At 40.1% G+C, this 72,089-nt stretch overlaps 2 protein-coding genes across 7 annotated transcripts in view; both read left to right on the top strand.

The window, feature by feature from the left end:
- The window catches only part of LOC131249019 (uncharacterized), a 15,898-nt gene extending 11,343 nt beyond the window's left edge, over window positions 1–4,555 (top strand). Inside the window, exons 9-11 of one of the 5 annotated variants that reach the window (XR_009172625.1) lie at window positions 2,146–2,495; window positions 3,483–3,565; window positions 4,147–4,555. Coding sequence is in view for 4 of the 5 variants with exons in the window: in XM_058249584.1 (XP_058105567.1) it covers window positions 2,146–2,475 (330 nt within the window). In the remaining variant the exon portion in view is untranslated. Of the gene's footprint in view, window positions 1–1,423; window positions 1,966–2,145; window positions 2,496–2,866; window positions 3,627–4,146 lie in introns of those variants that run through there. The other 4 variants (XM_058249584.1, XM_058249583.1, XM_058249582.1 and 1 more) reach the window with 4 other exon arrangements.
- Window positions 4,556–25,729: 21,174 nt separating this feature from the next.
- On the top strand, window positions 25,730–62,576 carry LOC131249018 (probable fructokinase-4). 2 transcript variants are annotated; one of them, XM_058249581.1, is made up of 5 exons: window positions 25,730–26,216; window positions 33,116–33,360; window positions 33,496–33,787; window positions 59,452–59,604; window positions 61,709–61,762. In XM_058249581.1, exons 1-5 carry the CDS (start codon window positions 25,842–25,844, stop codon window positions 61,745–61,747), a joined length of 1,104 nt encoding a protein of 367 aa, XP_058105564.1. In that variant the 5' UTR covers window positions 25,730–25,841; the 3' UTR covers window positions 61,748–61,762. The 2 variants fall into 2 exon arrangements, with proteins under 2 accessions (XP_058105564.1, XP_058105563.1); XM_058249580.1 differs by lacking the exon at window positions 61,709–61,762 and adding an exon at window positions 61,766–62,576 and having other exon boundaries at window positions 25,737–26,216.
- Window positions 62,577–72,089: the final 9,513 nt, after the last annotated feature.

The following is a 72,089-nucleotide window of genomic DNA, read 5'->3' as shown; positions in this document are numbered from 1 at the left end:
AGTTAGCTTGCAGCCATCGAAGCTTTTCCCATGAAGAGACTTTACTGCCCCAGAGACCTCCTCATCTTTCTCTATAATAATAACATTCATCATTTCATATATAAGTTACAAAATTTCATCATGTCATATATATGTTACAAAATTGGTACATATATTAAATAATACTGGAGATAGTGTCTGTATTGGAGCAACCCATATGCAATAGCTATTTGTATATCAGACTATATTGGATATACTTGGTCTTTGTATTGGACAACAGCAATTTGTATAGAAAATGATATTGCATATACTTAGTGTTTGTATTGGAGCAGCACATATTGGTGTTAGTAGCGATTCGAACTGCATACCTGTTCCCATGACAAATACAAGAGCAGTATGTGGTCCAAATAACCTTGATTTAAACTTTATCTATGTGCAGATTTCTTCATCTAGTATTAGAATAAATAAGAAAAAAAAATCACAAGATCTTTCTATTCCACTATCGTCAGTTGAAACTTCATTATTTGTTATCAACATCTTGCTGAATATGGCATATGTAATGAATTCTCTTAGAAATGCCGACAATATCGTAGCTTTTTACATCAGGCATAACATTAGTTGCATGTAGCAGGCAAGTTTTTCGTTGAGATTATTGAAGTGTTAGCATCACCATATTCTCTTGACAGCACTCAAAAGTGCTTTGGAAGGTTCCATATTGGAAGTGACGGTACAAGTAACAACAAAATTGCATATTAAATTTCTGCAATTACAGATTCTTGAGGGTCAAAATTTTAGAACTTGGAAGATGTAAGCAAGCTAGGAATCAATGAGGACCCACTTGGAAGCTGACTCGAAGGTTGCTCAGGTGCCTGACTACAAGTCATAAATTTTTGTTCTACCATGCTAAAAGTTTTACACAACACAGAGGAAGGGAAGGAGTGGAACAAATATCATCTACATGTGTGTGCCAGCATGACACAGGGTACGAGATCCAATCCATCCATTAGGTGGCGCCTGCAGGCCCACTGTGTAGCTGTCCTGGTAAAAAGATGTGGTTGGTCCGGTTTACAGGTTGGCCACAATTTACCAAACAAATGGACAATCCACTTTACAGGTCTGCCACAGTTCACACAACAGATGGATGATCCTCTTTACAGGTTGGCTACAGTTTTGGGCAAACTTTTTGAAGTTGTTAGCCTGTTACATGTGGCAGCATGGCATGTTATATGAGATCAAGCCATCCATTAAGTGGGCCTCTCTATGTAACTGCCCTGGTAAAAAAAAAAAAATACGAGTCCACTTTACAGGTTAGCCACAGTTTATGAAACAGATGGACAACTAAACTTGGGCTTTTTATTATTATCATTATTTTTTTTTTCAAGCTGTCACCTGTTTCAAATATTGCAGCCAATGTGATAATGGAACAGCATGATTTTTATGCCAGGATATCCATGCAGTGAGACCCAACTGATGGACAGCTTGAGTCTTGCACCTGTCTGTTGTGCTGGTACATGGTGGCATGTAGGGGGGGCTGCCTTATTCATGTGCAGCCTCTGCAAATTTGATGAACTGAATCGCCTATTCAGTGCTAAATAATCAGTTATTGTACTAAGAAAGAGGCTTAGGCTGAGACTCGAGAAACAAGATTTTGTATCAATTCCTTTCTGTTTCAGCCAAAATGTGTTGTACCGTTACAAGTACCCGAGGCTATGGTTGTTGATAGTGGAGTGGAGGAACATGATTCATGTAGCCAACCCCAACTAGTTGGGATAAGGCTTAGATGACGATGACGATGGTGGCGGCGATGATAACAAGTACCTAAACACACCCGTCCTTAGTCTGGTTTGCTTGGGCTGGAACTGGCTGTTCAAAACACTTCATGTGTTTTCTTTCAGGATTATTTTGATTTTCTCCCATTATTCTCAATGTCGAAAGTCCCATGGTATTTTGTGACACTACCTAAATAGTATTGATCATTGTGGATGACATCTAAGGACTAATATCAGTCTGCATATCACATGCATGTGGATGTGTTTTCGTTTGCATGTTCAGCAAGGGTTAGTTCCGAACTTTTATTTTTACCTTTTTCCTCTACTTCATTCTTTATTTATTTATTCTTTTTTCTTGCCTTATCATCAACATATCTAAAAAAGCATGGATCCCCAGGCAATTGATGAAGCCGAAGAGGAGTGGAGCCAGCACAATGCAAAGAAGCTTATTGACACAAGCCAGAAGGGATTGCGAGCTTCCATTCCCAAGGACTTCCCTTATTTTCATGTGGAATTTGGTTTAAATAAGGGCTTTGTTCACGTGATTGATGACGAAACGCAATTCAAAAGCAACCTTGGTCTTAACGTCATAAGAGGCATGTTACAGCTGCCAGAGGAAGACATGTATCGTCGCCGTAAGCATGAGTCGGTGGAGACCCAAAAGCAAGCTGTTGCGAGCTTTGTGCGAGAGTGGGACCCTTTTGACTGGACAAAGCAGCTTGACTAGGTGTTAAATGTTTATAGGAGGTATGTGAGTCTACCTTATTTCTCTAATGCGCTGGTTTTCTCTTACGGGCACGTTTGGGCATTCCTAGTTCTCAAGGCCGACAGGATGCAATGCTGCGAAATTGTGGTCGAGATGAGAAATGGAGTCCTGTTGTTATTTCCCTTGTTTGGCATATGTTTCCCTTGTTTGGCATATGTAGAAAAGCAGGAAAATAGTAGCCTGATTAATGCGGCTTCGCTTTCCGTGATGCTCCAAAAACCAAGTGTATTAGTTATGACTTGGAATCTCCACAGACCATGATTTGGTAGGACATCCAAATGCTCCCAAAGTATCATTTACATAATCTCCAAGTAAATTGCTGAAACAAGACTTGCAATCATGAAAATTGCAGAATTACTACGTTTTGGCTGGAAGCAACCAAATGATTTGGACCCATTCGGCAGCTATATGAGTACAAGGTGCCTGTGGAAATCCATGGATTCTGACAAGATCCTATATTGCTCTTGAAAATTAGAGCTGCACCATCTTGTTGAAAACAGAACCTAGATCCTCGACATGTGTTTTTCTTTTGCTCCTGATATCCATATCATCGAAGGAGAGAAGGTCAATATTTTTGTAGTCGCAGAAGGCAGCCACAGCAATCATGTCTGAAACTGGATCCACCAACTGAAAGGCGAATCTGTTACATGTATCAGGACTTGGGAGAGGTTATCAATCTTGAACATTTTGTCTGGATATTTTTGTCTGTGTGGGTTACACTAGCATTTGGATTAGTATATGTGGGCATTCTTAAGCCCACATGCCACCTCTCCACATGCACATGCTCATGAAGTCACTCTGCCGACACGATGCTTGTGGGACATTTTAAGCCATTCATAAGGTGGACCTGCCATGTGGATGACCATGCCCAAGGTTGGATGGGTCCATTTATCATGTAGGTGATACATGTAATAAAATGATGGAAGTAGTGTATCTGATGAATGGGCTGTCCTTTTTTCTTTTTTCAGGTCATACCCAATGCACGACTTGGATGTTCCTTCACCTGTAAGATTAGGAGTTGACACATGTTTAGAGGTGCTATATGGTGGGGGTTAGTGAACTCATTGTATAATTTTAAACAATACCCAATGCATGTATTATTATTTCGTAAACCTAAGGAGAGCTATGCTAAGCCCACAACCCTGTATAAATAGGCTAATGCACATGCCACCACATGCTAGTGTGGCACACAAGTGAAATATTTGAGCCATCCATCATGTGGACCCCACGATGTAGGAAAGAGGGTTCGTTTGGCAGCTTGTATTTGGAATATAGGGAATCCAAATCGCAATTACATTGGAATCAAAGTGATTTAGAATCTTCAGTTGTGTTTGACCTGTAATTTGAATCTTCGCTTGGGTTTGGCAACCTGTAATTGGAATTACTTAGTGTAGTGTTGGCATATGCCGTGGTGTGTGCATTAGCTGACTTGTACACGTGTGCAGGCTTAGCAAAGCTTACCAAGGATATTTTCACACGCATGGAACAGTGTTGGCTATCATCTAGACCATTGATGTCAGAGCCACCCCATGGGTGGAAAGTGCCCAAAAAATATATTGGCTTGGAAGATCCCAGCCGAAACTCTTGGGCTTTTTTTTTGAAAAAAAATTATTATTATTATTTTAATTTCAGGTGCGGGTGGCATCATATGCTCGACCGTCTATTGTTAGCCAGACATTGAGAATCTTTGGATCGTTTAATCCAGGAGATTTATGGGCCATGATTCATCCATGTTGGGGCCCAACTGAAATGGTCTGGGTAAGTGAACTATGGGATCCATTTGTGCAAACTGAAACTGAGATATTCTCATAAAAATGGGATGTACTTGTAAGATTTCATTTTAGGTGTGTTACAGCTCAAGAATCACCTGCATCTGTTGCCCTACTACAGGTAAAGACGGTTATCCGATGCATCCATCCTCTAGGCACTTCTTTGAATGGTCTATAGTCGTATAATCACTGTGAAAGGTCCTGATGTTTAGTTCATGAAATTAAAAGTGAGCCGCTGAAAAAATTCTTATTGGTTCGCGTTCAGCTTTGCATATTGATGGTTCATATCATTCTTTCAGCTTTCAGCTTTCAGTGTAAGTTCCTTAGTTTGGCCCATCTAGGATTCGTGGAAGTTCCGAATGATCTTCCGTACTGAAGGTAGGTTCCACAAGAAGAGCTTGCCCAATGAAGAGCTATTAGTGTTGAATCTTATGTGGGCCCCACCTGGATTGGATGATCATAACCATTTGAGTAAGCGCTTGTAAAATGGACAGTTCTCAATGGGTTGGGTGTAATCTACAGGCCGCAATGGATTTCTTTAGGCTTTCTTGACCATGGGTGGTTTTAGTTGGGCCCCATTGAAATTCTTACCAGAATTCAGGCACGGAGAATTTGGACCACACCAAATGTTAACTCACCTAGCTGATCCCCATCCCTTTGGTTGAGTCCCTTTCCCGGTGATTCAAGGCCAGTGATCGGACAGCTAGGATTTTCTTAAACTATCACGACTTTTGGGCTACAGGCTTCTACGTAGTGGCCCACAAAATCAACAGTTCTCCTAGTCATAGATTTCTCCACATGTATGGTGGAGACGCAAGCCTCAGATACAATGGTCCATCAGGTTCTTCAGCAAGAGGAATGCCAATTGCATCTACACATGGGGACCATTCAACAAGTGGGCCACAAGATAGATGTGATCTCGCACAAAAATAGGCCAGTCCACTTCATGGGGGCTGCGTTCACAATGGAATTGACAGCTGAATGAGGATATAGTGAATGTTGCAAATTCTGTGGACAATCTGGCCCACAGAGTGAGTGGATAGTTCATTCCGGCACGTCGGAATGTGCTCTATCATGAAAATAGGCCATCACGGAAGAATGAGCATTTAGAAAAAGATAACCAACTGTATACATTTAATCGGTGGACCAGCTTTATTTTTGGGCCATGGCACTTATATTTTGTAAAGAGCCTTTATTTAAAGCAAACCATTAAAGAAGAGTGGGCCAAGCTAATACAATACAAGCCCAACACCAAAAGACCCAATCAAAAAGGCATGACCCCACCTGATGAATGATATGGAACTCTAATATGTGTTATTTAGGCACATGTGCTAGTTTGTAAGAAGGTAGGAGTGGCAGTAGTAGGTTTGGCCCGGTCGGGATTAGGCCAGACCTGGCCTGTTTACTAAAGGGGTCAGGAATTCTAGCCCAAACCTGACATACGACTCATTAACATGTGTTCTGCCCACCCACTTCATCAAGCCCAGCCGGACCGACCTGACCCACATAAATGTAATTAGGATGGGTTTGGCTGACCTGACCTGACCTGCCATGACCATTGTAGGATCAATGGCCATGAGTCCCTCTTGATCCTGACCATTGGTGGTGGAAACCTGGATTATCTTTAAAATAGTTTTCATATATTATAAATACTGTTTGTTTTCTAGAATCAGTTTTCAACCATTTAAATAGGAGATTTGAAAGTGATCAGCATTTACGAAGCATGATGGGAGCTTCTTTTTCAGGGTATTGAATATCCCACCATTAAATTGGTGGATGGGAGTCCATAAAAGGGGATTATCAACCCCATTGCAACATACAAGAAAATTAAAAGAAAAACTCAAAAAATTCCTACATTTTTTTAGGATTACGAAAGTGAGTGTGATAAATTTTGGAGGTGATAAGGTGAGCTCCGAAAGGGAGTTGAAACATGAAAGTTAAAATTTTCTCCGTTTAAGGATAAAAGGGAGTCAGGTCGAGGGAGCACGATCTCACGAGAAGGAAGCACGGCTTTTCCAAGGATGTTGGTGGATTTTCCAAGGAAAGTGGTGCCAATACCAAGAAGATGAAGGTTTGGGCGAATGGTCTTCACCGTAGGTTTGCTCCCTATAGGTGAGGGTTCTATTCCCCTCATTGGCTTTACCCGATATACATGGTTGTGGGTGATTGCGTATATCTGCAGGGATTAGGAAAAATGTATAAAAATACGTTGCGCTTATTTATTATAAGGATAGAGCAAAGCAGTAGAGAAATATTTTATTTTAAAATTGTGCAAAGTATATTAACTGATTCCTATCAAACACACCATATGCCACTTAATCAACACCAACGATCACATCCATTGCCATTCATCTAAGTTAGCAGATACTGTGGCCTGGAAGGATGGGAGCGCACCAAAAAATGGAAGGCATGACATTAAGTATTGGGTGCACGCCCCAAAGTTTCGATAGTGCGGCCCAAATACTAATGGCGTGACCTCGATGCCAGGTCGTCCAAACCTTGTTACTACCACAACATTGAATCAGCTTCCGGATAAGTGAAATTGAAGGTTGGCTCGACCCTTATTCAATACTAAAGCATCGCATCATTGTTTGTCCAGGAGTAGTATATAAATTTCCCTTAGGGGTCTCATTTGGTGACTTAGCCATTTCATTTCTTCCATTTCAAAATTATGAGAATAGAATGACTTTTTCCAATTGCAATTTCAAGAAGATACACTATTTTAGTAAAGACATGGCTATACCACCAGGTTACTCCAAGGAAATGCCGCGCCTACGTTTATTTAGTTACCTTTTTGACTTTAGAGTAAATCCATATATCTCAATTGCCATCGAAGGCATTGGCCACTCCCCTACCTTCAAAAATCCTACCATTTACTCCAAAGCTAGTTTAGCAGCCACTATTATAGTGGTCTAAATAAATCACAAAAAGGATGAATGATATCAATTCTCCAATCCAATACGAATTAGTAGACATTCTTTCACATCTCAAATAGTGTTTTTACATTGTCCTAATACATAAATAACGCTTTCTTCGAAAACAGACACAGTGACACACTCACTGTCTATGATACTCATATTACACGATAAGCATACATTCATTTATCCTGAAATCTCTAAATAACTATGGATTCATACTGGAAATGAGAATATTGATAGGAGCCTTAGCACTAATAACTCACCATGTGAGGAGGGCACATAGTTTGAAGCATGGATCGCAAAGACAATCCCGATGATGCCCAATAACGATCATAAGGGCATGCATTTTTGCATATTATGCATCTTATTGAATATTATTGTTTTGTTACCATAGAATTACTTGTCACTATATCATACTTTACCTTATAACCAAGGGCATTCTAAGAATAGATGTAATTAAGGGTTGGTGGTAAATCACAACCCCTTTGTTAATCATGATTTGAGAATCAAGAGTAAATATTGAATAAATAGTACACCAACGATCACATTCATTGTCATTCATCTATAAGACATTCATAAATGTCATCATCACGTCATCATACGCAAGAAAAGGGAGCACGTGTAGTTAGAAAGCATTTATTATTATTTTATAGGTTCTTATTACACTCCAGATTGTGATTTAGCACAAATATTTAATTACATCTCTGTTAAAATACCCTTAATAATAAGGAAAAATATAGTATAGTGACAAAATAGTGATAAGTATGTCAATAATGATAAAACAGTTATATGGAATAAGATACAAGAGATGCATAATATGTAAGAATGCATGCATTTATGACCGCTATTTCACAACCTTTGGATTGTCTTTACGACCCATGCTTCAGGCTCTGCAGCCTCCTCACATGGTGGGTTATTAGGGCTAAGGACCTTATTGGTATTCTTTTCTCTCTCTCTCTCTCTCTCTCTCTAAAGAATCCATGGCTATAATGTGAGCTTATCATGTATTAATCTCTTACACAAAGGAGTATGCATGGCACTGTATCTATTTTATTGGAGAAAGTGTTATTCATGCATTAGAATAGTGCTAAAGCACTATTTTGGATGTGAAAGGATGTCCATAAATTCATAATGGTTTGGATAATTGAGATTATTCATCCTGTTTATGATCTATTTCAATCACCATGGTAGTGGCCATTGAGTTAGCTTTGTTGCTTAGCTACATGGTATGATGAAAAATAGCCAAATGAGTATTAAATGCTATATTATGAGTGAATAGTAGACCTTTTAGAGGATAGCAGGTTCGCATCAATGCCTTAGATAACACTTGAGGTATAGGGATTTGCTCTAAAGTCAATAAAGTAGCTAAAGGAAGTTGGCATGGCTTCTCCTCGACCATAAAAAAGGGATTGTTGTGGCTTTTCCTTGGAGTAGTGTGGTGGCAGACTACACTTTTAATGGGCATGTTTGAATTTTCAAATTCATTGTAAATGCCTTGTAAATACCTATTTATTACAATTTCACTTTGTTTGAAAATAGGCAGATAATTCTCCTTGGGAAAACGGTCCAAAAGGATTAAATTAAATTTGTGGGCCCCACCATGATGTATATGACATATCCTTGTTGTCCATCTGCTTTACTATATCATTTTGAGGCAGGAACCAAAAAAAGGCGAATCCAATGTTGAAATGGCCCACACCAAAGTAAACAGTGGCCCCAAGAAGTTTTTAACGATGAGTGTTCGATTCCTTTTTTCCTGTGGTGTGGTCCACTCGAACTTTAAATTTGGCTCATTATCTAGCTCATGCCCTAAATTCAGTTGGCATAACGGATGGATGGTGTGGATAATCCACATACATCACGATGGGCCCCACAAATATTTAGCAGCGCGTTGAGAAAAATAAGAGTCAAATCAATCCTAGAAAAACGATGCCATAATTATAGATGGAAATAATTATTACCTATTTATAATACAATCACTTTTACTTTTAAAAATCAAACAGGCCCTAAGATAGTGTATTTTCCTGAAATTGCATATGGAAAAAGCCGCTCTATCCCCTGAGTTATGAAAAGACCAAGTTATCAAATGAGACCCCATAAGATATTTATAAGCTTCTTCATGGCAAATGACGATATGATGCTTTATAATGAGGGAACGGCTCTGCTAACATTCAATTTACTCATCCAAAAGCTAATTCGAAGACGCAGCAGCACTATAGTTTGGACGAATCCACATGGCAAGGGGTTGGTGTGGACTTGGCATCGGAGTCGTGCCTTCGATACTTCAAGCCGTGCTACCGGCACTTTGGGCCATGCTTCTGGGCTACGCAACCAATACTTGGTCCATGCCATCAACCTGCTTCTCCCATTTTTTTTTTTACTTATTCATTTAGGCCGCACTCCCACCTTTCTAGACCATGTTATTTCCTAACTTAGGGCCTGTTTGTTAATGTTGAATTTTTGCACTTAACGCGAAATTGAGAAAATGTTTCGTGTTTAGTAGTGTTTGTTAATACGTCGTTCACGCGGAAGAAGGAAAGCGCTAAGTGGTTTTTCACTGAATTCTTTCAGTGATAGGAGTCTGGCTTAATGGTGAATACGGAATGTGCTCAAGCTAATTTTTCATTAAACAAAAATTTTTACTTCCAAAATTACCCATTTTCAAGTTATACGGCAATTATTTATCTTTAAATGGTTTGTGCAATACAAAATCAACTTTTAACCTGTGAAACTTCTTTTTGCCCCACCATAACGTATGTATTTCATCCATTCCATTCATCCATTTTTAAAGATCATTTTAGGGCTTGATACTAAAAATGAGAAGAATATAAATCTCAGGTGGACCGTACCAAAGGAAAACAATAGTGATTGGATATCCACCATTAAAATTTTCCAAAGGCCCAATGTACTGTTTATTTGACATACAATATGTTGATTAGAACATATAGACCTAGATGAATGGAAAAAAACAAAGATAAGCTTGATCCAAAACTTTTATAGCCCTCAAAAAGTTTTTAATGGTCGACATTCATTCAATACTGTTTTCTTGTAATGTGGTCCACTTGAGATTTGGATATACCTCATTTTTCGTCTCATACCATAAAATGATCTAGAAAATAGATGGACGGCATAGATGAAACACATACATCATAGTGGGGCCCACATAGCACCGACCATCTGGCGGGTGGCAGGGAGCAGCAGGACGCGGATCTCCTACAAAAGCCTTCCGCATGAAGTTCCTGCCTGGGAACCCAGGTGGGGCCCACTGTGATGTTTGTGAGAAATCCACAACGTTCATCCATTTTCTGAGTTCATTTTAGGACAGGAGGACAAAAATGAACCGGATCCAATGCTCAATTGGGATGAAAATGTGAGAATTGAATGTACACAGTTGAAATATTTGTGGGGCCGCTGAATTTTTGAATCATGCTAATATTTGTGTTTTCAGTTAATCCCAGTAGGAATGCCATTATGAACGGTATGGATGACATGTAAACATTACTTTCATCCTCGGGAAGGTTTCAACGGCAATAATTTCCCTAATCACCTTTTCCTTTTGTACGGAACACCTAAGTCTTGGATCCTGTTCACATTTCGTCTCGTATCCATGGATGAGCTCACAAACTGGATGGATGGAGTGGATTCTTCACAAGCATCACGGTGGGCCCCACCTTGGTTTCCTGCGTAGGAAGTTCCTGCCAAAGGCTTTAGCAGAGGGGCCAACTCGCTACTACTGAAGTGACGTCACCAAGCTATGTGGACCTGCCATGATGCATGTGTTGTATCCATACCATCCAACCATTTGTAGAGATCATTCTATGGCATGGTAAAAAGAATAAGATAGATCTAAAGTTAAGTGGACCCACCGCAGAAAACTGTGGGATCAGTCACACCCACCGTTAAAACATTTATAGGACTCACCATGATTTATTTTTTAAATCCAACCTATTCATCAGTTAACATAGAGATAAATGAACTAAAAACAAAAATATAAACTTGATTGAAAACTTCTATGGCCCCTAAGAAGTTTTGAACGGTGGATGTCACTGTCCCCACTGTTTTCTATGGTGGGGTCCACTTGAACTTTAGATGTATATCATTATTTTTTATCATTACATAAAAAGATCTCTCCAAATGGATGGACGGTATGGATACAACACATGCATCATGGTGGGGTCTACAGAGCTTGGTGACGTCACTTCAGTAGCGATTTGGCTAATGAATCTAATCCGTGATTCCGTGCCCCATCCAGAGTAGCAATCTGTTCATGTAGACGTGGATCGGATACTGCTAGGTTGGGTAGGGAGACTCTACTAAAGTTACGTCACCAAGTTATGTGGGCCCATCATGATGTATGTTTTGTATCATGCCGTCCATCCATTTGGAAATATAATTTTAGATAAAGATCCAAAGAATGAGACAAATCTAAAGCTCCAGTGGACCTCGCCACAGAAAATAGTGGGGAGAGTGATGCCCACCATTAAAAACTTAAATAGGCCACAACAGTTTTTCATCAAGCTGATATTTGTTTTTTCCCTTCTTTCTTGTATGTGTTAACTTGTGAACAGGTCGGATTTCAAATAAAAATCATGGTGAGCCTTAGGAAGGTTTCAATAGTAAGCATCAATCTCTCCACTGTTTTTTGTGGTGGGTCAACTACATATTTGGATCTGCCTCATTCTTTAACTCATGCCTTAAAATTAAATCTCCAAATAGATGGACGGTGTAGATAAAGCACATACATCATAGCGGGCCCACATACATCATAGTGGACCCATGCAACTTGATTACGTCACTTCGGTAGCGAATCTTGCTATTCAACCTGTCAGCGGCTAATTTGTGTCCAAGTAGGATGCGAATTGGTTGGTGTACCTCACACAAGGTATGTAGCTGCTTTATTTACACCAACAAGTTTTGTGGGTCCCATTATGAGGTATGTGTTATATCCAGACCAACCATCCATTTGGCGAGCTGGTATTAAAGCTTGATACGAAAAATAAGCCGTAAAAAGCAACGAGGGATTGAATGTCTACCATTGAAACCCTTTTTGAGGTCACAGAAGTTTTGGGTCAATTGATTTTTTATTTTTTATATTCCTTTTCATACAGGTATTTGTGACCATATGAACATATTAGATGGAAAATAAACTTAAATAGTCCACGGAAGTTTTAGATTAATATGTTTTCACTTCATCCAACTGAGAATGACGTTATAGACGATTTAAATAGCATATAAATATAAGGTGGGCCTTATTTGAAGGTTTTGTTGCTACTGGTGTTTGATCCTATACAACACATAGTGACAATCTTCCTACTAAGAGGAATTAAGGGCCTTATGATGATATTTTAATTTTTTATTAAGTATTTTATTTTATTTGAATTAAATATAATGATTTTATTTTCATTTAATAAAAAATAATTTCTTTATAATGTAAAACATTTCTAAACGAGAGATAGGGGCAAATGTGTCAAATTAACATATTTCAGACATTTAAGATGTTTGTTAACAAAAAGTTTGTTTCAGATTCAGTACTTAATTTTTAAACTTCAGCTATAATTATCAAACAAGTTTTTTTACTTCAGATTTTAGATTCAGGCTTTAAATTTTAGATTCAAGCTTCAGATTTTAGATTCAGTCTTTAGACTTCAGATTTAACAAACGGGGCCTTAGTATATTTTTCAAACTTTTTCCTCTCCAACAAAATGTTTGTAGACACTTGATGATCTTACTTACCCAACTCAGGTTAAAACCGTGTGTATTATCTTATCTAACCGGTCAAGGAAAATATACAATAATAAATCACCACACACACACACACTCTCTCTCTCTCTCTCTCTCTCTCTCTCTCTCTTTTCCACAAGTTTTGGGTCCAGTCAGATATGATTTCATTTATTTAAACGAGTCACATTCCCAGCCAAGCCCTGACCTAGCCACCCATTCAGCTCAGCCCAGAAGGACCGAGCCCCCCTTGAAAATGAGGCCAGATGACACGTGGCACGTCACATTCCTAGCCAAGCCCTGACCTAGCCACCCATTCAGCTCAACTCAGAAGGACCGAGCCCCCCTTGAAAATGAGGCCAGATGACACGTGGCACGTCACAATCCTAGCCAAGCCCTGACCTAGCCACCCATTTAGCTTAGCCCAGAAGGACCGAGCCCCCCTTGAAAATGAGGCCAGATGACACGTGGCACGTCACATTCCTAGCCAAGCCCTGACCTAGCCACCCATTCAGCTCAGCCCAGAAGGACCGAGCCCCCCTTGAAAATGAGGCCAAATGACACGTGGCACGTCACATTCCTAGCCAAGCCCTGACCTAGCCACCCATTCAGCTCAGCTCAGAAGGACCGAGCCCCCCTTGAAAATGAGGCTAGATGACACGTGTCACGTCACATTCCTAGCCAAGCCTTGACCTAGCCACCCACTTAGCTCAGCCCAGAAGGACCGAGCCCCCCTTGAAAATGAGGCCAGATGACACGTGGCACGTCACATTCCTAGCCAAGCCCTAACCTAGCCACCCATTCAGCTCAGCCCAGAAAGACCGAACCCTCCTTGAAAATAAGATGGCCAGAAGACACGTGGCACAACTGACCCATTGCCACTCCTGCTTGCCGGACGCGGATTAGATACTGACAAGTTGAGTAGCAAGACTCACTACTGAAGTGACGTCACCAAGTTATGTGGACCTCATTATGATGTATGTGTTGTATCCACAACTTACATTCATTTGGAGATATTATTTTAAGCCATTGCTAAGAGACAACGCGGATCCAAAGCTTTAATGGACCCCACCATAGAAAACAGCAGGAAGATTGATGCCCACCGTTCAAACCTTCCTAAAGCCCACCATGATGTTTTTTTCGACATCCAACCCGTTCAAAAGTTAAAAAAGATACTAAAGAAGGGAAAAAAAAATCAGCTTGATCGAAAACTTGGCCTTTAAAAGTTTTTAATGGCGGTGTCACTCTCCCCACTGTTTTCTATGGTGGGGTCCTCTGGAGCTTTGGATGTGACTCATTCTTTGGATTTTACCTTAAACTGATCTCTTCGTATGAATGTATGGTGTGAATATAAAATATACATGATGGTGAGGCCCACGTAACTTGGTGACGTCACTCCAATAGCAGTCTTGCTGCTCAACTTGTCAGTAGCGCATCCGCACCCTGCTTACCGCGGGACGCGGATTAGCCATCAGTTGCGACACTCCTGCTGAAGCGACGTAACTAAGTTTTGTGGGCTCCACCATAATGTATTTTTGTAGCCAAACTGTCTATCCATTTTTAGAGATCATATTAGAGAATTATTCAAAGAATGAGTCTGATACAAAGTTCCGGCGGACCTCATCACAAAAAACAGTGGGGAGAGTGACTCCCACTATTAAAAGATCATAAGGGCTGCAAAAGTTTTCCATGTTGCAAAAATATTGATTTTTAATAAAAATATTTTAATAATAAAATATAATATAATATAAAAAGTTATTTTTGAAAAACACTTTTCTACGGGTTTTTGGAATAGTCCCACATGGAAAAGAGAAGAGAAAAACCTGTGGTTTATATGAAGGAAGTGGAGTATTATAATATTTACTTACCTAGTCCGTGGACTATGGACCTTGCGTGTACGCACTGGAACACCCGCGCGCGCGCTCGCGCTCGGGTTCGGGCTCGGGCTCGGGCACGAGCTCGGTCTCGGTCTCGGTCTCGGTCACGGGCTCGGGCTCGGGCTCAGTGCGAGGGCGTGGGCATGTGAGGCAGTGTGGCTGTAGAGGCGCTAGTGGCGCACTTTGCACTTCGCACGTCCGCATCGTGTCGCAGAGGGTCGCTCCTTCGCGAACCGGAGCCAGACGTGTGCGAGTCGCGGTGCGACTAAGTGGCTATGGCGGGTGGCTGGTTAGTAGAGAGACTAAAGGACTGAGAGAGAAATCTCTCAGTATAAATAGAGGGACTGAAAAGAGCTGTTGCAGCGGAAACTGTAACAGCTGAGCCATTAGTGCAGGGTCCAGCTGTAACTGCTGCATGGCTAGCCCAACAGCTAGAAAACGGCTAGCTGTTGTCTCACAACAGTCAGCATGCAGTAGCTTGATGGTCCATGCACAACAGTAAAAAAAGGTCATAAAACGGCTAGTTTTCCAACAGCTAGAAATAACTTAATGGAATTTAAATCTCTGGACCATAACCCCTTAGCCATCCTAGCCTATAAAAGGAGGACCTGGATGGGTTTCCAATCCATCTCAACTCACTCCAGCAAACCCATACGAACTAAGACAGCCAGCCCCTCTCCACTCAAATATTCTAGTGTTTTCCAGCAACCTAGCAAGGCTTGAACCTTAGCTTGAAGAACAGACCAGAGGTGTGGTCTAGAACGGTTCAACTGAACCAGTAGATGAAGATTTAAACTGATCAGTGCAGAAGTTTTTCTCTTCTTTTCTTATTCTTTTGGGAATTTTCCTTTATATTGTAATACTGTCAGAAATTGTGTAATTGAATTCCATTTGGTGGGCCTTCGTGTTTGCTGAACGCAGACCCACACCAGGCTCATCGTATCCTAGAAGCTATTTGCCTGTAACCTACCAGCATACTCAATTCACTTGAGTATGGGCAAATAACGCTTTAAGGACAGCGTTTCAGACGTGCTTCAGCCTGTCTTGATTTCTAATTATTTTGCACTTTTCGGTTTCCATATTATACAGAAATACATTAATCTGTATAAGGTCTAACAATCTTAAAGCGTTATTTACTGATGGAAGCCGACAGTGTTTCATCCATCAAGTTGATGAATCAAGACTTGATACGTCTTGATCGGTTCGATGGAACCAATTTTACAAGATGGCAAGACAAACTGAAATTTCTCCTGACGGCGCTGAAGATATATTACATATTAGATCCAAATTTACAAGTACTACCTGAAGCATCTGACAACAATACACCTGAACAAGTAGCTGCCCGCATCAAAAGAGCCGAAGACGAACTCTTGTGTCGAGGACACATTCTGAACGCTCTCTCCGACCGCCTGTACGATCTGTACCAACAGATGTCATCAGCAGAGGAGATCTGAGCCGCTTTGGAATTCAAATACAAGGCTGAAGAAGAAGGTACCAACAAGTTTCTCATCACCAGGTATTTTGACTTCAGCATGGTAGATAATAAACCGCTGCTGCCCCAAATCCAAGAATTGCAGCTAATAGTAAACAAGATCAAAGCGATAAAAATCGATCTTCCTGAATCATTCTAAGTCGGGGCTATAATCGTCAAATTGCCACCGATGTGGAAAGACTATAGAAAGAAGTTACTGCATAAAATCGAGGACTATACACTGGAACAAATCTAGAAACACCTCAGGATTGAGGAAGAATCCCGTAACCGCGATAGAAAAAATGATAACGGGAATACCTCGTCCAAGGTACATGCTGTAGAAAACATTAATAACAAACATCCCGAAAAGGACGATTCCCTGAAACCTAATAAAGGGAAATTCAAGAAGAACACCCAAAAGAAGAACAGAAAGTTCAAGGGCCCATGCCATGTCTGTGGAAAAATCGGGCACTATGCTCGAGTATACCGCTATCGCAAATCCAAAAAAGAGGCAAGTGTAGTAGAAGAAGGCGATATTGTGGCTATGATCACTGAGGTGAATACCATCCAAGGCAAAGTTCCAAGTTGGTGGTATGATACTGCTGCTACTGTACATGTGTGCTACGACAAATCGGCCTTCAAAACCTATGAGGAATTGACCGATAGTCAAGAAGTCCAAATGGGTAATGAAGTCCGATCAAAGGTCGTCGGCAAAGGAACTGTCGAATTGATATTCACCTCTGGAAAGAAAGTGATTCTAACTAATGTACTGCACGTCCCAAACATGAGGCGAAACTTAGTTTCTGGGGATCTTCTGGGAAAACCAGGCATACGGGTGGTGTATGAGTCAGGTAAACTGATTCTGTCCAAAAATGAGAATTTTGTCGGAAAGGGATATGCTTGTAACGGAATGGTTAAGTTTTCTCTGAATGAAAGTAGCACTTCTGCGTATATGGTTGAATCCGCTGGACTGTGGCATGATAGACTAGCCCATATAGGATATAGTACGTTGAAGTTCATGGCTAAGAATGGTTTAATCTTATACACAGATAATGAAACCGAAAAATGTGAAGTGTGCATAAGATCCAAAATGACAAAGAAACCTTTTCCAAGTGTTGAAAGATCGTCTCTAATATTGGATCTTGTGCACAGTGACATCTGTGAGTTAAACGACATTCTTACTCGTGGAGGTAAACGGTACTTCATAACCTTTATACATGATTGCTCTAGGTATGTGTATGTGTACCTATTAAAAAGTAAAGATGAAGCATTAAGCATGTTTAAAATATATAAAGCAGAAGTGGAGAATCAACTGAATAAGAAAATAAAAATTCTCCGTAGCAATAGAGGAGGAGAATACTTCTCCAATGAATTCGATAACTTCTGTGAAGAACATGGACTGATACATCAATGTACAACGCCATATACACCTCAACAAAACGGAATAGCTGAAAGAAAGAATAGAACATTAGTAGAAATAGTCAACTCCATACTGATAAGAGCAAAGTTGCCACTAAGTCTATGGGGAGAGGCACTGCTTGCAGCATGCCATATAATAAACAGAATTCCGTCTAAAAAATATAAAACATCTCCATATGAAACATGGAAAGGTAGAAAACCTAACCTAGTATATCTAAAAGTATGGGGGTGTCTTGCATATTGCAGAACTCCTGATCCAAAAAGAACTAAGTTAGGACCAAGAGCTATTAAGTGCGCCTTCGTAGGGTATGCACAAAATAGTAAAGCTTATAGACTTCTAGACATAGAGTCTAATACAATAATAGAATCAAGAGATGTTGAGTTCTTTGAGAACTCACTATCCTTGGAGTCAAAGGATAATGAAATCCAAACTCCTAATAGAAAACCAGATAGCACAGCTCCACAAATAGTGGAAGCTCCTATTGAGCCTCGTTGGAGTCAAAGAACAAGAATAGAGAAGAATCTTGGAGATGACTATATAGACTCACAACGTGTCATTTTCCATCTTGTAGAAGGAAATAGAGAAAATGTTATAAGAAAAATACCTATAGTAATGACTATAGAAGATCCTAAAAAATATAAAGAGGCCATATCCTCTAGAGACTCAGCTTTCTGGAAAGAAGCTATAAATGATGAAATGGAATCCATACTATCAAATCAAACATGGGAACTAGTTAACTTACCTCAAGGTTCTAGACCCATAGGTTGTAAATGAGTATTTAGAAACAAATATCACACAGATGGGACTATCCAAACCTTTAAAGCTCGACTAGTAGCTAAGGGTTTTAGACAAAAAGAAGGGATAGATTACTGTGACACCTACTCTCCTGTAGCTAGGATAACATCCATTAGGATATTATTTGCGCTAGCTTCAATACATCATCTTCACATCCACCAAATGGATGTAAAGACTGCATTCCTGTATGGTGACCTCAACGAGGAGGTATACATGGAACAACCTAAAGGATTCGTTCTACCAGGAAATGAAAACAAAGTATGTAGATTAGTCAAATCATTGTATGGATTAAAACAAGCACCAAAACAGTGGCATGAGAAGTTTGATTCCAAAATACTTTCTCATGGTTTCATGCATAATGTAGCTGACAAATGCATATATTCTAAAATAGATGGTAGTTACATCGTTATTATTTGTCTGTATGTTGATGACATGTTAATAATAAGTAATAAAATGGAAGGTGTAACTGAAACAAAAAGATTTCTATCTTCCGTATTTAAAATGAAGGATCTTGGACAAGTTGATACCATTCTTGGTATCAAAGTTAAAAAATATTGTGGGGGTTATGCTTTATGTCAATCTCATTATATTGAGAAGATACTAAACAAGTTTAACCATCTAAATATAAAAGAAGCAAAGACCCCATTTGATCCAAGTATCAAGCTAAAAGAAAATACTGGAAGAATAGTTACGCAATTAGAATATGCGAGTGCTATAGGGAGTCTTATGTATGCTATGCAATGCACTAGACCTGATATCGTATATGCTGTGAGTAAACTTAGTAGGTTTACTAGTAACCCCAGTACTGAACACTGGAATGCAATAAGTAGAGTCCTTGGTTACTTAAAAGCAACCAAAGACTTAGGACTATTCTATTCAGAGTTTCCTGCCGTATTAGAAGGATATACCGATGCGAGCTGGATATCGAGTGCAGGGGACAACAAGTCTACTACAGGGTGGGTATTCACCCTAGGAGGTGCAGCTGTATCTTGGGGATCCAAGAAACAGACTTGCATAACGCATTCGACAATGGAGTCTGAATTTATAGCCCTAGCTGCAACAGGCAAAGAGGCTGAGTGGCTAAGGGATCTTCTATTAGAAATTCCTTTGTGTAAAGCCTATATCGGCTGTGTCACTATATTGTAATAGTGAAGTCACATTAGCTAGAGCCTATAGCGGGACTTATAATGGTAAGTCTAGACATATTAGTCTTCGACATGATTATGTCAGATAATTGATTCGAGATGGAATCATTGCTATTTTTTATGTGAAATCAAGCAATAACCTGGCAGATCCTTTCATTAAACCTCTACCTAGAGAGGTAGTAAAAGCTACATCTAGAGGGATAGGGTTGAAACTCTTCAACCAAAGTTCCACCAGTGATGGTAACCCAACCTAAAGTCAGAAAATCTCTGATTTTAAGTTTAATGGGTAAGAACAAGTCATTGATATGTGGAAAGTTTTTCAGCACTAAAATTATAAAACCTCATCCATAATAGATAAGTGCTGAGCGTTACGATAGAGGGTTGAGTTTTAGAACTCTTAATGAAATCCAGTCTATAAGGACAAGTATCTTATAGTAACGGAGATACTGGAAGTATTTCACCTATATGAACGTAGAGATGGTACCGTCTCTCATGAGAGTTAGGAGTTTTTCTCTCGGGATCGTTCATGAATTAGGATAAGCACATGGCCATTAATTGTGCTGAGCAAGATTGTGAGAACTCTAACAAACACATAGCGAATATGTGTGTGGTATTTCCAATTCTGTTATTTAGGAATAACTGGTTCAAAGCTGCGGCTACCAGTCATTTCGACAGAGTTTTGAAATACTTACACTAAGGAAAGATTAAAATCGAAAGATATCTTTCTTTATGCATATGAGCAAATTATTCTGGCAATATTGTTTAACCGAGAAAATATTTTAATAAAAAATAAAGTGGGGGATTGTTGCAAAAATATTGATTTTTATTAAAAATATTTTAATAATAAAATATAATATAATATAAAAAGTTGTTTTTGAAAAACACTTTTCTACGGGTTTTTGGAATAGTCCCACGTGGAAAAGAGAAGAGAAAAACTTATGGTTTATATGAAGGAAGTGGAGTATTATAATATTTACTTACCTAGTCCGTGGACTATGGACCTTGCGTGTTCCAGTGCGTAGCACTGGAACACCCGCGCGCGTGCTCGGGCTCGGGCTCGGGCTCGGGCACGAGCTCGGTCAGGGGCTCGGGCTCGGTGCGAGGGCATGGGCATGTGAGGCAGTGTGGCTGTAGAGGCGCTAGTGGTGCACTTTGCACTTCGCACGTCCGCATCGTGTCGCAGAGGGTCGCTCCTTCGCGAACCGGAGCCAGACGTGTGCGAGTCGCGGTGCGACTACGTGGCTATGGCGGGTGGCTGGTTAGTAGAGAGACTAAAGGACTGAGAGAGAAATCTCTCAGTATAAATAGAGGGACTGAAAAGAGCTGTTGCAGAAGAAACTGTAATAGCTGAGCCATTAGTGCAGGGTCCAGCTGTAACTGCTGCATGGCTAGCCCAACAGCTAGAAAATGGCTAGCTGTTGTCTCACAACAGTCAGCATGCAGCAGCTTGATGGTCCATGCACAACAGTCAAAAAACGGCCATAAAACGGCTAGTTTTCCAACAGCTAGAAATAGCTTAATAGAATTTAAGTCTCTGGACCATAACGCCCTAGCCATCCTAGCCTATAAAAGGAGGACCTGGATGGGTTTCCAATCCATCTCAACTCACTCCAGCAAACCCATACGAACTAAGACAGCCAGCCCCTCTCCACTCAAATATTTTAGTGTTTTCCAGCAACCTAGCAAGGCTTGAACCTTAGCTTGAAGAACAGACCAGAGGTGTGGTCTAGAACGGTTCAATTGAACCAGTAGCTGAAGATTTAAACTGATCAGTGCAGAAGTTTTTCTCTTCTTTTCTTATTCTTTTGAAAATTTTCCTTTATATTGTAATACTGTCAGAAATTGTGTAATTGAGTTCCATTTGGTGGGCCTTCGTGTTTGCTGAACGCAGACCCACACCAGGCTCGTCGTATCCTAGAAGCTATTTGCCTGTAACCTACCAGCATACTTAATTCACTTGAGTAGGGGCAAATAACGCTTTAAGGACAGCGTTTCAGACGTGCTTCAGCCTGTCTTGATTTCTAATTATTTTGCACTTTTCGGTTTCCATATTATACAGAAATACATTAATCTGTATAAGGTCTAACATTCCATCAAGCTGATATTTATGTATTCCCTTCGTTCATATCTGCCTTAACACATAAACATGCTGGATCTCAAATAAATATCATGGTAAACCTTTGGAAGGTTTCTACGTGGACGTCACTCTCTCTACTGTTTTCTATAGTGGGGTCCATTACAGCCTCAGACCTGCGTTATTCTTTGGTTTATGCTTTAAAATGGTCTCTCCAAATGTATGGACGGTGTGGATACAACACATAGATCATGGTAGGGCCCACAGAACTTGGTGACATCACTTCAGTAGGACTCTCGCTACTCAACCTGTCAGTAGTTAATCCGCGTCCCTTACCACGTCTCACAGTCAAGATCGTCTAAGGGCCCACCGTGAGCATGTAACATAACCCGTCCATGGTTCAACCCACCATGAAATTGCGAAGCGGGTCCCACCATCAAGTGGGTGCTTCCATGAATTTGAAGGTTTTCGGTGGCTGTCCATTTCTTTATGGTGTGGTGTGGTCCACTCATGACTGAATCTGAATAATTTTTGGGACCATTCTTGGATGTTACAAAAAAATTTACTGCATCAGGACTTTCCATGGCCACGAGCCCATCCACGTAGCCCATAAGCCCAACTAGACAGCATCAAAGAATCCAGGAACACATTAAAAAAAAAAAATGCTCATGTAATAGGAAACTTCTCCTGCTTCACACGTGTAAGCAAGTAACAGGTGTACAACATCGGAACCGTTCACCAGGCCGTTCTCTTCCCATATATGATATTTCTAAAAATCAAGATAAACTCAACCATCAGATGGCCCACACTTGTACATAGATTTTAAACCGTCAATCAGTTTCTTAACATTCATATATTTTGTACACGTGAGATCCAACTGATGATCTGATCCACCATATTTTTTATGCATAGAATGTACGGTCCTGACCGTGGGCCCACCTAGATGTACGTACCGTGGATCCGTATATCCTTTTGATGCATGTTATTGAATGCCAACCGTTAAAAACTTTTCAGGGTCCACCGTAATGTTTATTTACCATCTAACCAATTGATAAGGTCAAACAGACCTGAAATGAAGGGAAAACACAAATAGCAGCTTGGTCAAAAGCTTATGTGGCATCCACTAAGTTTTTAATGGTGGAAATTCAATCTCTACTATGTGGTCCACATGAAATTTATATTTGCTTCATTTTTGGACTAACGCCCTAAAATGATCTAAAAAAACTGATGGACGGCGTGGATATAAAACATTTACATCTATGTTGGCCCCACGGTCAGTTCGGCATCCACTTGGCCGGTTCCGGGCCGCACGTCCGGAATCGATGGACGCAACGGAACACGTGCACTTGGCATTTCTCAACGAAGGTTGCTTGAATGCATCCCGACGTATTGCAGTAAGGTACGTCGAGGCCGTTGGATTTGGTTATTTCTCAGTGATCCAAACCGTTTATGTGATAGTGGTCCACTTGGATGGGGGAATTACCAAAAGAACTCCTGGATTAAAGTTTTTAAAACTTTGATCCTACAAAGGTTTTACTGACCGTTCATGTTCAAAGCAAAAGACCCAAACCATTTAAGAGTTGAAATTATCCAATTAAGACTTTTATTTACTGAATTTCCAACAAACAAATCGAGAATCATCATTTAAACGGTTCAGATGATCGGAAGATGGTCCAGATTCAGAGGATTAAGTCCCAACGCATCGTCCTGCATTACGTTGTATGTATTCGATCAAAACCCCTCTGAAGGATACGAGAATATTCGTAGTAATTATTTCACTGACTGCCAGAATGGAATAAATGCCATTTGGGAGGAGATGAAGGCCAGTAAACGGACGGTCAAAGTTAAACTATCTTTTTTTGAAAATACTGACAGGTCTTCGCAGTACACATGGCATGCATCAACGAGCATGGCATGATTTAGAAAAAGCGAATGGAGTCTCTGCCATAAGACTCGAGTATGTACGCGGACGCCTTAACTTTTTCTTTTTTCTTTCCTCCACCTCCTTTTGTTTTTTGGTCCTTTCTAAATTAAATATTGCAGTTTTCTGCGAATGACCCCATGATTTTAGAGGAAATCTAAATTCAAACACAATATATTCTAATTAATTCTTTTTCCTAACTAATAATTAACAAATCAATTCAAATCAAAACATAAGATGCAGGGGTTGGCATTAAACTCACCAGCAAGTTTATAATTTTTTGTCTTATTGAAATGGACTTTTGGCAACATCGCTATATGAAGTAGAAGACTTATAATAATTACTTTAAACATATGAATGCGTTGCAAATTTATTAGAAAAAAGAAAAGAAAAAAAAACTATTTATCAATTATTCTGTTTTAAACACGGTACGTGAAAATGGGCTTTCACTATTTTGGGTTTTTTTTTAAAAAAAACATTTCTTACATTAATGTGTGTGTGTGTCAATAAAAACTATTAGATTTCATGGTAGTCGTGAAAATCCCAATACAATGAAATCGGTTCATTATTCATCTTTGTTTGGTTGATTTATGAGATGCTTTTCAACTAATAAATCAATGGAAAATAGAACCTTTAAATTTATGAAAATTCACAAATTGTATTGGCATTTTGAAATAGGAAATAGGTCTCCATTGTCTTGGTGGGTTTTATTTATTTATTTATTTTTAATTTTGTCTTTTTTAAAAGGTTCATCTTATAGAAAAAAGAAAAACGAAAAAAAAAAAAAAACCCATAAATAGAAAACTTAGAAGAAGCCTTCACATACATGCTTGAGTCTCATTGCTAATAGAAACTTTATTAATTTCTTTTAAATCATGTCATATCACCGGCTACATGACTTGTTTTCATTAGAATACCTCATCTTGTCGCAGGCATTCCTTGGGAAATTCGCGTCCATCCAGGCCATACTAATTGTGGGGCCCAATGTATATACATGATAATTTGAATATTACACTGATTGGACTGTCTTTGTATTCATAAATGGAGGATATGTATTGATGGTGTATATTACAGAAATACCTACTCAAAGTTAATGAGTAAAATTAGACGGTCCAATTTGTGTGATCTTCGGCAGATGTACCAGCCACATTCGGGCCACTATTTGGAAAGTCCAAGTTTCCATAAGATCATGCCACGTATACGGCCATTTAGGGATGCGGATTAGCTATGAACTCGACAGTAGCGAGTCTGGAGTCACCACGTTCTGTGGGGGCCATCATGATGTATGTGTTGTATCCAATCTGTCTATCAATTTTGAGAGATCATTTTAGGGCATGAACCGACAATTGAGGCAGATCCAAATCTCAAGTAGACCCCACCACAGAACACAGTGGGGATTAAACGCCTACCATTAAAATCTTTTTTGTGCCAAAGAAGTTTTGGATCAAGCTGATATTTACGTTTTACCTTATATAATGTCCGTGTTAAATTATAAACAAGTCAGATCTCAAATAAATATTATGGTGGGCCTAGGAAGGTTTCACCAGTAGGTGTCATTGCTCCCACTGTTTTTTGTGGCGTACACTCGAAATTTGGATCTACCTAATTCTTTGGCTCATAACTTAAAATGCTCTCTCCAAATAAATAGACGGTGTGGATATAATACATACATTATGGTGGGCCCACAGAACGTAGTTATGTCACTCCAGTAACATACTCGCTACTGTGGGATCCAGTAGCTAATTCACGTCCGCCAATTACTCACAGGACACCGCGATGTATTACTTCTATTCATTTTTTTATATCATTTTAGACTATTGGAAAAGAAATAAGAAGATTTAAGGCTTAAATGGACCACACATTGGGGATTAAATTACTGCCGTTGAAAAATGATCACAGAAGTTATGTATAATGTTGATATTTATTTTTTTCACTTCATCAAGGTATATATATGACCATATCAACAGGTTGGATGGAAAATAAATGACACGGTGGACCCTACGAAGGTTTCAATGGTGGGCGTCCACTTGACCATATCAACACCAGCCAATCCGCTTCCCGACAGGAGTGGGTCCATGTCCCCGTGATCCGATGAGGACTAGCATTTCGCGTAATCCCGCATGCCACTATATAAATCGATCACAATTACACACGCCATGTACGTTTTCTTCTTCGTTCTCCTCTTCTCCTGTTTTCCAAATCTATAACTCTCTCTCAAAATGCATATTCAAACCCTAAAATCTCCAAATTCCTGTAATAAATCCTCCCTTCAATCCCCATTTGTCCGTGAAATCCTCGATTTTTCCCCACACCACCGGAAGAAACCGAATCCAAACCCCCATTTCCCGCCATTTTCGCTCTCCTGCAAGAACTGCAAGACAATCGCCATTGCCGTATCTAAGAACCGCCCCAATTCCTATAAAGTATCTGATCCCCGCCTGGACGACGGAAGGGGCGTCAGCAAGGTCGCTGACGTGGCGACGCTCGGGAACCTCTGCGTCGATGTCGTGCTCAACGTGCCGTCCCTGCCGCCGGCTTCGTTCGAGGAGAGGAAGGCTTACATGGAGCGGCTAGCTGCTTCTCGCCCGGATAAGGTTTGGTCTGTTTTGGGTTTCTTGGGTTTTATACAGAAATGGCGTGCGTTGCATTCTTTCCCTGTTTTTTTTTTTTTTTTTTTTCTTTAATGCAAAGTAGGATTCAAAAGGGAAAAAAAAAAAAACTACTTCAAGATGAGAAGATCAATGCACCAGATTTTTCTGCAGAAATTTATCACAGAAGCCAATAATATCCACATGCAAGAACGCCTTCACAAAAATAAGATAATTCTCCTCCCTTAGGTCCTGTTTGGTGGACACCTAAAAATAAGTTTATCTCATTTAGGTCAATCATAATAATGTATTGGAGCTCTTCAAAAAAAAATAAAAATAAAATAATAATAATAATGTATTAGAGATCTTGATTGTTGGTTATCTAGATTACTTCTACTCCTCACTGATGCAATCGCACCCCATCCCACATGTGCACTTTTTTAATTTTTTAATTTTTTTTTAACGTTTCCCACACATACATGTTCCACTTGTCTGTACAAGAGAAGTCCTAGATGGGGACTCACATATATGTGGTAGCATACAAAGGCTTGGTTTTTTTTTTTCTTCTCTCTGTGTTAAATTAATTCCGGTTTCCTTCCTTCCTTCCTTTTTCTTCTTCTTCTTTTTATTTATTTATTTATTTATTTTTTTTGGAAAGATGATGCAATATTATTAAAAGGCCAAGGCAAAAAAAGAGAACAACAACAAAAGGAAATAGAACAAAACCAAAAGGAAATAGAGCAAAAGAAAACAGAAAAGAAGGGAAAAGAACAAAACTAAAATACAAAGGGGCGCAACCCCACCCAACCAACCCTAGAAACAAACCAATGAGCCCATTCCTTAATAAATAAGACAACCCAATTATAAACCTCAATCTCAGAACCCCTTAAATTACGGAAACAACAATTGTTTCTTTCAAGCCAAATAGGCCACAAACGAGTGAGCAGAGCAAGCTTCCATCTTGCAGTCTCGAGAAAGCCACCCCAACTAGAATGCCAGGAATGGAATAAACCTTCAATCGAGCATGGTATTACGCAACTCATATTTGCAGATCTAAGGATACTAGACCACATTATCTGGGAAATAAACCTTTTTTTAAAAAAATGATTTTCCAGTGATATACAACCTGATCGCTAGATACTTGAATATCATGATATATTGGCATGTATCAACAATATTGTCAATATGATGCATTTTTTTTTGGATTCCCGCAAGGTTTCATATCATGAACCCAATGATACTGAGATATTGGTCAATAATTTGGTTGACGTGGTCTTGGCTGATGTTTCTCATAGAATTAGAGCTAGTTGGATGAGGTGGAGATTTGCCTCTAGAGTTTTATGTGATCGCTGCATACCAATCAAACTGAAGGGGAGATTTTATAAGATAACTATAAGACCAGCCACGCTCCATGTGTCAAAATATTGAATACTCAAGGAATAACATGTTCATAAGTAATTGAAATGAGGATGTTGAGATGGATGAGTGGTGAGATGAGGAAGTATATAAATAGAAATGGATGTACTTGAGGAAACTTTAGAGTAGCACTAATAGGTAATAAGATGAAGGAAAGTATACTAAGATGGTGTGGCCATGTGCAATGGAGGCCAATAACTTCATCGGTTGGGAGTAGAGCTGAGCAGAGTTAGCTCGGTAACTTGCTCGACTCGGCTCGAAAAAGCTCGACTCGACTTGGATTGAAACTCTATTCGAACCGAGTCTAGCCATTTTTTGGAAGCTCATAACATTTCGAGTCGAGTCTGAGCTGGACCTAGCTCGACTCGTATATTGCTCGAACTCGGCTCGACTCGGTACAGGGTATATATACCATTCAAGCTCCCTCTTTCATTCTGTGTTTTTCAAGCTCTATACATTGTAAATTCAACTTTCCTGTACTCAAGCTTGAAGAATATTTCTGGGTTTTTGTTGGTTTTTTCCGAGAAAGATAAAGACCGTCTCTCTTGCTGTGTTTTTCGAACTCTAGAAATCAGTAGCTGAGGCTCTGTGCATTAGAAATTCTTAGTTTTGGTGGGTTTTTGTTGGGAATTTCGATGGACAATAAGGACCTTTATAGAGTGGGAAGTTTGCGGCGGAATGACTCTTCGATGTGGAGGAACACCACTATCGATAGTGTTTTCTCGCAGTCTTCTCATGAGGAAGATGACGAAGAAGCTCTCAGGGTATCTATATACCTCTCTTCCTCTCTCTTCCTTGGCTTGAACTCTGCTTGAACTCTACTCGAACTCGGCTAAGCCGAGCACGAGTTGCTGTTCCGAGCTCGAAGGCTGAGCCGAGCCGAGCACGACCTGGGACTCAAGCAGTCCGAGTCGAGCACGAGCTGGGCAAAGCTCGGCTCGGCTCGACTCATGTACACCTCTAGTTGGGAGTGAGTTGGTTCAAGTTGAAGGCTTTAAAAGGGCAAGGGGAATGCCCAAAAGGACATGGCTAGTGGTTGTAAGAAAAGGTTTGATGACTTATGGTTTAACTGAGTATATGGTCCTTTGTAGAGTGGAATGGTGGACAAGATTTGCGCAGTCGACCCCAATTAGTTCAGATTAACTTAAATGATGACTATTGAAAACATTGAGCATTGTAGAAGAATATGGCTCCCATAAAAGAGGAGTAATATCCCTACTAGGCAACACATATTTTTTAGAAACCAATTGTTAGAAAAACCCTTGCAAGATAGATTGCCCATATGATCTGCCTCTTATGAGTTGTGAGAGCATGAATGAAGGTAACTGATTTGATGATTTGAGAGCGGTTCCATGAGTGCGTAGATTGAGTAAGATTGTGGTGAGAATTGTCATTAGGGGCAACCCCATGTCATCGGCTTAGATGCTCCACTATGGACTTGGCAATTTTTGGCTCATACTTAGAGACATTGAGAATAGAGGTGTACACGAGTCGAGCCGAGCCAAGCCGAGCTTTGCCCAGCTCGTGCTCGACTCGGATTGCTCGAGTCCCAGCTTGTGCTCGGCTCGGCTTGGCCTTCGAGCTTGGAACAGTAGCTCGTGCTTGGCTCGATCGAGTTTGAGCAGAGTTCGAGCCGAGTTTTCTAATTGACAGAGGAGGAAGAGAGGGAGGAAGACGGGCTGTTAGCCGTGCATCGGTGTGGCCGTGCGGGTAAGGGAGGATGAGAGAGAGAGAGAGAGAGAGAGAGAGAGAGAGAGAGAGAGAGAGAGAGAGAGAGAGAGAGAGAGAGAGAGAGAGAGAGAGAGGAGCTTTACCGGCTGGACTGACGGAGAGGGAGGAAGAGGGGGAGGAAGACGGCCGTGCAGGTAAGGGAGGATGAGGGAGAGTCAGAGAGTAGAGAGAGAGAGAGGGGGAGGAGAGCTTCGCCGGCCGGACTGACAGAGAGGGAGGAAGAGGTGGGATAGGGTTAGGGTCGTGCGGGCAGGATGTATTTTGAAAAGGGGTTAGGTTTTTTTTTTTTGAAGGGTATATATACCCTGTACCAAGTTGAGCTGAGTTCGAGTAGTATTCGAGTCGAGTTGAGTCGAGCTAGGTCCAGCTCGGAATGTTCCAAGCTTCCAAAAAATGGCTCGACTCGGTTCGAACAGAGTTTCAATCCGAGTCGAGTCGAGCTTTTTCGAGCCGAGTTGAGCGAGTTATCGAGCTTTTGCTGCTCGTGTACAACTCTAATTGAGAATAGTACTAAGTATTGTAGAGCTTTGTGAAGAACCTTGGAATGTTCTAAAGTTCTCTAGGAGAGTCTTGTAGCTAGACTTGTGTAGAATTGTCAATGAGCTTTCTAGAGAATTCCTGACTGTTGGATTAATGCCATGTGGTACCATCTTAGTAATTGATGCATGCTGGAGATTTCTAGTGGCTATAAAAGGGTGAGGGCTCCTTATTTGGGACTCAATGTCTCAAAGTCATAATCTTCTCTTCGCAGTGCAATACAAGGGTTTTCATCTCACTTAGGGCCTATTTGGTTTGCGAATTATATCAGTAATGTACTGTAAAAGCATCATCATTATGATTTTACAACGTTTGTTTAAATGCGTAATTCGACGATCAAATTCAGATGTAATAGGAGATGGGTAAGGGTGTGTTTAGATTGCGAATTATCTCAGTAATGTATTTTAAAAGTGTAATGATTATAAATTACAATACCTATTGCCTGAAAGCAGGTAATTGTACTGACAATTTTCGTCTTTGGATAAGCGTGGTGAAATCGTAATGATGATACGTTTACATTGCTTCAATGTCAAATTATAGATAAAAATACACTTATTTGTGTGTTTGGAGAGGAGATTTCCACTGCAATACAATATAAAATTGTAATGATTACAAATTCCTTTAGGGTATGTTTGGATATCACCAATTCCATGGAAATCAATGTAAATGGAGAGGGTTTTCCATTTTAGGTGATAGTTTGAGATGTTTGGATAATAAAGAAAAGGGAGGAATTCACAAAGCAGTTATTGCACTTTTCCATAATTTGGATTCATTGGCACAAGAAACTAGGCGGCCGTTATCTCACAATTATGAAATTTCCGCGTGTTATCCAAACAAGACCTCTAAAAAATAATTTTCATGTTTCATCAGTGCTTATGGAAATATCATTGCCTAATCATTACCTTTTCTTTTATTTTCTCTTGAAAATTGAAATACTTGTATCCAAACATGGCCGAAGTGCTATAATACGGCAAGGGATGTGATGGTACTAGAGAATTTCTTCTTGCAGATGGATCAATATTCCAAGGCTTCCAAATTGGAAGATTATGAGGCCAAGGTGCACATGGCAGTCATATACTAAACTGATTATGCAATGTTGTGGCGGCATAGGAGGCATGGTGACATCGAGAAGGGTCTTCGCACCATTGTAATGACCTCGAGTAATTGATGCCACAATTCTTTCTTGAGAATGTGGAGTCCTTACATATGCAAAATACTCGGTGAAAAAAATACTTAGGGAAAATGAAGGGACTACCCTAGAGCCAAGCAAGCTGGTATGAGACAACACTGTGGCAGTTTGAAGAACACATGGAGGTTCATCGAGGAATGCTGGATGAAGGTGTCTGTCTACACATTAGGTGGGGGAGAATTGTCACAAGCTTGGAGGCTCAACTATGGACTTAGCCACTTTTGGCTCATTTTGTACATTAGAGGCTCGTTCATAGTGTGTAAGACATCTAGTATAGTCTAGAGTTTTGTAAAGCTGTATAGAGAACCTTGGAATATTCTATAGTTCTCTAGGAGGGTTTTGTGGCTAGACTTACGCAGAGATGTCTAAATGCTTTCTAGATAATTCTTGACCATTGGATGAATGTCACATGACACCATCCTAATCATGCTTCTAGAGATTTCTTGTGCCTAAATGAGAGGGAGGGCTCCTCATTCAAGATTCAACTTCTCAATGTTGTAATCTTCTCTTTATGGTGCAATACTATTCTCATTCTCTTTCGTGTTCTTTTGTTCTCTTACATTTTCACACTGTCCTTGGGTTCTAGTACTTGATGGGACTTGAGTATCGTTGGGGCGTTCATGATGCCGTACGGTTGGGAGTAGCTAAGGAGTAAGCAAGTCTTTGACACCCAGCTCATCTACATAAGATAAAATTAGCAAAGCATGGCTTACGTTTGTCTTCTTTATATCTTTCATCTGAGTTGTCTCAAATTACTCAATGAGTAGATTGTCCAAATTGATCATGGCAACAAGGATGCCATGTAGGAAATCATGGAGAAGCATGAACAATCCACCATTGTGGTCAGGTTGACTTCTATTTTATTCTTGTTACAGTTGGACCTTAGAAAAATGTCTAAAAATACAGCTTAGGAGTTATGTGATCAACATGTCATAAATACCCCTGCAGCCTTTTTTTTTTTCCTAAAAAATTTCTCAAAATTTTGCTACCTTTTCGTTTCCCGAATAAATTAGCATGCTTGTACCTTAAGCTATAAGAATTCCAATTAACACTTGACAAAGAATAATTGGAAATGCTGGAAACACTGCCGGGGGCCCGGGAGCGAAAAAATGACCCTTCTCCCATCATGCTTGATTATAATAAACTTATTTCCAAAAGATAGTTATTCCTGCATTTCAAAGTTCTTCTAGGGTTACAACACAAGCCAGCTATCTCTATGCATTGTAAAGATCTGAGTGTAATTCATGCCGGGAATATGAGATTGTTTCCAACATTTCATAGAAAGTTCCCGGACAGAAAAACATATTTGCATGAGATATTTGATGTGCGTAGGTATTGACACAATTCAAATACGTGTGCTTAAAATTTGCAGAATTGTTACTCAATTTCATTGATGATGTTAATCAGGATGTCATGTTATCATTTTATGTTTATCCATCTATTCCATACAGTAAGACAAAATAAATTTATACTGTTGCAGCCACTGTCATACACCCTAACACTGCATTTATCAGAAGCCAATATACATTTAGAATTTCTTCAGTTGTGCTTGTTTCTTGCTGCGTTGTGCACTCTTTTTCCTACAGGTACCATTTTTAGTCATCTCTTTTTTCCTCTTTCCATGTTAATTGTGTCCTAGCAAACTGGATATTAGAGGGGCAGCTATTAGTGTGTGATGAGCTCATCAAACATCATCCATGCAGCTGTTTTGTCTCTTTGAAATTTCAATATGTAGCAGTAGGTGTTGTTAATGGATTTGTTTTTAATCTTTGTCGTTGTCCCCAAACCATCTAAGCTATATTGTTTTACTGCACATTGTTGGGGAACTCCACATGGTAGAAAATGTGCCAATGTCCCTAGCCAGTGTGGAGGGTTGATGACAGGTGGGTGGGCAATTGTCAAAGTTTTTACAAGAAATCATGAAAAAGCTGACTCCAAATAGCATTGAGAAGCCTGTGATCATTATGATATATTTACTTGCAGTCTGGTGGTGCAAAGTGTTTCCATGCTAACTTGTTAACATCATTTGTAGAAATACTGGGAGGCTGGTGGTAACTGCAACTTGGCAATCGCTGCAGCAAGGCTGGGGCTTCACTGTGTAGCCCTTGGTCATGTTGGTGATGAAATCTATGGACGTTTTCTCCTAGATGTTCTTCATGAAGAAGGCATTGGTATGGTTGGAATGAATGAAGATACTGAAGCTGCTTCCAGTGCATCTTATGAAACACTTCTATGCTGGGTTTTGGTAGATCCATTACAAAGGCATGGATTTTGCAGGTAAACAAGCTCCAGTGCAGGTTGTGCATTTCCCTTTCTTTTTATGAAATCCACTCCTTACAACCATCAGGATTCTTACATAGGTTCTTAGTGTTAGAACATGCTTATCTGACTGAAATTCTTTTCGTGTACTAGTCGTGCTGATTTTTGCAAGGAGCCTGCATTCAGTTGGATGTGCAAACTATCTGCAAAAGTACATATGGCCATTAAACAATCGAAGATTCTCTTCTGCAATGGTTACGTCTTTGATGAGCTTTCGCCTGGTTTAATTATCTCTGCCCTGGAATGTGCCATAGATGTTGGGACTGCAATATTTTTTGATCCCGGACCACGAGGAAAGACTCTTCTCCATGGTACGCCTGAACAGCAGAAAGCAGTTAAAAGTTTTCTGAGGATGAGTGATGTTCTTCTTTTAACTGCGGATGAGGTTCGCTCTTCTTCTTGCCAATCTTAGATTGTTGCAACTGTAGTTGTATTTGGTTCTGTGTTAATGACACTCACATTTTAGAAGATCCCTCAAGGATGCATGCATGCATGCCTGGCAGACAAACGAGTTTTTCACAACAAGCATGGAAATTTCTTCTAGTAACGCCAAAAAGAATGCTAAGAAAGTAGTAAATGAAGCTAAACTTACAATAGATTGGGTACAAGTGAAGGTGAGAAATATGTCTTCAAACATGCAAAAATGAGATAGGGGAAGGATAAGGACTGAGATCATGTTAGACGCATTAAGAGTGATAACCAAAGGGTTATGTTTAAGGAAGATGAAATCAATGAGAGGTGGAGAAGTTATTTATAGATCTTGTTAAATGGCGATCACTCTGAATGCTTAGGGATAGAGGGAATCATAAACTCAAATGAGGTTAGAGGCCAAAAATACTTTTGTATGATTAGGATAGCTGAAGTGAAAGAAGCGTTGAGGCAGATAAAGAAAAAAAGATCCTCAGACTAGATGGCATACCAGTAGAGGTTTGGAAGTCGATGGGAGATATTGGCTTATTTTAGTTGATAGAGTTGTTCAATATTTGACAGTGAGCTCTGTGAATGTTTTCACTTAAATGCACTATAGGATATTTTCACTTCCGCTAGTATGAAAGATGGCCTATATAACCTTCGTTGTTAGGTATTAAGAGGAACGTCTTTTATGAAAGTTGCTTAGAACATATATTCCAATAAAAAAAAGCTATCTTTCGAATACGAGCATAAATTATGAAAATGCCCTTATGGATCCATCACATTTTCTAACCGAACAATGATAATATATTCCGAAGTAAACAGTGGTACTAGTGTAGAATAGCTAAAGGAACAATTCCATAAAACCAAAATCTCAAATTGGCCACTTGATCATGGAGATCTAGTATACCAACTCATTGTAGCTGTCGATCGGGAAATGTGGTCCTGAAGGTAAATCGACTATTCTCTTCACCACGTTGATAAACCCTAAACCCAATGTCGAAATTACGAATGGAAAGGTATAAAGGTGATTTCCAAAGTGACCCAAGAGTTATAACGATTCACATTAACCTAGACCTAGAATGATTAAACGGACCACTTCTGGTGATTCTAGGAACTCAAATTTTAAACCTAAATTATTGGGCACAATTTGACCATACAAACCAAACCTCCACTCTTAGATCATCGTATAAATATCCAAACTAACAAATCAGCCCCTAAACCCTTCATTTAGCGTACCATGATCATAAAATTATTTTTCCTAGGCTCGAGGCAATGGACTTGATTTAATGAAGGTCTTGGATCACACCCTTTGTGGGCCAATCATAGGAATCTAGAAGAGCACTTCGGTTTAGTTCAAAATTCACCTAATTTGAAGTTTCCTAATCCTTTTAAAACTAGTTGGCTTAAGCCCTAAGTAACTTGGAGTGGGATGTCAAGTTATACCATTTCTCATCGTCCGTTCACGATATAAATTCCCAAAATCGCCAGGATCTTTTGACTGCGAGTTTGTACAAATTTTGGGACCCGATCATCGATGATGGACCGTACATCCCATGAATGGTCTAAAACACATCCTAGGTGTCCATCCATTATGGAAATTACATCTTTAGCTGCCGTTTGTCGAAACTATGTAAGACAACGCATTTGATGGTGGAAACACCACACGAACGAGACCGAATTCGAGTTCCGCCCTGACTCGTAAAGGGGGCTAACGCACAAACCAGCTCTTGGGCGTGTGAAGCCATCTAAGGGTTGGCCGACCACTCAAAGTAGGCCCCTTCTTGCATAGTGTTAAATCCATTCCGTACATTGGCATCGCTTCGTCGAAAATAGCTAATATATCAAAAATCTAAGTGAACTATAACCTAGGTGGGTCATCTACATCAAAAAGGTGGATAACCTTTGGTTGGAAAGTGGACATAAGATGGTCCGATGGTTACACAAAAATACCCCTCGGAAAGGGATCGAAAAACCTAGTTTCGTGAACATTTTGGATCCCGAATACAACAAGTGGGCCACGCTTATTCCCACATTCAACCACGTAGAGGGGCTGCCCTAACCTTCCTCAATAGCAGGGAAGGGCTGGACGCCCATACCCACAACTGCGTTTTGGAGAGAGAAAGGGAAAGAGAAGGAGAGAAGTGTGTGGGCATCCCCATCTCTTCAAAAGGAGTTTTAGAGAAAATTTTAGTTTTCTAATTTCTAGAATGCTTGATCAAAACCCTAGTTTCAATCTACACCGTACACGTGTAATCCAAACCGTGTAAAGTTGAATTTTTATTTTAGATATTTGAATTCTCTCTTGGATTAGCCCTAATGAGCTCACAATCCAAGGTGAGGGATTCCTTTAAGCTTACTTCAATTTAAGATTAATTTTTGCACGACTTCTCATATTTTTGTTGTATAATTGCATATAACTTGATTGTTATTGTGATTTCCATGCTATTAAATGGCTGATCTATTATGAATGGTTTGTTTATGTGGGAATTATGTTTAGTATGTGATATTAATCACATTGGACAAATTTTGTGGTATGGATCACAAAACTGCACTTACTCCGTGAAACTACATGCATTTGGGCTCCGAACGATGCGTAGTTTGCGCATCTTTCAGACTGGATGTTTAGGTTAGTAAACCTTAAGGTTTTATTTTTATTTTTTATTTTTAATATAATAATAATCTGATATAAATTTCATATTTTAAATCTTAGGACAACGGATCTGTTTTTGGATATTTTGGACCTTTTGGGTTGACTTGTTTAACTCGAAATCTCATTGTTGTGTTTTTCGGTGCACCCTGATGTATTTGGATGACTTTCTACCCTATTGGGATTTATTTTATTAAAATTTCAGATTGATTTGTCCATGAAAACACCGCTGGACTTTTGATGAACTTATGAGGAATAATGGATTCAAACCTTGCCCTTTGCCGACTTTGAAAGCGATGCGTGTTTCCGCTCTATGTATTGAGTTAGTTTATGCCACTCTTCTTTTATTCTATTTTATTGAGTTAGCCTTGTGCTATTCTTCTTATTTCTCTTACGGCTTGGGCGTGTGTTTTTGGATTCCATAATTCTCATGGTTTAATTTAATTCGGTATTGGTATGTGTGATGTGTTTAAAGCCTCACAACTTAGTGACTTGTTTATACATCGTGTACATGATGCGCTTTGGGTAGTGATCCTCTTGTTCGGCTCATAATTCCTTGGAGTGACAGTGTTGTCATACTTCGATATATGTAATTATCGTTGTCGTAGTACATTACTCTGCGGATTTGGATGTCGCAATTAGTTGCTCCATGAATAAATCGTGTCATGTAATTCTACCAATCCATGTGTAGTGTCGCTCAGGGGTGTTCACATAAATCCTTGGTAGTGTTTTTGATAGCGCTCGTAGCGTAGCGTAGCTTCCTAGTAGCGTAAGCTACAGAGCACATAATGTACGCTACATGTAGCGTAGTGTGTAGCGTAGGTAATGTATTCTACCCAAAATCTTTTTTATTTTTATTTTATTATTATTATTATTACTTTTTAAGTTCTTCTTCTTATGCTAGTTCAACACCTATTTTAAAATGGTGGTGACTCATCCCTATCACACATTACACTACATTAGATCAATCTGGACCATCTAAATTGTGGTCCATATCATGGATAAAGAACTTAGATCAATTCAGACCATCCAAATTGTGGTCCATATTGTGAATTTGTGATGTTTCAATTAAAAAAAAGAGGTCACACTTAGAGATGTCTGAAGGCAAAGAGATGGATTTTGCATGGAATTATGAGGTTGATGATCCAAATTCGCAATCATGAAGTCATAGGAATTATTCATTTTATAAAAATTATCATATTTTTATATTATTTTAATTAAAAATATCAAGTTTTGTGTAGCTTATGCTACATGCTATCTAGCTTATGCTACACACTATTAAGAGCCAAACGCTACGCTACACGCTATTTAAAACACTGATCCATGGTGGTGTCAGACATGCTGTCAATCTCTTCGTAGTTATGGGATGCGGAGCATGCCGAGTTTATGAATTATTCCATTATGTGGTGGTCACCTTGTGTGTTGTGCTACACTCACTATGCTAGTTTATAAGTTTTACTTGTAAAGGCATGCATTCATGTAGGTTGCTTATGCATAACTGATACCATTCGCAGTGTGGAATGCGAGACGTATTGGGACCCATGTATTGTTTTACTATGATAAATTACTTGAATTGTTGTTAATTTTGGGGAAAAGCTATCACTATGAGTAGGGCGTTGACCCTCTTCAACTATATAGATAGTGCAGGTGACCTATAGGTGGAGAAGACAGGCGATGAGCTCCTTACGGATGATTATTGCGAGTGATGTTGGCTTATATCACCCGATGCATCTAGTTTATCTTTATTTTATGTTTCATGTCATGGATTTGAATTGATTTGAGAATGATTATAATAGGCTCCCTTCTGAGTGAGTAGTCAACTTAAATAGTTAGTTGAACACTTTTTTGGTTGAATGGAATAAGAACTTTAATGTGGTTGGTGTTATCCTTATGATTAGATACATTTGTGAATGTAAACGCATATGATATATGAAAGGTACAATGGCTTATGCCTTGAGTACATTTCCTAACATCACAGAACTTGGATCCCGTGTGATGTACACTAGAGTCGATTTTTGAGGTGTTACATGAGCGATTGGAGTCAAGGAACGACGGAAATTGCGTACCCGCAAACCCTACATGTGACACGAGAGATGGTGAAACTTCCGAACAACATGTGGCAGAGGAAGAAGGTGAGGTTGATGATCTTCCTTGAGAGCATCCAGTGGCACCTGCTAACATAACTGCCGGTAGGGCCACTCGGGAGCAGTCTATTCCCCCACAAGGTGTGCTCATGGAGACTGTACCAAGGCATTTTGGGAGGGACTGACCGAAACGCAACTGTGGCCAACGATATTACAAAGAAAGTGAGAATAGACGTACTTGACTTCATTGGCAAGTTGGAGTAGACTCAATTTCTTGATTGGTCGACAACGTTAGAGGATTACTTCTAATGGTACGACACGGATGATGATCCTCGAGTCTGGTTTGCGAAAATAAAGCTTAAGGGGCATGTACGTGTTTGGTGGAGAAGTGTGGAAGACCGTGTGTATCGACTTGGCCAACCACCTATTGTTCATTGGGAAGAAATGAAGTCAAAGCTAAAGTAGAAGTATCTTCTTCTTGCTTATGAGGATATGCTCTATGAACAATTGGTCAAACTGCAACAAGGAAACATGATGGTGGAAGAATACATGGAGTGCTTCAACGAGCTCATGGTCCGTTGTAAGATTATAGAGGAGTGTCATACCCTCTCTCGTTTCAAGTCGGGTCTGAGAGCTGAAATTCGAAGAGATGATTACTATGGGGCTTTATGGGATAGATGATGCATTCCAATTGGCTTTGAAAATTGATTAACAATTTAGACAGCCCGTCGGGAGAAGATTTGACGCAGTTACCGATGAGCTGATGAATCAACAAGGTGCGGAAGTCAGCCAAACAACAAGGGTCCCTGATAATGCAGCCACCAACAAGCCTGCTAATTCAAGGCCGCCTTGTTTGGTGGAGAGTCAGGGCGAGACCCTTCTAGGGAGTGATTCACGCAGGGATATGAAAGACGTAGACTGCTATAGTTGTGGTGGAAAGGGACATTATGCATCACGTTGCCCTCGGAAAGTTACGACTATTTGTGTGGAAGAAGAGGATAACAAATCCAAATGAGAAAAAAGATAGGTGTGAGGCTAATGAACTGCAAGAAGACACCTATGAATGTGGCCCCGAAAATGGGATATTGGCCGTTGTTCTGGGAGTTCTTGTAGCCCCCAAGAAGGACGAGACTGAAGATTGGAGACTACTCTTTTCTAAACCCAAGTTCAGTGTGGTGAGAGGGTATGCAACCTTATTATTGATGGGTGAAGTTGTTCAAATGTGGTATCACAAGAGTTGGTTGGGAGGATGCAATTACCAGTGGAGGCACACCCACAACCCGACAAGATTGCATGGGTCAATAACATGACCATTCAAGTATCCAAGAGGTGCTTGGTGAACTTCAAGATAGGCCATTATGAAGATTTCATTTGGTGCGATGTAGTTCCTATGAACATCCCTCATGTACTTCTTGGAAGGCCTTGGCTTTATGTCCAAAAGGTGTTTAGTGACGGAGAGGCCAACACATTTTACCTTCAGATTCAATGGCAAGAAGATTCTCCTTACGCCTATGAAAAAAAGTGAACCTATGAAGAAGAGAACCGAGCCATAGAAGTCAGCCAATGTTTGATCTATGAGGCAATTTGAGGAGGAGAGCAAAGAGGGAGGTGTTATGTATGATCTAGTGACGTGGGAGGTCAATGACAAGATCTCGACAAAGGGGCAAGTGATGAATCTGCAAGTTAAAAGGTTGATATCTGAATTTTCAGATTTCGTTTCTGATGAACTTCCGGATGAATTACCACCTATGAGGGACATTCAACATGCTATCAACCTCGTCCCAGGGTCCGTGCTTCCTAATCTTCTAGCCTACAGGATGAATCCGACTGAGCATGGCGAGTTAAAGAAGCTGGTTGATGAATTGTCCTGAGCGTTGTCCTGACTTTGTTGACGGCAAAGAAGGACAGAAGTTGGTGAATGTGTGTGGATGGATAATTGTGCCATAAATAAAATAACCATCAAGTTCCACTTTTCAATACCACGACTTGATGATATGCTTGGCATGTTGGTTGTTTCCAAGGTCTTTTCGAAGATCGACTTGAGCAGTGGCTACCACCAGATACGGATCAGACACGAGGATGAGTGGAAGACAACATTCAAAATAAAGGATGGGCTCTATGAATGGTTGGTTATGCCTTTCGGATTGACCAACCTTCATATGAGTCATGACTCGGGTACTATGTCCCTTTGTCAGTCGCTTCGTTGTTGTCTAATTTGATGACATACTTGTATTTAGCCAAGAGGCCTCTGAAGACACTGATCACCTTCAACAAGTTATGAGAGTTCTCATAAAAGAAAAACTCTACATTAACTTGAAGAAGTGCACTTTTATGAGTGCAAGTGTGATATTTCTTGCCTTTGTGGTCTCTTATCGTGGTGTAGAAGATGACCCATATAAAGTAAAAGCCATGTTGGACTGGCCTATCACTACTAATGTGCACGAAGTGTGAAGTTTCCATTGCTTGGCTACCTTCTACATGAGATTTGTCAGAAATTTCAGCACCATTATGGCACCGATTACTTTGTGTTTGAAGAATGGGCAATTCGTGTGGACCAAGGTAGCCACTAAAGCTTTTGAAGATATAAAAACGAAGATGACCGCAGCCCGGTTCTTCAACTGCTGGACTTCAATAAGGTCCTCAAAGTTGCTTGTGATGCTTCTCCCATCGGCATTGGAGGGGTTAGTCAGGATGAGCACCTGGTGGCTTACTTTAGTGAAAAGTTGACTGAGGCCAATCAGAAGTACTCAACATATGATGTGGAATTTTATGCAATGGTGCAAGCGCTGAGGCATTGGTGTCATTACCTCATCGGCAAAGAGTTTGTTCTCAACTTCGACCATGAAGCCATCAAGCATATCAATTCCTAGAAGAAGTTAAGCCATGGGCATGCCAAATGGAGTTCTTATCTCTAACAATTCACTTTCGTGTTGAAACATAGGTCGAAAGTTGAGAACAAGGCAGCTGATGCATTGAGTAGGTGAGCCCACTTGTTGACAACGATGTCTGTGGAAGTGATTGGCTTTGGCCATTTGAAATGTGATTACAGTGGTAATGGTGATTTTTAGCAAATTTACATAAAATTTTGAACCAGGCAGCAAGTCATCCAAAGTTCATTGTGCATGATGGGTATCTCTTTTTTGGAACTTGTCTATGCATACCTGACACTTCTCTATGGGAGCATGTGATGCGAGAATTACACTTGGGTGGCCTCGGCAGCCATTTTGGGCATGACAAAACAATTGCTCTCGTAGAAGATAGATTTTACTGGCCTTTGTTGAAGTGAGATGTGGCGAAGTGGGTGCAGCAATGTCGAGCTTGCTATCTTGCCAAAGGGCGGAAACAAAATACTGGTTTATACACCCCGCTGCTCGTATCCCAAGAACCATGGCAAGACATTAGTATGGATTTTGTTTTGGGTTTACCGAAGACTATACGAGGCAACAATTCAATCTTTGTCGTAGTAGACCGCTTTTCTAAGATGATTCATTTTTTTCCCTACTCTAAAACCTCGATAAAGATGGCCACCTTGTTCTTCCGGGAGGTAGTTCACTTATATGGTGTGCCGAAATCTATCGTCTCCAATAAGGGCATGAAGTTTATGAGTTACTTTTGGAAAATGCCGTGGAAGGTTATGAGCACCAGTGTTCTAAATATCGGTATCGCACAATGTATCGCATCCTTGGGATACAGATACGTATCGATTATCGCACGGGATATATCGTTTGTATCGCGTAATTTATCGCACTTTTTGGGAAACATGGGGATACATTGGGAAAATTGTTGAATTTTTCAATGAAACTTCGGGGATTATTAAATAAGACCTTAATACACACTTTTAAATCATAAATTCTCAAAAAAAAAAGTGCACATAATAGGTTTCCTTTGTATAGGGTCTAAGCTATGTGCTGTCCCATTGAACTAAGACAACTATATTTAGTTTCTACCCCATCCATCCGTTTTTCCATATCATTTTAGGACATTATCTCAAAAAAATGAAGCAGATCCAATAAGCAGGTAGACCATACCATATGAAACAATGGTGATTGACCATTAGTGGACCACAAAAGTTTTGGATCAATTTGATAATTGTTTTTTCTCTTCATTCAAACTTATGTGAAGTTATCAGTAGATTGGATGCCTATAAAATATAGGGAAAATTAAGATGCACCCTAAGAAGTTTTTAATAGTACCGTATTCAACCACCACTGTTTTCTTGAGTATAGTCCACCCGATAATTGGATTTTCTTAATTATTGGGATCATGCTGTAAAATGATATGAAAAAACGGATGGATGGAGTGGATACAAAATACACATGTCAAGTTGGGCTCCACGATAGGGTTTTACGGTCTTGGGTGAGGCCGAGGTCTCACCTAAAACCACAAAATTATATGGTAAAATGGATGGATGAAGTAAACACATAATACACATGGATGGACGGAGTGGTCATTAATCATTGTTTCATGTACTGTGGTCCACCTTAAACTTTTATCTTATTCATTTCTCGTACCATGACATAAAATAAGCTAAAAAAACATATGAACAACATGGATATATAATTCATACATCAAGGTGGGCCCTATGGTCAGTGGTCCCACACACATTGCTGGTTTCGGGGACTCACCCAAGTTGCGATCGGACACGGATTAGGTGTTGTCTGGGTAACAATTCTTTGGGTGTTACCCTTACCATAAGGCCCACCTTGATGACATTTAGTATATCCACTCTGTCCATTCATTTTTCCTGAATATTTTAGGACAAGTTTCTAAAAATTAAGCATGTCCAAATCTTAGGTGGACTGCACCATAAGAAACAGTGATGAATATTCACCATTAAAAACTTCCCAAGGCCCACTTCAAGCAGATCCGTAATGTTTATTTTCCATTCAACTCGTTGACAAGTTCAAGTAGAAATGAATGAAGGAAAAATACAAATATTAGCTTCATCCAAAACTTGTGGCCTACAAAAAGCTTTTAATAGTTATTTACCACTTTTTCCAGTGGTGTGGTCCACTAGAGATTTGGATCTGCATAAATTTTGTGATAACGTCCTTAAATGAGCTAATTAAACAGATGGACATCGTGGATATGGATAAAAATCATCAATGTGGGGCCCACACGGTAAGGTTAACACCCACAAAGCTCTTATCCAGTAACAACTAATCCGCTCCCTCCGCCCGTGCATGGTAAGAGATGGATGGACTATCAAGAACTGTATGGGGCCCGCCATATTAAGTATGTTTTATCCATGCTGTCCATCCATTTTGACAGATCATTTTAGTGCATAATCTAAAAAAAGAGGCAGATTGAAGGCTTTAGTAGACCACACCATTAAATAGTGGTAATTAAGTTATTTACCATCCAACCTGTTCAAAACGTGGTAGGGCCCATCATAATGGTTATTTGGCCATCCAAGCTGTTCAAAAGGTCACATGGACCAGAATGAAGGTAAAAATTGAATATCAGCTTGATCCAAAACTTCTATCCCTATCAAAAAGTTACCATGGTCAGCGTTCATCTCCACTGCTTCTCGTGGTGTGGTCCATTTTAGCCTTAAAAATTCCTATTTTTTGGACTCATGCCATAAAATGTTCTTCCATAATGAATGGACAGATTGGATAAAACATATACATCAAGATGGACCCCATAGAGCCCGTGATATGATCATCCGTCTTCAACTAGCACGACGCACCCGCGTTGGTAAAACGATTTAAAAGCCCATATTCAAAAACCTGCGAACAGATAGGGTTTTGGAAAATCTCTCGAAAAAAATCTCTAAAATCAAGGGAAATCTCTCAATTAAACCCAAATCTCTAGGGCTTTCGCAGATTTTTTGCCGAAATCTCCTATACAATGTAAATGGAGCATCTATTCAAAGAAAATCAAGGGAAATCGAGATTTCGTGGAGCTTACGACGCACCGCTATGGATTGATCGAGTGGCCCACCAAATTCTGCTTCCGATCACACAATGTTCTTCCATAGGTACCGAAATCCTCTGGATTGAATGATTTTCCCTATTTTTTTTCGATTTTTTTGGTGATATCGCAAAAAATTGTGCGATATGGTGCGATATATCGCATGATACATAGAAATCTATATATATTTTTTAATTTCCGAGGGGTTTCGACGGGTTTCGTTTCGCTGGCCAGCGATAACGATAATATCGGCCGATAGTATCGATTTTACGAACACTGATGAGCACCAAGCTTAAGTTTTCAACTTCATATCATCCTTAAACAGATGGTCAAACAGAGGTAGTTAACCGAGGCTTGGGAAATCTACTATGGTGCTTAGTTGGTGACCATGTTTCGAGGTAGGATCAAGTTCTGTCGATGATGGCTGAATTTGCTTATAATAGTTCAGTTATTCGGTCAGCTGGAATATCACCATTTGAGGTAGTGTTGGGAATGAAGCAAAGACAACCAATTGATTTGATTGTCCTGCCCATAAATGCGCGACCGAGTGAGGAGGCTGAAATGTTTGCCCGACATATGTGTGACATCCATGATGAGGTCAGAAGATAGCGACCAGTAATGAAAGATGCAAGATGCAAGCTAACTTGCATCGGTGCTTTGTGGAATTCAAGGAAGATGACCAAGTGATGGTGTGTCTTTGACGAGAAAGATTTCCTAAGGGGAAGTATCAAAAGCTTCACTCTAGGAGTGCAAGTCCTTTCAAAATATTGAAGAAAATCAATGTTAATGCTTATGTTTTGGAGTTGCTAGAACATTTGCACATCAGCTCAACATTCAATGTCGAAGACTTGACTACTTATCATGACCAACATGAAGACAAAATCGGAAGAGCAAGCCATAGGGTTGCCTCCTGTGCCCACTGTCAGCTTTGAGATTGAAGATGTGTACAACAATCAATTTGTTTCTACTAAGGATGGTGGATGTCATAAGTTCCTTGTCAAGTGGAAGGGTAGACCAGCTTTTGGTTGCAAATGGATTACAACTTATGATTTTCAGCGCCTCGATCTGGATTTGTATGAGAGATACCAAGCTTGCTGGAGTCGAGTTTTTCCAATTTGGGGAGAGATGATGGGGGCCTCAAAGTCTACGGAGGGAGAAGTAAGGCTGGGGTGGGGCCCACGAGTCTTCTCTAGCCCCCCCCCCCCCAGGTTAGCCGAACACTCTTGCAAGCCAATAAAGGTGGCGCGGTTGGGCCCCCTTGAGCCTGCAAGTGCACATGTGCTTTCTGTTAAGAGAAGTTACTGCAAGCGTTTTTTCATAAGAAAATGTTACCGCCGGGGGTATTTTGTAATAAGTATTATGGACAAGTCAGCCTGGTAGTCCTTATGTAGGGTTTTCTTGGGGAGAAAGAAATACATTGTAACTATGTTTCTTTTGAAGATGAAAACTAAAGAGGTGCCAACTCTTTCTTGTCTAGGTGCCGACTCCAAGACCACCACCGGTGCTGATTCCGGTGAGATCTATCCCTTCCCCTACTCTAGTATCCTATTATAATCTCCCACATCCTTCTTCTTCTCATCTAATCTTCACATCTTCTCTTAAAACCCTTGAATCTCCGTTCATTTCTCTTTATTCTCTTTATTCTTGTTGCCCGTCCGCTATCAGTGAGTGATGTTTATACAAACTACTATTCTTAAGATGATTGTGTGATTCTTGATGTTCTATTAATTGGTTATTAGTTTCTTTAGATTACTAGAAATCATTTTTTTTGGAACTATGTTGATATTCTCTTCTAATTTCTTTTCTTTTTAATGCATTCATCATTTTATTTTATTTGTTTAATTAGGATTTTTTTTTTGGGTTTCTGTACGGAAGTGTCCCCATGCCTATATTTTTGGACTTTGCCGTGCCTGACACTTAAGACACTTTGACACTTGGCACCCATGCCACGTGTCTAGGTAACATTAACTCGGGTCTTGGCTTGTAGTTATGTTGGGTTGGGTCTCAAAGTTCAGGCCTGATTAGTAATTAGGCTGGGCCCTGGTTAAGGTCACTGGCCTTTTGAGTCTATTGAGCTTGGTCGGGTTTGGGCCTGGTTTGATTAGTAATCAGGCTGGGCCCTGGTCAAGGTCATTGGTCTGTTGGGTTCGTCAGGCCTGGTTGTGTTCAAGTGATGATAATAATAATGTGTAAGGCCTGGCTGTGATCAAGCAATAATAATAATAACATTTATTATCTGTTGGGCTTGACTGTGTTTTGGCCATAATGATCATAATGTAAACCAGTGTTTTAAATAGCGAATGGCGTAGTGTAGCATTTAACCCTCAGAAGCGTGAGGCAAGCTACATGCTACTTCTACATTTTTAATTATGGTTGTGCTCGGTTGCATCAAAGATCATGAAATTCTGTGATATTTTGCATCAAATCAGACCGACTAATAATGGAATTTCATGATATCTGGTGCAACCCAACACCATATACAATAGAAAAATAGGGCAAAGATCAACTACAAGGATAAAGAAAGAGCAACATAATTAGTATAATATTGTTAATTTTATTGATTTTACTAAGATTGCTGAAAAGATAAATTAATTATTATTGGAAAATGGAAAAATGAAACAAATTGTTGAAAACTTAAATTGATTTTTGTTTAAGTGAAAAATAGCTTGTAATGTAAGCTACGTAGCGTATAGTGTAAGCTAAGTACATGAAGCATATGTAAATTGGCATATAGCATAGGCTTCTTCGTCATCATCATCTAGGCTAGTGTTTAGCGTGTAGTGTAAGCTACATGATATTTCTATTTTTTAATTAAAAATAGGGAAAAATATGATAAATAGTAAGATCAAGTGTAAAAGAAGAAGAAGAAAAATAATAATAAAAAAGCCTAAAAAATGCTTCATTATTTCAAGTAAAAGCATGTTCAAAACAAGTTATTAATTATCATTTATCAAAAGCCAACCCTCTTATATTTAAACTATCATCATCATGTGGACAATACACACTACACAGGATAGTGACTAAAAAACCACCTCTATAGAGTGGTAGCCTACTTGGTGGACTAGACAAGTTGGATTCCATGCCACACACACACCACAGTGGGCCCCACACAATAGAAAGCAATGTACAACTGCCATCTAAACACCTCCACTGAAGCATGGTGACCCACGTAATGGATGAGGGGTTGCATTCATGCCATACGCACCACAATGGGCCACACAAAAAAATGTTGTAGGACAATCCTATCCTTCAACATTGCACAATAATTGGCCTCCATAAAAAAAAAGAAAAATTCCAAAAAGAAACCATAAATCTTCATCCAAAATGAAAAAAAGAACTCATTAAGAGATATTAACGGGAAAAAACATACCTCTATCACGTTTGAGAAGAGATTCAATCAATAAAAAAACTAACTTTTGAGCTTCGTAGCAGTATAGATGTGAAAAGGGAGAAATTTGATTTTCTCGTTCGTTTAGGCTCCAAAGCTCTTGAAAATACCACAAATGGACCTTCTTGCAGGGTCGATTGATCGGCCAAAATCTCCTCCTCAACAGCTTTATAGATTGAGAGAATCAAAAATTCAGATTTGGGGGCTGGAGGGGAGCTTGCGTCGAGTTTTAGGGTTTCAAAAACCCTTTTAAGTTTTAAGCAATTTTGTTAAAATGCGAGTCTTAATCCATTTGTAATAATCATGTTACACATGGAGGCCCATTTACAGATGTACAGATACTATAAACTTGTTTGAAATGAGTGCATGTACAAATATTCTTCATCTACAATAGGACCCCCACTATTTGGATGGTCTCAATGTCTCTACATCATTGCCTTGCATGAGAAGGATGGGTTACCACCATTTTATATAAAAAAGAACGAATAGCATTTTTATTAACCAAAGTATTGTGTAGCATATGGTACATACGCTACATGCTACGTAGCTTATAGCGTATGCTGCTCTTTTTTTGCATGCTACGCCAATGTTTGTGATATCGATGATATTCAGCCAATATTATCAATATCTCATCTTAGCGGTACGAAACCCACAGGAAGTGGTGGGACATTTGGATATCGACGGTATTATTGCATGTATTGATGATACTATCCTTGATACATTGATACTGATAGCAACACTGGTTTTCCCCAAAAAAAGAAATTTTGAAAAAAAAACATTAAAAATTATATATTTTTTTGTCAAAATTTCCACTTCTAATTAAATTTGTTTATTTATTAATAATATGAATTGATTTTGAATATAGTTGCACCATTTTTTTCGGACTGCAAGGTTTAGGACTATATAAAGGAAACTTATAATGTGCACTTGTTTTTTGTGATCTTTTGATTTCTAAGTTTGCAATGAAGACATTTGGATATTGACGGTATTATTGCATGTATCGATGATACTATCCTCGATACATTGATACTGATAGCAACACTTTGGTTTTTCGAAAAAAATCGAAAATTTTGAAAAAAGAAAACAACCATTACAAAATTACATTTTTTTGTCAAAATTTCCAATTCTAATCAATTTCTTAGATTTATAAATGATATGAATTGATTTTGAATATAGTTGCATCATTTTTGTCAGATTGCATGGTTTAGGACTTTATACAGAGGAAACTTATTATGTGCACTTGTTTTTTGTGATTTTTTGATTTCTAAGTGTGCAATGATGTCTTTTTTAGCATCCCCCAAAGTTTCATTGAAAAATTCAACCAATTTCCCAATGTTCTCCAATGTTTCCCAAAAAGCGAACATTACGCTAACCATCCAATATTTTCCATGCAATAACCGATATGTTTCCATATCCCAGGGGTGCAATACATCTGTCGGTATTGATATTGAAAACATTGGTTGGACCATAGATCATCAAGTCTTTTCTTACTACCTCCATCCACGTCCTTTTGGGCCTTCCCCTTGTGCTTTTAGAGCCTTCCCACATTTTATTACATATTGGTGCTACTCCTAAGTTCCCTCAAATGCATTCATTTCTAGTTCTATCTTTCTCGTCTTGCTACTCATCCATCTCAATATCCGCATAATTTTTTATTTTTTTTAAATCTTTTTGTTTATTTATTATTATTATAATTTTTTCACACGCACACACACCACCACACACTCATGCCGTAGTGGGATTTCACCACCTATGGGTACTCGAACCCTCAACCATTTTTTATGGGATAAAATGTTGGGCAGTTAAGGAACAACATGTTCAACATTCTACTCAACATCCTATGGGTGTACACATTTAACTGCTTATCAACCAACCATGTTTTATGGGATAAAATGTTGGGCAGTTAAGGAACAACATGTTCATAGGATGTGTAGCTAAAATGAGGATGTTGAGATGGATGAGTGGCAAGATGAGGAAGAACTAGAAATGTCTGCATTCAAGGGAACTTGGTAGGACCAATATGTAACAAGATGATGGTTTGGCCGTGTGCAACGGAGGCCATGAACTCCGCTATATAGGAGTGAGTAGGTACAAGTTGAAGGCTTTATAGGGCAAGGGGAAGGTCCAAAAGGACATGAATGAGGTAATAATAAAACACTTGATGACCTATGGTCTATTTGAAGGTCTGGCCCTTGATAGAGTAGAATGATAGAACATGATCCCAGTAAATTGGGATAAGGCTTAGATGAGGATGATGATGATGATGATCAACAGGTTTGGATTGTTTGCGAACTATACTGGGACAATCAACAATCATAAGGATTTCTTTACTGGAGCGATGAATTCCTCTCTGTGATCCAGTACGCTTGATCAGAGTCCACCCTCCTCTTTCGTTCTTTGCTCCTTCAGATCCTAAACTATTCGTCGTGTCGTATCAGATCTCTCCCACCGCTTCTGCAATTCCATCTTGACTAAGATCGGAGAAAGAAGAGAGAGGAATGCATTCGTTGCAAAGAACCAAAGACAATATAAAAAAGAAAAAAAAAAGAAAGAAGGAAAAGCACAAATTTCCCAAACCAGGAAAAAAAATCCTGAACCATCGACCTACTTGTCTAAACTAAAAAACAATGTTAGACGAAGCCTCAGATGGATGACAGTCCAACCACTGGTAGAATTGCAGTTGTGTTCCTTTTGAATCCAACTTCCCAAAAATAAGCTGGTTAGGGTGAGAATAGAGGAATGTTTCTAGGGTTGAGAACAAAGACCACATGCTTCCAGGTTAGAGAGAGAGAGAGAGAGAGAGAGAGAGAGAGAGAGGATCACCGTGAAGATCTACATCTAGGCTGGATCCAAGGAGGACAAGGGGTATAGAGGCAATGAAGTTGCAGGGTCGGGCGAATATCGGGTGAGATTGAGAGGTTTAAGCAGCTTTAGTAATTGATCTTGGGGTGTTCTGCTATGTCGGCCAGGCAAGGGGCTGATAAAGGGTGGGATGCAAAAGGGAAAGGGGTTGTAGAGGAGGAGGATGTTGATATTGGGAGACGTGTCTCTATGGGAGAGAGGGAGAAGAGGAAGGGGAGTGGATTCAAATTTCAAAGGGGAAGCATATGGGTAGAGGAAAAGGAATCCAACCCGACCATCTGTCGAAGCTCCCCATGCTCTTTGTGGAGCCCTTTTCAAAGGGTTTGAAAGATGAATTTTAGAAGGGTTTTTGGCCAGGTGGGGAGTGTTAGACAAGTGGTAGTGCCTAGCTAGAAAGATTTGGGCGGCATTCGTGCGTTTGCATTCATCTGACTGGAGTTTGATGAAGAGCTAGTTAAGGCGGTGGAGGAGTTCAACGAAGGATATTCGATGGGGTAGGTTTGTTTGTTCAGAGCGCCAGATTTGGCCCTGAGAGGGTAAATCATGAGAAGAGGTCCTTGAAGGTTGAGTTCCTTGGGATGAAATAGAAGGGGGGAATCATTAGGAGGTTCTAGTTGGGGAAAGGGGATGGGGAACCAGGGGGTGGGGTTAGTGAAGCAGGGAGTAGGGGGAGCAATCAAGGAGAAGGTAGGAGAGGGAGGGGGTGAGCTTAGTAGGAGGGGTTCCTCCTATCGAGATGTTGTAGCAGAGGGAGAAGCTAAGCCAGGGATGGAACAAGAGAAGGGTAGCTTGAAGGGTGGCTCCTGGGGCATGAAGCAAAGAAGTGGATTTGGAGGGAAGGGTCTAGTGAGCTTCCGATCGTTTGCTTTCCCTTGAAAGTTCTGGAGAATGCCAGGGAGGCATTGAAGTGGAGTATGGTGGCGATGGTCCGTCAAGGCACCTCCAACGAAGAGGTTAAAAGATGGTTAGAAGGATTGGGGGTGAATGGAGTTGGCACCGTGCTGAAGGCCAGCTGCAGTTTTCACTCAATTCGTAGGAGGATTTTGATAGAGCTTTTTCATGTTGAGGATGCTGATGGCCTGGTGCTATATTTGGGAAGATGGTTAGATTGGTCACTGTTCACGATGGAGGTTTGCAAGTCCAAACTTGGGGGGTTCCCTTGGATCTGTGGTTTGAAGAAACTTTCAGATTTGGCGGGAATATGGATTGGAATCTGGAGTGCAGAAGAAACCTTCATGATTGGGAGATTGTAGAGTACACGTCCCTCCTTGATGGAATTTCAAGAATCAAGCCTGATCTATCGTCTGAAGACAAGATAATATGGAGGGTTGACAAATCAGGTCTATTTTCTGTTAGGTCATTGTACAGATCTCTAGATAGTAACCCCCTTCATGAAGATCAAACAACGACAAATCACATTTGGCAGTACATGGTTCCTCATAAGATAGCTTTCTTCGGGTGGCTGGTTGGGAAGAAAAAGGTGCTTACAGTCGATAATTTGAGAAAAAGGGGGATGATCCTTCCTAACGTTTGTCTTTGCTGCATGGCTGATGAAGAAACGGTTGACCACTTGTTTATGCATTGCCCGTATATCAATCAGATTTGGCCTCATTTCTTAAGTCCCTTCGGAATTTCTTGGTGCTCTCCAGACACATTAGGTCAGCTATTGAAGGCATAGCATGGTGTCAGACTTGGCAAACATCGGACCCCAATCTAGAGAATAGCCCTCCTTGCTATTTGGCGGGCTGTTTGGGAAGAAAGGAATGGTAGATGTTTTAGAGATGAGTCTAAATCGGTTGAGTTCGTAGCGAGTAGAGCAAAGAAGTCTATTTTTGAATGGGCTGTTAATGTAGATTCCCTAAAGGGTTGTAATTTTCTTTTCTTGGGAGCTTAAGTGGTCCGCCCCCTCAGTGGCCCCGCTCTCTCCTTTTGTATCTTTTCCTTTTATAATATAATCTTTGTGACTCTTCAAAAAAAAAAGAAGAAAAGAAACTTTCAAATTTATCATTGAATGCATTGGCGAGGTCCTAGCGATTCATCTGGCTACCATCACTGGTGCAGAAATCCAATGGGGCCAGGTTCGTGTAAGAAGAAACCGGAAGAAGCTGCCTCTGGAGAAGGTGTGCCTTGCGGTGGGAGAGGAATCGGTGGACATCCGCACTGTAATGATTGGAGATGGGGTTGGGAGGAGTGATAGGAGTGTCACCTTGAACAACACCAAGCTTTGATACCCGATTATGGCGGAAATCTCAGACAGGTGAGAAGACGGAGCACCTGCTCCTTATTCCGGAGGAGCATGAGAAGGGGAGAGGGATGCATGGAAATCATCCATGGTCTATGGCGTATGATAGGCTACGTGGATGGTGGAGAGGCGGGGCGATCATTCACTCCGTGACACTCTTGCAAAAAGGACAGAGGTAGACCCTAAATCGTTGGAGGTGTCTACACATGGAGGGTCTCTTAAAGGAGAAGCCACTTTCGAACAGGCTCGGGTTTTTAAATTATGCTCGGGTGAGAGGTTCGGGCTAGAACAGGATGGCTTCGTATCTTTGGACTAGCTCCTGTTGAATAGGAGTAATGATGGCTAGTTGGAGTTAGGCTCAACATCGAGGTTTAGCTCGGAATTAGGGACGTCTTCTTCACTTACTCATACATAGGGTTGTACACAAGCAGAGTTAGCTTGGTTAGCTCTCTCGATTGGACTCTAAAAAGCTCGATTCGACTCAGTTCGAAACTGAGTTCAAGCTGAGTCGAGTTGATTTTTTGAGCTCGAAAAAATTTCGAACCGAGTTTGAGCTTGCCCGAGCTCGACTCGACTCGGATCGAACCCAACTTGAATCGAACCTAGTTCGGTGACTCGGTTACTTTGATATTGTTGTTGCTCAACAAGTGTTTGATGAAATGACTCAATGAAGTGCGGCTGTTGGCAAGGTAGGTACATATATGAAAAAATACCCTTTTTTCTTGATTTTTTATGTTGTTTACAGGGTGTTTGATAAAATATTTGTAAAACTATTGCTGTTGTTTTACATACAGTGAGGTTTTGAAGGTGCAGATCATGTGTTTGTGAAAATGCTACACAGGCGAACTTGGCTCGAACTGGCCTGAGCTGAGTTGGCCAGTCAGGCTTGAGGACTGAGTCGAGCCAAGTTCGTGCTGGGGTCAGCAAGTGGCCGAGCCGAGTCGAGCTGTGCCAAGCTCGACTTGGTTCGACTCGTGTACACCTCTACTCATACGGGGGTCATCAAGACTGTTGATCTCGTAACACGCACTCTTGACCCTGCAAAGAATCAACACCCGTATTTGTAGATTTTGGTTTAGAGATTAGCATGTGTGAATTTTCGACACATGCGCAGATGATGCAGGCTGATCTGGAAAGGATTCGCCAAGTGTAGGCACCTTCAATCTAAGTAGGAGATTTCTTTGGAGTAGGCTTGTATGAAGGCACAATTATGGCACACGTGTGAAGATCATTTATATTCATTTAATTGAGACTCCTTATTTCCAGGGATGCTTTTGAAGGATGATTTGGGCTCTCGGGTCGATGATTATTCTCTCACATCTAATGCTTTTGAAGATCATTTTCTCTCACCTTTTGCCTATAGATGGGCACTCCCACCCTTATTTTCACAACTCTCTCTCTCTCTCTCATAGTTTCATCTCTCAATCTCTCGTCTTTTAACTTTCTTACTCTCTTACACTATTACTCTCATTCTACCTTAAAATGACATCAATAAAATTTATATGTTGTTTTTCTTTTCACATGTTTTAGTATATGCATTCATTTGATTAGTTGTTAGTTGACTTGTTTTATAGTCTGGTAGTTTAATAAAACTATAAAAAGATTCCCTACACTTGTGAACTTTTTACATTATATATATATATATATATATATATCATTTTTCCTTGAATTTTCTGGATTTTATTTTTTCAAAGAAAAAGAAAATTGTTTGGGGGTCTATGCCTTCATATATGCAATTGTGTCATCACATAAGTGCATATCCTCCTTCGGTTGCATGGGATTGCTTATGCCATTTGCCAACATTGACCAGAAGCGACACTGATGTATTGGCAGACAAGGCGTTGCTTTTTCAAGAGAGAGTTGCTCATACAGGATCCAAGTGATGTTAATGGTGCTGACAGAGATGTGCTTGAGGTTGCCCCTCTTTAGGTCATGGCGGTGTCCGAGGTTGCATTGCATCAGGGAGAGCAAGTCTCGATGGAAGGTAGGCTAGAATTGAGCTGGGCTAGTTTGGTAGAAGTGGTTAGACAAAAAAGGCGGGTTGGGGAGGCTCTTGGGCATGTTTGGAGGTTGATTGGTATGACTTTTGGGGATTGGGTGGAATCTTACACTCTATTGTTAAGGAACATGGCTGATTGAGGTGCAGCTCAAGTTCTTCCAAGAAGACTATCAGGCCATCCAAAAGTAGCAAGGAGCTGGTTAGCCTCTCTCATCAGACTTTAATTTAGCATCAGGGGGCTCAAAAGGGGGAGCTAGAAAGGGAAGAAGGGGTAAGTTTGTTACCAAATGAGGATCACATCTTGGAATGCGGGGGAAGTGGGGAGCAAGCAGAAAAGATGGCAAATAAAGGATGTCTGGATATGAAGCCTAGCTTTTGGGAAACTAAGGTGAAATTTTTTAATAGGGAGCTTTTGGGTACTCGTTGGGATATGAAAAATGTGGACTGGGTAGCCATTGATACTTTCAGCAGATTTGGGGGAGTGGTAGTAGTGTGGGATTCTTCCCTTTGGTCGAAAAGGAAGATTGGTGGGGTGGGTAGTTCTGTGTTGGTAGTTCTCGAGGATGTTTCTTTCGGATTTTCTTAGTTGTTACCTCTATCAACGGTCCCAACTAGGATGACAAAAGGGAAGAATTTTAGGAGGAGCTTTTAGCATGCCACATCAGACTCAATGGCCTGTTGTGTATTGAGGTGGATTTCAACATCACTCTGTTCTCTTCTGAAAGATCAAATGGGAGAAGAATCAAAATGGGAGTATGTGAGCATTCTCTGATTGGGTGGAGCTTCACAAGCTTTCAGACCTTCCATTGATGGGAGGTAAGCATATGTGGTCTAGTGGGCATTCAAATCCAATCATCTCCACATTGGATCGTTTTCTTCTCTCATAAATGTATTGAAAACTCCCCCTTGGTTCACCATCGTGCCCTTCCCAAGCCAATTTCTGATCACTGTCCGGTGATGTTGGCTGTGGATGATTTTAGTTGGGGTTTGAAACCATTCATATTCGAACTCAGTTGGCTTGAAGTAGAAGGCTTTTCGCAAAAGATTAAAGGTTGCTGGAACTCTTCTCATTGGATGGCTTTGCGGGTTTCAAGCTTGGTTGTAAGATAAAATTAAGACTTAACAGGAGGAACTGGGTAAAAGAGGAGGAAACTACAAGAATTTTGCTTGAGATGCAGGCCTTTAACGCAATGGCCGAGAAAAATGGCCTATCAACTGAAGAATTAATGAATCATTCTAATTTAGGATTATGTAGCAAGGGTTAAGGAAGATGAAATAAAGTGATGGCAACGATTGGAGAGTAAATGGATTAAGGAGGACGACAAAAATACAGAGTTCTTTAATTGCATTGCTAGTACGTGAGCCAGATTTAACAAAATTGGCAGCTTAGTGATCAACGGGAACTGCATTAAAGACGAAGATAAGCTAGCTGAAGAAGTTTCTCTCTTCTGTAAGGAAATGTTATCAGGAGAGGATTGGAGAAGACCAAGACTTGGGTGACTTATCATTCAAGCACCTCTCGGATGAAGAGGCTAATTCGATCAAGTCCCCTTTCTCGGAGAGAGGTGAAAAGGCTTTGGATTCGTTGGGGAGGGATAAAGCCTCGGGTCCGGAGAGCTTCCTAATGGCTGTTTATCAAATCTTTTGGGAGGTGGTTAAAGCTGATGTGATGAATTTCATGGCTGAATTTTTTGAAAAGGGTCGGCTCTCGAGTGATTTTGGTGCATCTTTCATTGCTATCATCCCTAAGATTTTTGTTGTGGAGTCGCTAAGGGATTTTAGTCCAATTAGCCTTATTGGTGGGTCTTATAAAATTCTATCCAAGGTGCTTGCTTTGTAGATATGAAGTGTTATTAGGAGTGTCATCTCAGATAATTAAAGCGCCTTTGTTTCGGGCCGACAAATTTTGGATTGTGCTTTAATAGCTCACCAATGCCTCGACTCAAGGTATACAGGGGGAGTCAAATGAGTAGTGTGCAAGCTAGATATTCCAAAGGCTTATGATCGTGTCGATTGGGGCTTTCTCGATTATATGATGCTTCGTATGGGGTGGGAGGAAAAGTGGTGAAGATGGATTCAGGAGTGTGTTAGTTCAGCATGGTTCTTGGTCTTGTTGAACAATTGTCAAAAAGTGTTCTTTAGAAGTTCCAAGGACCTTCATTAAGTAGATCGATTATCACCCTTTGTTTTCTTGATAGTGGCCGAGGCATTGGGGAGGATGTTAGCGAAGGGCCAAGAGGAAGGTTTGATAAGTGGGTTCAAGATGAAAGGTATAGTTCTCCCATCTCTCATCTATAGTTTGCGGACGACGCTCTTCTATTTTTCGATGCATAACGTGATAAGGTGGGCAAGTTAAATGCGATTATCCATTGCTTTGAGGTGGTTTTGGGGCTCAAAGTCAACATATTCAAAAGCAAAATATTTGGGGGGTGTGGATGGAGGACGATAAAGTGAAATAGTTGGTTGATATGTGCTAGGGCTCTTCTGAGGTCTTCCTTTTTGTGTGGGCAAGCCGGTTACTCACCTGTGGGACAAGGTGGTGGGGAGATTTAGAAGAAGTTGGCTAGGTGGAAACGCTGGCATCTCCAATTGGGTGGTTTCATCAGTCTTATCAAGGTGGCCTTATCAAACCTTCCGCTCAATTTTATGTCGCTTTTTAAATGCTCGGTGTCGGTGCTAAAAAGGCTTGGGAGTCTTAAGTGCGACTTTCTATGGCAAGGTGTGGAGGATAAAAAGAAATTTCAGTTGTTGGATTGGAAAATAATTGCATAAGCCCTATGAAGGTGGAGCAGGTATAAAGGACCTCAAATCTGTGAATATGGTGCTGTTTGGGAAATGGCTTTGGAGATTTGGGTGGAAGATGAGGCACTATGGAAAGAAGTAGTTAAATGTAAATATGGGTGCTCAAAAGGGGGATGGTGGACGAGTGATTCCTCGGTCTATAGAGCGTTGGCTTTATGGAAAGGAATCTCTTTGGTTGTGTTTCCACACGTCTTCTTATATTTATAAATGATATGAATGAACTTTGAATATACTTGCATCAATTCAGTTAGACAACGCATAGATTAGGACCTCAAACAAAGAAAACCTATTATGTGCACTTGTTTTTTTGTAATGTTTTAATTTATAAGTGTGTTGATGTGTTTTTTTAACAATCACCGAAGTTTCGTTGAAAAAATTGACCAATTTCCCCATGTTTCCAACAACAATGATACATTACACGACACAACCGATATATCCCATGCGATAACCGATACGTATCTGTATCCCAAAGGTGTGATACGTAATGCAATACCGATATTTCGAACACTGCCTTGGAGAATGGCGAAAAGATCTGATTTTTGGAAAGATGTGTGGGTGGGGAGTTCTCCTTTGAAAGCTGATTTCCCTAGGATGTTCCGATTGGCCCTGTATCCCTATGTGGTGGTAGCTGATTGCTTTTCTTGTATTGGTGGGGGAGTTGTTTGGGAACCCCCATGCAGGTGATTACTTTGGGATGAGAAAGTAGAGGAATTTGTGGCTCTTATGTAATGCATATATCTTTGCTATTCGAGCTCGGCGGAATCGGATAAGTTGATGTGGAAAGAGGATAAGTTGGGATTGTTCTCAGTCAAATCCCTCTATTCCTTATTGCATGATTGTGACCGGCAAGCGATTTCAGAGACCACCAAATTATATGGCATCATGATGTCCCTCCTAAGATCGCAGCTTTTGGCTGGCTAGTTGGCAGAAAAAGAGTTCTCTCAGCTGGGATGCCAATGGCTGCTGGTTGTCTCAGCTGGGATGCCAGTGGTGGCTGCTGGTCTTGGCAATGTCGCCGGCTGGCTCTGGTGAGGTTGCTAGTGGTGGTGGCATAGAAGAGAGAGAAAGGGAGGAAAGAAGAAGAGAAGGAGAAAGGGAGAAGGAAGAGATGATGAGATCCATTTCTAGCCCACATACCCCTTTGATACCATGTTAGAATTCATGGTAGAGTGTCAAGGCTGCTCACTGCGTGTGCCATGAGACAAATGGCCCGTGTCATAATCTGTGCCTTGAATTACCTTTCCCACCTTTCATTGCCCTGTGATTTGCATTTCTCTGCCTTTTTTGTGGAATAGAAGTTCAGTCTTTTTAGTGTCTCTTAGATTGTGGAAACACTTATTTAATTATTATAATATTTTCTTTGACATTTTGTGAAAATATCCCGAGAAAACCCCAGAATTTGAAACCCCTCTGGACATATATATTTGTACGGAAGTGCAGTCAATTAGCTTCAAAGATGCGCATAGCAAATTCAAAGTGGAAAAGTATCCATTTTGTTGTTGTTGTTGTTGAATGAATATTGGTTCCCAATCACAGTTACCTTGAGTTGATATTAGTGTTCTTGCATTTTATTACATTTGGTTACTTTCCATGTTGTTGCATTTTATTACATTTGGTTACTTTCCATGTTGTTCTTGCATTTTATTACATTTGGTTACTTTGCAGTCCAATCTGCTGATGTAAATGATGTGCCAGGCTGAGTCATTGACTGGCATAGCAAACCCAATTACAGCAGGAGAGGAGTTGATCACCAAAGGCCTACGCACTAAATGGGTCATAATTAAAATGGGATCAAAGGGTTCAATTCTAATAACAACGTCGCGCATCTGCTGTGCACCCGCATTTAAGGTATGTCTTCCAGCAATCTTTGATCTATTCTCTTTCAACAGTGGCAGAAAGTCTAATAGAATGATTAGAGAGCATGCCCACATTTTTACCTCTTTTTTTTTGGGAAAGATGAATCACTTTAATTAGGGCCAAAGGCCAACAGAAGAACCAGAAACAAAGAACAGAAAACAAAACTACAAACAAAGAGAAAACAAGCAAAACAGAAACAAAGGAAAAACATAACTACCCTCAAAACCCAATGGAGCATCCTCAGAGAACAGAACTCAGACTGTCCAATCTGCAATTTACAATAGAACCCGATTGAGAACCCTCCCTCCCTCGCAGAACCTCTGATTTTGGAAGCAACTATTGTTTCTTTCCAACTAGATCGCCCAAAGGACGACAAGCAAGGCCAATCTCTATCTGGACTGACCTAAACAACTGCCTCCACTAGTGTGCCACGGACTAAAAAGACAATCAATCAAACTTAGCATTACCTAGGAGACACTCAAAACTCGGAATATACCTTACCACACCACTCTGGAAAATGAGCAATGAATGACGAGATGGTTGATGGGCTCCTCGTCGCTCATGCAAAGGAGACAATGGGGAGCACCATCAATCTTTTTCGGAGATTGTCGGTTTTGAGGATCCCATTTCTCCGGGCTAGCCATGCAAAAGCTGAGATTTTAGGAGCCCCATATGTCCAGACAAATGTAGTGTGATGGCGATCTGTCCCTTGCTCGGGCTGAGAAAGATGCAAGTAAAGTGAATGAGCCAAAAATCTTCCAGAACTTCCAAAGCGCCACACTGGAGAATCATCAACACCTAGAGAAATCGAGATCCCCTACAAACGAGAGAGGTGGCATAGCAAGTCTTCGAATTCATTGCCATTTAAATATCTCCGGCAAGGGGAAACTCGAACACCCTCGGAGTACATAGAGGAGAAACAATTGGCAACAAAAATATTTGCCACAGGACAAAGGTTAGCCAACGCCAGGAAAGACGATCTCATCAATGAGTCCCCGCACCAAGTTTCATACCAAAATCTCACCCTACTTCCTCCCCCCACAACAAAGCTGTAACCTTCAAACACCTTGGGGGCCTCCTGCGCCACAACCTTCCAAAGAAAGGAGGCAAGGTAAAGGAAGGCTTCTCTGATCCATCAGCCTGTGGGGAAGAGTTGTATTTAGCGGCAACAACTTTCCTCCATAAGCGAGAGACCTCAACCCCAAAATGCCAGACCCACTTTCCTAGCAGGGCCGAATTGACAACCTCCAAGCACCTAATCCCATTCCCAACTCCCTCTTGATCATAGGGCAGGCAAACCTCTTTCCAGTTATGGAATGCAATTTTCCTTTAGAAACACCTCCCTGCCAAAGAAAATCTCTCCTCAACTAATCAATCTGCTCAGTGACTGCCTTAGGACACTTCCGAGGTTATCGACAAACAAGATTTGTCTAAGTCACTTCCCCGAACGGTACTATAAGAATCGGTACTGAACATCCCTCCTGAAGTAAAAGACAAAATAGAAAGGGAGGTTGAAGAGAGACACTACCTCCAAGAGAGTGCATTTTGCTCTTCCAGTCGCTAAGCTTTTTCTTCATTCTATCCACGATGTTATCTCAAAGATGAGAAGCCAGTTTACCCAAACACAGACAGGCCGAGACAGGCAGAAGAGAAGGACCCTACTTGATGCATGGCTTTCTGGAACTGATTCCTTTTGTGAGCTCCTGTAAAAATTGGACACATGGCTCAATGGTCCATGATTGCTCATGTGGATCCCACATTCGATTGGCCATGCTTGGAAAGTCTCAATGGTCAAACAATTTTAACCATCCGATCATTGAACTGCACATGGATGGTAGAAAAAAGAAAAGACATTCAAGGAAAAAGCCCACTGTTTTCATAGGCAGGATCATCCAGTAGATGCAACTTGTTTACTGTGGTCCATCTTGGTGGGACCTATCACCAATATGATGAACAGTGCATCATGATCTGCTTTTCAGTTGCGAACACCGGATTAAGTTTGATCTCCCTCTTTTTATTCCTTCTTGAAGATTTGATTAGGTTTTCCACATTTACCTATGCCTCATGCATTAAACAACACTCCCTGTTTACACAGACGGAAACATTAGATGGCTTACTTTGTACTGAATCTTGAGGTGGTCGGTCTCATCAGGTTGATGTTGTTGACACTGTTGGGTGCGGAGATAGTTTTACTGCTGCTGTTGTGTTTGGATTTCTACACGGTGTGCCTCATGTCAATACATTAACACTTGCAAATGCCGTGGGCGCTGCAACAGCCACAGGCTGTGGGGCCGGTCGAAATGTTGCCAACTTGGACAAAGTACTAGAGTTATTGAGGGCTTCAAACCTGAATGAGGACGAACAACTCTGGAATAAGCTGCTAGACCAAAATCCAGACACACCCGAAATCGTACTCCTTTCAAAAACCGTCATAAACGGAAGCAGGGACCGGCTGGCTCGAGTGTCCATACAGAAGGTGGTCTCCGAACTTCTGCCTAAACTTGAGACTGTTCGGGAGAGAAGGATAGTTCCATCTTGATCAAGAAATTATGGCCGGAGGAGGTTTTCGTAGAAGAAAGTCAGAGAGGATGATTCTCAGTTTGTCGCTATTGTAGAGCGGGTTGTGCATGGGATGACTCATCTGGGAGGATGGAGGATTGTTTTTTTGGGAACGATTGAGTTATTCTGAGGTGGGTCAATTTCAACATCTGCAATCAGATGGAATCCTCACCATCCAAAGAAATCAGATTCAAGCAATGGATACTCAACTTGAAATCCTCTGCTTGTGGTATGTAAATTTATAATTTTAGTGAAATTCAATGAAATTGGTTCTTGCAGCATTGTTTTTGGTCTGCGCCATTGCCATGAATCCATGTAACTGCAGCATTCTAGAATTTTGATAAATTTACTCGTTTCACATCATTGAGTTCTATTAATTATTTGCATACATACTGATATTTTCATGGTTTGAGAGCTTTGCGATTTGTTAGAGCTTCTATTTTTATGCAACTCTGCTTGCCATGCGTCTATGCTATGTTGACTCAGGTGATAAGACTCACGGGGCCCCTGCTTGCGTTTGCATAAAGCATTTTATGCAACCTAGCTTTCTGCCTGTCCCTGGACTCAAGGTGAGTTGACTAAGACTTTGCCATGTGGATGTGTTAGCATTTCCCATTTTTGTGTGGCACGCGTGAGCGGCCGACCATTGTGTTTTGTGCATGGCATTCAACCAACACATCAAGTTAGTCCCCCAGTGGCGATGGGGGGAGCGGATTAGGTGAGACCCCGGATCCACCAAGGTGGGTAGGACCCCGGACTGTGGGGCTCACAGTGATATATGTGTCTTAAATCCACACCGTCCAACCATTTTGAAAGCTTGTTTTAGGGCATGATCGTAAAAATGAAGCTGAGTCAAATCTTAGGTGGATCACACCACAGGAAACAGTCGTGATTGAATCCCCACCATTAAAAACTTCATGGATTCCACCAGAATGTTTATTTACCATCCAACCTGTTGATAAGGTCACAAGTGCCTGGATGAAGCGACCATACAAATATCATCTTGATTCAAAGCTTTTTTGGCCCACATGAAGTTTTTAATGGTCAGTCACTGTACCATGGCCCATCTGGGATTTGGAACTGCTCCATTTTTTGAATCATGCCCTAAAATGAGCTTTTCAATACGGATGGATGGTGTGGATGTAGTCACATACATCACAGTGGGCCCCACAGTCAGGGGACACCCACCTCAGTGGATCCCGCATCTCGCCTAATCCGCTCTTATACAATCATTAGGTGGGCCACACCATAGAAAACAAAGTTCATCCACACAAAAACTCCCTATTCCACGTGGTGGCCCCTAATATGGTTGGATTGCCCTTATTTTAGATGCAATCCTATTTTCTTGGTGGTCTGATTGTTCTGGACGGGTTGGATTCTGTGCACAAACACTGGCTCCACTGTGCAGAGGCGTACAGAGCTTTTTCTACAAACGTTGCAGACGATCTGCCTCGTCACAAAAAAATCCAACTTTATCCTGATTCCAGGGCTTACAGCATCTGGGATTTTCACGGTAAGAGATTGAAGAAGCGATTCTGAGTTATGTTCACACTTTTATATTTCTGGCCATTTGTTGAGTGGGGGCCGTGGTGGATTCCCCGATTCAGACCTTACATTTTGCTTATCAGGTGGGCCGTCAGTTAATGAGTAAGATGGATGGTCCCTCTACAAGTCCTTGTAATATTAGCTTATTCCACAAGGGTTGTGCATGTTAGTCCACCGTAGTGTGTGCATGGCACAGCAACCTGTCGAGCAGGGGCTGGTCACCCCTAAAATCGGACCAAATCAATCATCAACTGGGGCCACCATGTGAATTGGGTGGTTGTCCATTGTTTTCTATAGTGCGGTCCACCTAATGATGGATGGGCTTATTTTTGGTTCCAACCTATTGTCATGGTGGGGCCCACTTTATGTGCGGCATGTATGGCATACTTTACATGCGCAACCACGATGGTGACAATCAAATAAAATAAAAGTTGTCTGATTATTGAAGCCTTTTTGTTTGACCATGACCCGTCTTGGGTTGAGCCCACCAAGTGAACAGTCTACCTAGGTGGCTTACTTTTAGAGGGAGAACTGATCACCTAGAGCTGGCTGTAGGTTAATCTGATTACAACTCTTTCAGGAGCAGTGTTCTGCTTGAAAATATCATATATTTTTAAGAGCAAAGAAGGAAAATTCCAAAGGAATAAAATGGACTGTAGCCTACAACCGGTTGTAAGTGATTATAGTACTCTTTTTGTTTGTTTGCAAGTCAAGGGAGAATGGAAGAGAAATGGATGGAAAAAGTATTTCTCTTTTTATGGAGGGGGGCCAATGTGCCGGGCTATAGGGCTTTTCCCTTGTCCTCAAATCAACGGCCCTGTCCCTATGGGTTCCACTTTTTAAGTAAAAAAATTCAAATGATTAACGGTTCAAAAAAATCCCAGCTAAAGAATATTTTTGGGTGTGCTTCATTTACGGTGAGTCACCAGCTTACATCACGATCATTAAAACTTACAGGGCGTTTGAAAACTTCTTGGGTGTACGGGAATCACTCACAAGTGTCTTCTATAATGGTGGTCCACTTGATGATCGGACCAGGCCATTAATCGTTGGCCAATAACTAGCCTTACAGGGTCGGGCTGCCTAGCACATTGCCATCCCTGGTGGAGAGAGAGAACCGTAACATAACTTTATACGGTAGGCGTTTGAAAACTTCTTGGGTGCCACGGAGGTTTTGAATCAAGCTAATATCCATCCAGGTCTATGTGACCTTATGAACTGTTTGGATGGAAAATAAACATCACAGTGGGCCCTAGGAAGGTTTCAACGGTAGGAAATCATTGTCACCACTGCTTCCTGTGGTGTGGTCCACTTGAGCCTTTGATCTGCCTCCTTTATGAAATCATTCCCTAAAATGACCTGTCAAAATGGATGGACGGTTTGGATAAAACACATACAACACAGTGGGCCCCACAGAGTCCCTGTTGGGACCGTCTGTCTCTTGTTAGGACCTGGTGGGGGTAGCACTTTATACATCCCAAATTACCCAAATGCTTTAAATAAAGGTTAAATTCGTTCAAAACAACGAAACCATGTGACACAAGAGTACAACAGAAAGGTTTAGGTCCTCTTTTGACCAAAAAGACCCGCCTTTTACAACTTCTCCCTCCTCTCCCATGGCTCGCAGACGTCTCTCTCTCCACTGACATGCATGCCTAACCATCTTTACTAGTGTGTATTTTAAGGGTACGCGGATTGGGTACTGACAGGTTGAGTAGCCAGACTCGCTGCTGAAGTGACGTCACCAAGTTCTGTGGGCCCCGCTCTGATGTATGTTTTGTCTCCACTCCGTCCATCCATTTAGAGAGATCATTTTAGGGCGTGGGCCCAAGAATAAGTCACATCCAAAGCTGGAGTGGGCCCCACCACAGAAAACAGTGGGGAGAGTGACGCCCACCATTAAAAACTTCTAAGGCCACAAAAGTTTTCGATCAAGCTGATATCTGTTTTTTTTTTATTCCCTTCATGTATGTGTTAACACATGAACTGGTTGGATCTCAAATAAACATCATGGTGGACCTTAGGAAGGTTTCAACAGTAGGCGTTACTCTCCCCACTGTTTTCTATGGTGGGTTGACTTCAGCTTTGGATCTGCCTCATCCTTTGGATCATGCCCTAAAATAATCTCTCCAAATGGATGGACGGTGTGAATACAAAACATACATCATGGTGGGCACATAAAACTTGGTGACGTCACTTCAGTAGTGAGTCTCGCTACTCAACCCGTGGGTTTACTACTTTCTTGGAGATTTGTTCACATTCTAATGGTAATTACATCTTTTTTACTTCCAACATCTCTCACTTGACCACATTGTATTGATAAAACGTAGATACACCGTTCATATCAACCACCACCTTTAATCAAATATAAATAAGAAACATGAGACTAATCAAGATTTTACTATCTTTCCGTGGGTGATTATGTGCCAAGTTATTATATATTCGACCCAAGCTCTAGAATGCCTACTTTAATCTACTTTAATCCACATAACCACACCGGATGGTGTTGTCTCCTCATTTGGAGACACTTGGGAGTTAAAACTTTGATTTGCAAAACATGTTTCTCAGTTTTAAAATATGATATGAAAAATACATATATAGCTAAGATCCCCACCTTTATGGGGATCATGTTAACAACATCCGCAATCCTTTTAAATGACACGTAGGATTCCCAATCATCAATCAAGATGATTCATCCATTAGTACAGCATGGAGCAAGCCACATTATAACAATCAAGATGATCGAATGATTTTAACCCTCTAAATGGGCCAATTTGTTACGACTATTTGTTGTTGATAAACCATATATCACATGGTTAGAATCATGAAACGGAAGTTTTACTTTGGAATTATAAGCAATACAAAGTGTGATCTATCAAATAATGTTTCAAGATAATGATTGGACTTATTTTGTTTTGTTTCTTTGTTAAATCTCAACTATATAATTTTCATGCTATCAATAGAATGTTAGGAATCATTCAATTGATGTGATTTTTGCATCATGGCTTGCTCCTAGTTGTATGTATGACTAAATGGTTTAGATATATAATTGGCATCCCATGTGTCATTTAAAAGGTTTGCAACATTGTTAACATCCTTATTAAGGTATGTATGTTAGCAAAACCCTATGCACACAATTTCTAAAGGAAAACAGAGTTTGCACAACCAAACATCCAAAACTCGTTATTAGATAAGTCCGATAAATGCGTATTTATAGTCTTAGGAACTTAGTATGGCGGTAAAGAGAGCTTCTCTATGAAATACATAATTTGCAATTAGTCAAGCTGCTTTCCTAGTATAATTAAATTAGGCTAAAACATTGTTTCCATCTTCATCGCACGGTAAAGTAGAATCACTACATTTTATTCTCCTATACGTAGAGGTGGGTAGCTGCCTGTGACCATATGGCTCAGTGGTAGATTCACAAGAATTTCAACAGGAGGTCATGGGTTCGAGCACACATTGTTGTGTGATTGCACAGGCCTTTGTGGGGTGTGTAAATGCGTGCGACGAAACAAATGATGTAAAGGTGGGTAGTTAATGGCCCAAGAGTCACCTACATGATTAACTTCTTGCATGATACTTCTATCAAATCAAATCAAAACACCTATAGGCAAAGGTCCCAGTATGTGAGAACACTTGCATCATAGAGTAGACAATATTAAAAATGTATCAAGTTTACACTACATAATGAAATTACCTTAATACATTGTGATTAAGGATACAAATGACCTAAAATCCTGATTAATAGTTGCACATGGACAAAAAAGAATGCAATTATAATAATAATGCTCAAAATATAATCATAGGAAAAAGGAACACTTATATATAAAAGTCATGTTGTAAGATGTTTATAATCTGATTGGAACATGGGTCTGTTGATGCCATCGACATACCACTTGATCTCATTGATAAACCACTCAATCATATCGAGAAAATCTCAATTTTTTTCCCTATGCTCATTGGATAGTTTTTAGAGCATTCTTCAATTCCATCAATGGTTGCTTCGGTCCCATCGACATGCCTCGATGGCTGTCAATCCTAGTAAAGGACTTATCAATAGAATCGCACGATTTTGCAGTAGTGCATATTTTGTTTTCTAATTCAATTGTAACACTATATAAGCAGGTGTAATCGAGATTAGGATATGTTTAGACGTTCTTAAGATATTCTAGAGCAAAGCTAGGGTTTCGTAAATGACTTTTGAGGTTTCTCAGATCGGTAAGTCCAATGATCTTTTGTAAATTCGTTTTCATGGTGGATTCGTTGTCACTTTATGCCATGGTTTTTTCCCACGGTAATTTGTGTGTTCTCTGTGTGCTTTGTTTGTGTTTGATTTTCTCTTGTTTGATTCGAATTCATGCTTGTTTCTGCGATTCCTCAACAAGTGGTATCAAAGATAACGTTGGATTTCGAGTTGAAATATGAATTATGTCATTGAATGGATCAAATGTGAAGTATGAAATAGAGAAGTTCACTGATAGAAATAACTTTGAACTATGGAAGATGAAGATGAAAAACCTTATAGTTCAACAAGGATTACAACACGCTCTCCTTGGTAAGGCAGAACGTCATGCATCTATGAGCGATAAAGATTGGGATGAACTTGATGAGAGGGATACTACCTCAATCCAATTGTGTCCAGTGGACAATGTTCTCTATAATATCCTTGATCAAAAAATTACTGCATGGGTAAGGATGAAACTTGATAGTTTGTACATAAAGAAATACTTGAAAAATCATCTGTATTTTAAGAAACAATTATACAATCTTAAGATGACAGGAGGGTTTGATATCAATGAACACATTAAACATGTAGTGAATTGCTTTATAAATTGACGAATGTAGAAGTGAAGATCTAAGAGGAAGATCGAGCCATATTCCTATTGAACTCTCTTCTATCATCTTACGAGAATCTCGTAGACATTATGTGCCTCCGTAGGGAGACCATAGACGTTGAAACTATCATCTCAACTCTTCATGCGAAAAGTTGAGAAAGAAGGATAACGGCGAAGGTTCTTCTACGGATGCGTTAGTTGTTAGGGAAATGAATTTTAATCAGAAAAAGGGTAACTCGCAATCGAGATCCAAATCGAAGGGTAAAGGAAAGATGAAGTGCTGAAACTATGAGATAATGTGACATATAAAGAAGGATTGTCGGAATCATAAAGTTCAGAAGGAAGAGAAAATCAAATAATATGCTGAAAAAGGCAAACACAACGAAATCCAGTGAGGAAGTTAATGGTAGTGATGTTCTGATCACATTTAAATCCAGGTATCTCAGCGACAAGTGAATTTTAGATGCGGAGGCCTCATACCACATGAATTTTCGGTGAGATTGGTTCACCAGTTACAATGAGTGTGATGGTGGAGGCAATAACATTATTTGTAAGGTTATTGGTGTCAGATCGGTGCACATCAAGATGTTTGATGTGGTAGAGTGTGCAACACCCCGAACTTTTTAATACTTGAGTATTGAAAGTTCTCGAGTGTTAGCATGAAATTTAATTTAGTATATACCTATGTATGTCAACAATTTAGCCTATCCTAACCTTACATCTATTCTCCAACCCGAATTTGACCGTCGGGAATAATTTTTATCTATAAATCAAGTCATCTGACCATTGATTTTTAGGATAAGATCATCATATATCTAAGTATTCTCACTTGTTTAGCATAACCAACTGTTCAATCAACTATTCACCACTAGGTAAAGATATCTGACCGTCCACTTTGAGTTTGGACTACCCAATTATGGTAAATTAACTACTTAATCTCTACATCCACTCGTACATGTATAAAATGGAGATGTTGATCCGTTCATCTTGTTCACCACCTATGAATATGCTTAACCTACCATTAGGACTACAATTTGAGGAACTTACACATGTGAATAAATCACTTGAATCTAACGGTGTACATGTTCTACCTCTTGATCACTCCAAAAATCTACTTGTATTCATCTATTTACAAAACCGACCACACAATCATCTACATACATGGTTAAAGTACTAACTATCAAGTTTTATATGGTTAACATATCATCTAACCGTCCATCGTATTTGGATCTGACAAATGGGCCCCTTAAATATCATAATGAATTGCTCATTTCAAATATCGTAAGGTATATGCCACAACTACCGGCTGACTTCTTTATTATATATATGAAAGTCGTTGATTTAGACCTTGGAGCGGTATAGCCCATTAAAAAAGCATCTTGGTCTTATGTAAGCGATTAAGGCCCAAAATAAAGCGATGGAAAGAGAATGAAAAATAAATAATGTCTGTTAAATTTCAATGTATTTGGATAGTGCAGTTCGACGTTATGGACGGTGAAAGCTGGAGAAATAAAAGATGACAAAATTGTAAATACTTAATGCCATTAACATATACCCTTGAATTTTAGATCACACAATTCTTATGATCTGTTTCGTGTGAAATTTTACATCATGCTTATTTATCATAAATTAACCATACACATTTAATTTCAACCTTTAGATTATTGTAAAAGTGGCCCAATTAACAAATCAACCCTTTAACAGTTGATTTTGGTGTCCATCGAGTGGGGAAAGCTCGTGGATAGTTATAGTAGGATATTTTTCTCCATATGAATGACTTGGATTGACCATTATATAGACCCAGTGTAAAATATGAGGATCCCACCTTGGTAGGCTTTTCCTTAGGTTTTAGGCTTACCAACTCTTCTTAAATTTATAGCTTCCAATTAACCCACATTATATTATCAATTGCAACTTATATTTAGACCACACTTTGAGTTCATATGACTACGATATTATACAAAATTTAGACCCCGATCTATGATCCTACATCGTTGAATGATAACCGCCTTGACTCTAATTCATTCATTTTGATACAAAAGGTGAAATTTCATATTTAAGCATTTTCCACTATCGATCAACCATCAACTTTTGTTCAACCGTTTGCCTATCCTGACTACATATTTCTCTCAAAATTAGGCCTTGATCATTAAATGTGGACCGTTAATTGAGATCAAGTTCGTTTTGGCATCCGTTAGGAAAATTTTCAAGATAAGCCAATCTAAATTTCAGATCTTAAGAAAATTATATTCCCTAACTCTATTTGACAACCCTGACACACTGGACGAATTAGATTTAAAGAAAGATCGCTAGAAAAGGTTAAATTGGAGAAACCTAATCCAAGTGGGATGTGAAACACACCCCCTTTCACACGCCCACTCCTTTATAAAAGGGGTGTGTGTCCCTTCTCCACTCACACACCCAATTTCCCAATGCCCAATGAAGAGAGAGAGAGGGGGAGAGAGAGAGAGCCTAAATGTCATCATCCTCTTCCTTTTTCACATGGATAGTACTTCCCTCTTACTCAAGCGATGTCGTGGTTCATGTAAAAACTTTTCTACATCGAGATCTACCTAGGGTTTAGATCTAAGGCTAAGGGGAGAGATTCATTTAAGCTCACACTAATTTGCATTGATATGATTTATCTTATTTTTGCATATTTCCATATTACTATGATTTTTCATGTAATTGATTGATGGATTGTTATGAATTATTTATTTTTTTGGTAATTTTGGTTAAAGTATGATTTTAATTATGCGTGATTTTTAGGAATTTATGTAGGGTGATGGATATAAGCCTTGCCCCATACCAATTTTGAGAGCGACGCATGTTTCCACTTTATATTGAGTTGGCATTTTGCTCATCTCCCCTTATTTTTGTTGAGTTAGCATATTTGTTATTCTTCTCTCATATTGAGTTAGCTTATTACTAATCTTCTCATTTATTAGGTCAGCCTTATGCTACTTCCATTATGGCTTCGGCATGTGTCTTGAAATTTTAAAACTCTCATGGTTCGACTTATTTATTTATTGATGCAAGTGATGTGTTATAAGCTTCATATATATAATCGTGGACGTAATGCATTTCGAGTGACAGTCCTCTTAGTCGGCACGTAATCCTGTGGGTTGGGTAGTGGTTCAAAATCGATGTAAGTAAACCATCATGCGTGTTACATCATTTCTCGGGATCGGATGTCACAAATAGTCGGTCTATGAACAAATCATGTTACGTAAATCTTCTAATCGCGTTATTGTGTCGCCTTGAGATGTTCGCATAAATCCATGTTAACATTGGACACGCCGGCGAATCTTCGTAGTATAAGATGCGGAGCAAGCCGGGTTTTCTATGAACTATATTTCACATTGTGATGACCACTAAGTATATTGGACTACACACATTATGCTACGCATACATTCATATAGATTGATTGCGTATACTGATATCACTCGTAATGGTGGAGTATGAGACATATCAAAACCCTAACATTATTTTTATGAATATTTTAAATTATTGTTAATCTTAAAGGATAACCAT

This window comes from Magnolia sinica, chromosome 6, assembly GCF_029962835.1.
Source record: "Magnolia sinica isolate HGM2019 chromosome 6, MsV1, whole genome shotgun sequence".
NCBI lineage: Eukaryota > Viridiplantae > Streptophyta > Magnoliopsida > Magnoliales > Magnoliaceae > Magnolia > Magnolia sinica.
The sequence above is the reverse complement of the archived record's forward strand: the minus strand, read 5'-3'. Positions and strand labels throughout refer to the sequence as shown.

What these genes read in the sequence shown, in the direction of transcription:
- LOC131249018 (XM_058249580.1), top strand. Translation starts at nt 25,842, where the DNA reads ATGCATATTCAAACCCTAAAATCTCCAAATTCCTGTAATAAATCCTCC. An exon ending in CAAAGGCATGGATTTTGCAG is followed by an intron (nt 33,361 to 33,495) that starts GTAAACAAGCTC and finishes TTCGTGTACTAG; the next exon opens with TCGTGCTGATTTTTGCAAGG. An exon ending in TTCTTTTAACTGCGGATGAG is followed by an intron (nt 33,788 to 59,451) that starts GTTCGCTCTTCT and finishes ATGATGTGCCAG; the next exon opens with GCTGAGTCATTGACTGGCAT.